The 68,317-nt window shown below is 51.9% G+C and overlaps 8 protein-coding genes across 9 annotated transcripts in view; 2 read left to right on the top strand and 6 right to left on the bottom strand.

Moving 5' to 3' along the window:
• Positions 1 to 1,853: 1,853 nt before the first annotated feature.
• LOC100901396 (uncharacterized) lies at positions 1,854 to 20,784 on the top strand (the record flags this gene model as incomplete). Its single annotated transcript, XM_003742639.1, has 7 exons — positions 1,854 to 2,381; positions 4,615 to 4,727; positions 5,133 to 5,446; positions 5,791 to 5,936; positions 10,081 to 10,254; positions 12,052 to 12,143; positions 20,371 to 20,784. Coding segments are annotated over 7 exons (1,781 nt in total), but the record flags the coding sequence as incomplete, so codon positions are not given.
• A 4,460-nt stretch (positions 20,785 to 25,244) lies between these two features.
• LOC100901541 (canalicular multispecific organic anion transporter 2-like) lies at positions 25,245 to 30,781 on the bottom strand. The gene is made up of 17 exons (XM_029111265.1): positions 30,672 to 30,781; positions 30,466 to 30,576; positions 30,235 to 30,396; positions 29,888 to 30,060; positions 29,506 to 29,774; positions 29,338 to 29,403; positions 29,119 to 29,256; positions 28,709 to 28,934; positions 27,758 to 28,578; positions 27,571 to 27,666; positions 27,005 to 27,469; positions 26,713 to 26,912; positions 26,484 to 26,610; positions 26,205 to 26,395; positions 25,768 to 26,120; positions 25,462 to 25,672; positions 25,245 to 25,380 (listed from the first exon to the last, which is right to left on the bottom strand). The coding sequence occupies exons 1-17, from the start codon at positions 30,779 to 30,781 to the stop codon at positions 25,245 to 25,247; spliced, it is 3,855 nt and encodes a 1,284-aa protein (XP_028967098.1).
• A 355-nt stretch (positions 30,782 to 31,136) lies between these two features.
• Positions 31,137 to 32,223, bottom strand: LOC100901683 (mitochondrial ribonuclease P protein 1 homolog). Its single transcript, XM_003742641.2, has 2 exons — positions 31,435 to 32,223; positions 31,137 to 31,349 (listed from the first exon to the last, which is right to left on the bottom strand). The coding sequence occupies exons 1-2, from the start codon at positions 32,221 to 32,223 to the stop codon at positions 31,179 to 31,181; spliced, it is 960 nt and encodes a 319-aa protein (XP_003742689.1). The 3' UTR covers positions 31,137 to 31,178.
• Positions 32,224 to 33,162: 939 nt separating this feature from the next.
• Positions 33,163 to 36,459, bottom strand: Adsl (adenylosuccinate lyase). 2 transcript variants are annotated; one of them, XM_003742613.1, is made up of 5 exons: positions 36,267 to 36,459; positions 35,754 to 35,920; positions 35,100 to 35,164; positions 34,025 to 34,765; positions 33,163 to 33,911 (listed from the first exon to the last, which is right to left on the bottom strand). In XM_003742613.1, the coding sequence occupies exons 1-5, from the start codon at positions 36,311 to 36,313 to the stop codon at positions 33,423 to 33,425; spliced, it is 1,509 nt and encodes a 502-aa protein (XP_003742661.1). In that variant the 5' UTR covers positions 36,314 to 36,459; the 3' UTR covers positions 33,163 to 33,422. The 2 variants fall into 2 exon arrangements, with proteins under 2 accessions (XP_003742661.1, XP_028967110.1); XM_029111277.1 differs by having other exon boundaries at positions 33,423 to 33,911; positions 36,317 to 36,415.
• A 1,289-nt stretch (positions 36,460 to 37,748) lies between these two features.
• On the top strand, positions 37,749 to 39,409 carry LOC100901827 (ATP synthase mitochondrial F1 complex assembly factor 1). The gene is made up of 4 exons (XM_003742642.1): positions 37,749 to 38,117; positions 38,343 to 38,562; positions 38,694 to 38,868; positions 39,139 to 39,409. The coding sequence occupies exons 1-4, from the start codon at positions 37,886 to 37,888 to the stop codon at positions 39,325 to 39,327; spliced, it is 816 nt and encodes a 271-aa protein (XP_003742690.1). The 5' UTR covers positions 37,749 to 37,885; the 3' UTR covers positions 39,328 to 39,409.
• Positions 39,410 to 44,569: 5,160 nt separating this feature from the next.
• Positions 44,570 to 45,371, bottom strand: LOC100897684 (uncharacterized). The gene is made up of 2 exons (XM_003742614.2): positions 45,250 to 45,371; positions 44,570 to 45,165 (listed from the first exon to the last, which is right to left on the bottom strand). The coding sequence occupies exon 2, from the start codon at positions 45,154 to 45,156 to the stop codon at positions 44,596 to 44,598; it is 561 nt and encodes a 186-aa protein (XP_003742662.1). The 5' UTR covers positions 45,157 to 45,165; positions 45,250 to 45,371; the 3' UTR covers positions 44,570 to 44,595.
• A 2,276-nt stretch (positions 45,372 to 47,647) lies between these two features.
• On the bottom strand, positions 47,648 to 53,901 carry LOC100897829 (tubulin beta chain). The gene is made up of 3 exons (XM_003742615.1): positions 53,747 to 53,901; positions 48,852 to 49,984; positions 47,648 to 48,696 (listed from the first exon to the last, which is right to left on the bottom strand). The coding sequence occupies exons 1-3, from the start codon at positions 53,801 to 53,803 to the stop codon at positions 48,549 to 48,551; spliced, it is 1,338 nt and encodes a 445-aa protein (XP_003742663.1). The 5' UTR covers positions 53,804 to 53,901; the 3' UTR covers positions 47,648 to 48,548.
• A 12,416-nt stretch (positions 53,902 to 66,317) lies between these two features.
• LOC100897974 (ras-like GTP-binding protein Rho1) overlaps positions 66,318 to 68,317 on the bottom strand; it is a 2,480-nt gene continuing 480 nt past the window's right edge. The window contains exon 1 of the mRNA XM_003742616.2: positions 66,318 to 68,317. This exon is cut by the window's right edge and continues 480 nt beyond it. Coding sequence (XP_003742664.1) covers positions 67,989 to 68,317 — 329 coding nt within the window. The 3' untranslated portion in view covers positions 66,318 to 67,988.

The following is a 68,317-nucleotide window of genomic DNA, read 5'->3' on the forward strand; positions in this document are numbered from 1 at the left end:
GTTCAGCTGTCTGTCACACGGACCGACTGGGAGACGGACGAACAGACTGACCGACTGAGCTGAAAGGAAACCCATAAACAACTACAGAGAACGACATACACCGAACTCAACTCTTCTAAAGCGTGAAAATTTCCCACGCTCGATTGTGACCGCTTGTTTGCTTCTTTTGGCTTGGTCATCGTCAGTTTTATGGGAATATATTTTCTCCGTGTAGTTTAGTCGGCGAGAGTTGAGCATTAAAACAGCTATTTAAACGCTTTGACAATTACGTTCAAGAACGCCGTTGTCGACGTCGTGTTTGTTTACTGTCACCGTCTTCAACCGCAAGAACCCGTTGACCGCCGGGTAGAGTTCCCGGTGGTCGTCTGATTGAGATCCAGCTTCACGTTGGACTGGCTTGGCCGACTGGAATTTGAATCGGGGCAATCGATTAGACGGCCTGGAGCTACCAATCACCCGTGGGCTCCATTGCCGAGCCCGAGAGCAACCCCAGAGCTCCAGTCTGACGGATCTGCGTGCTCCACGGAGAGGCTGGCTCCTGGGCTACGGAGCACTGAGTTTTCGAATAAATGCCCCGAACGTAAGGCAGTGAGTAAACACACAGAGATCTGTCCGACGGGGCATTCGCCGAGCTGAGCGGTTGACCAATTCATTGCGAATACTCTGAAATTAAATGAACTCTCAGCGAGAAAAATATACGACTATCGAGCAAGTGAACAAGTGAGCGGGCAGGCAAACAAACCGCGCCGACCCGCTGGCGAACAAGCAAAAAAGCCAACCAATCAACGGAGCAGGGGGCCAATACATGTTGCTGGTGTCGCTGTTGAAGTTGTAGCTGCTCGCGGCAGTCAGTCTTGACCGTCGGAACGAATGCACTTCTGGGAGAGGCATCGAGCGAAGAACTGTCTCCCACGCATTGAAGACCAGCCAAGTGAGCGAGCTTTCGCTGGAGACTCGCCGAGCGAGCGACCGAGCCGGCAAACCAAACAAGACGACACGCACGCACGCGAGTAATGAACGCACTGTCTGCTTGAGAGGCTCCTCGAGGTGACCAACGGATCTTCAGCGACGTCACAACGAACTGCTATCCGTGGTGATAAATTACCAAGTCAGAAAAACTGACCCCGCACGACTCTCTCTCCGTCAGGAGCACGGGAAGCTCCCGATCCGAGTTCGGGGGAGTGAAAATTCCCGCTATCTCACTAAAGATGTGCGTTGGGTCTGAACCTCGGGGAGGACGAGTAGTCCTGAACTCAGAGATCCGTCGCCCCGACGCCGGGGTCCGATAGGCCCAGCTTGTCCAGCGAAAATTGCTGTTCGCTAGCTCTATCGAAAATCGGGATCCGGAGGCGAAATAATAAACTCAGGGAGGGGGGACCGTCCACAGCTCGCAGAGATTAGGTAAACTAAAAATTCCGATTGGGTTTTATTTCTCACAAGATGTGCATTCCGAGAATTACGAATGCGATACCCCAAAACGATCCTTGAGATAGATCGACACGGCGCGCGACGCATCGCCGATCGCTATGAGGGGGATGCTCTGTTTTCTTTCGTCTCAAGTTCGGATCGTTCTTCGAGTTCCGAAGTGGCCTAAGACTTCTTCGCGTCCTGCCTCGCAGGAGCAACTGTGCACGTGCAGTTTCGAGAAGCATACTGCTTTATTCTTCATGCGTTGCCCCCGGTTTTCTCCTACTGGGCGGGAGCCAGCCGAAAGAGCCCTTGTTGATGTGCTGCTAGTTGTAAAGCCAAAAGAAAAAAGAAGGCGAGCCGGTTAGCGAGTAAATAAAGTCTTTTTTTCTCACCGACGACTTCTCAACACTATCAATAAATAACTCAATCCCCTTCGTTTTCAGATTGCCGAGCGGAATGCTATTTCCCCATCGACATACAGGGTACCTACCTGCTGCAGCAGTCCAATGGCCAGAACGGCATCACCTACTCCGAAGTGGTCATCGATTCGGACTCGATACCCCCGTGGGGCCATTGCCACAAACGCCGGGGCGTGCCAGGGGTCATCTTGAGAGATCCTACGGGTGTCATGGATTGCATGAGATGCCTCCACCTCTCGGTCAAGAGCGACAACGTCATCCATATCCAGGCCGAGGGTCTTGGCAAATGCTACATCACGGAAGAGGCCGCCCGCGAAAATTGTCCCGACGGAAACAGCAAGCACAATTACGAGCTGTTCATCCTGTACCGCAAGGAACCAGCGAAGGGAGTCTTCTGCCCTTTCACCGGACGCTTCCGAGTGAATTCCTACCAGAAAGACGGACAGGAGAGCCGATGTCTCGCGCCCAGGGCGCAATTCTCGGAAGTATCAAACTGTCCACGAGGAGATCATTTCTCGGTGAAGTTCAGGAGCTGCTCGTTCCCCGATCGATGTAAGTTTCGAAAATCTGATAGGACAGTCTTCCCTTTTTCTCCTTCCCCGAATTCCTCCCCGAGCCCCTCCCCTATATTCCCCCTGGCTCTGATCTTCACCTCCACGTTCTCCAAATTGTCCGGATGTCCTGTGCGACCACCTCAGTCGTCTCGTCCGTCCGCCCGTTCGTCTGTCGATCGTCGTCGCCGTCGCCGCCGCCCAGGGCAGCGCCAACGACGACAATAGCCGAACACGAATGTTCGCCGCAACGACAACAATAAAGCAGATATATCGGAAAATGTTTTTGTTACAACAAACAGATCCATGCAGTCGTTGCGGCAAGCTGTCATGATGACGAGGAACATGTCGAGGGAAGAAAAGAAAAACGCGTTAGCCATACATACATCCAGAAAGAAAGGAACGATCGGACCAACGAAAGAAAGCAAGCCGGCTCAGCAAATTGTTGTTGAGTTCGGGTAATGTTCGGGTGGCCGAAGTCGGTCGCTTGGCCGCAGTTCGGATTGTGCCTGCTGCTTGCTCGGCTCGGTGTCGGCGCGTCACTCCGTCGATCGCAGTCATGAGCCGCAGCACCGAAAGTCGACGACGACAACAACGACGCGACCACCGAACAACCAGTCGTTAGATTCGTCAACCGGCGCAACTTTGTTTTTCCTTTTGTCGTTGACGGCGACGACGACAAAGACATGGAGATCATTTTAAAGCACCGCAACCAAACATGTCGTTGATGCCACCGCGATCTATTCGACACTTCCTCCATTCCGCTCGTTTATTCGCTGGTTTGCGGCTTCAATAAACTCGTTGAGCTGTACCATTTGGAAGATGGATTGAACAAGACGAAAGGAGTAAAGCGGATACGTCGAGTACGGGTGGCCTGTGACATACGGGGGCCGGGTCTTTGATCCGAGTTTTGGGTTCGGGTGTTTTTCTCCCGCGCGCGATTCTGCCAGTCAGCCGAAGAACGGACTTCAGCGTGGTGTTCGGTGATACGCGCGTAAACTTGTAAATCGGATCGTATCGATAAATTGATCCACGAAGATTTGTTCGAGAGAACACGTTCAGACGTCAAGCAAATCAACAACCGTCTGCGCTTTATTTACAAGCGTAATAGAATGGTGAGTCGCTGCTGCGATAATTTCTCTGACAATGCGCGCTTTGGGGTAGAATTTTCTTCTCATCGCTGTCGTCGGATCGAGAAACCCGTGCGGAATTCCTTTCTCATGCGTCTCTGATGGACAAGTCACTATCGGTCGGCTCCTCGACTGATTGCTGCGAGTGGTTCCCTTGTTGTTACGGATAGAAGAGAATCTATCCCTCCGAGCGGCTGACTGGCGATTTTCTCCGCGTGTTGAAATTTGTGTCGATGACGACAAAAGGATTTCTGTGTTCGGAACTCTGTTCTGGGATCGTTTGGTCGGAGGCGAGCGAACCGCCGTTTCGGCCGCCGCAGGGTCAGTCCCCGGACCCTGAGTTCGTCTTCGATTGGCTTTCTCCCCTTTTCGTGGCTTCTCCCATGTAGAGCGCACAGTGGACTGAAGCAACACGGTACTGTTGTCAATCGTGTTCGGAGCTGGCGATGACGGAGTGTGATGGATACGATCTGGGTCCGAGCTCGTTTTCGGAGCAGACGTACAGGAACCTTCCTTGCTTTATTTTTCCGTGCGGTACCACAACCACGTAGATTGAACGAATGCGTGAGCAATGTTCCTTGTGCCAGCCGACTCGAGTGAGCGTACGAGAGTTTTTCTCAGGTTTTTTGCTCAGTCAGACTGCTTCACGTTTCTTACGTTAGATTCCACCTACGACTTTTCTGTAAGTGAATGGTTGTCTGTCTGACTGGCGTGCTGGCTGGTTGGCAATTGAAGAAGATGGCGGAGGAAGACGACGACGACACTAGTGGCGGCGATTCTGGCATCCGCTGCGTTCTGCTCGAACGCGACGAATAATTCGCCGAGCCGGGTGGCATGAACGTGGCATTGGGGAAGAACCGCTCTTTGAGAACGCCGAAAAATTAAGGGAAAAAAGCCTCACTTCGTCCATAGTGCTACCACCTCGAAATCCCTGAGAACCCCCTCTACAATACGTATCGATCTGAGTCCTCCTTCGGACTAGTTCCATGGTATCGTGAAAGGGCGACGGAGATCAAGTGATCAGGACGGCGGGTTGGGGAATGCCACATGAGGGCGATCGTCGTTCTGAGCTTTCTTCTAAGTAAGTGATTTTTCCCTCGACAGCGGAGAAATTCATGTGTCTCGGCGACTGGGACAGCAACAACTCTGAGGATCGCTACGTGGCTCTTATGGACACGTCTCACGACGATCCGAAACGGCCGAAATATCGCTGCGGGGTAAGTTGCATATCATTTTCCTTTGTTATCATTGTCCAATTTTCGACTCGGCAATAACGAGCGTTGACCGCGAATCCGTCAATTCGGGCTCTGCTCCTTTATTCAAAGCGGCATTGTCAATTAAAGAAGAACCGATCGCGCGAGCTATGGAACAATGTACGCCGTACGCCGTTTTGAATGTCTAGCCTCTATGAAAACATCGGCCTGGACCCCCTACTAGGTTCATCGTTGGCGTCGCCGTCCAGAAAGATTTACAATATCAGTGCAATTTGAACTGGCCGACTGGCGGGGAGGCACTCGAGCGGAGTCGCCAGCCTCGGGTTGTTTGTCGAAAGAAATCAATCGTATGCATTCATTAAACGGAGGGGATCCATTTGTGTATTTATCTTTGATTCCTCCACGCAGATGTACCGGCAGGACTCGGCCACAGGTCGCGTCTACATGTCGTTGACGTCCGATAGCACCTGCAATGTCCTATCAGCCCACAACGGATACGAAACATTCATGTTGTCGCCGATGGACCAGGAGCCCCTGCCCAGCATCGTCGAGCGAGCTCAATGTGTTTTCCCCGAGTACGCACAAGGCCCGTGGGGAGATCAAGTGAACATCGACGAAGGAACCATGGTGTTGCGCGACTCCAAGAACGGTTTCTCCACGCAAACGATACGATGCGTCTTGCAGGGCTCAGATCGTTACCCAGTTCACATGATTTCGCAATGGTGAGTTTCTTCTCCGACTAGCAATCGGGTTAGCTGATTTTTGTAACTCGTTACACCGCCCGACTCCGTATCGCTCGCTCGATGAGACGTCCCGGTAGTCGTGGAATCGGTGAGCGATTCGCAGACGATCTTATTTGTAATGTCGTCCCATCTCCGAGCGAGCTACTCACGTATGTTGATGCACAAGTCCGATAACACACGAGCACCCGGTCATGGAAATCTGATCAAAAAAAATCCTCGTCGCGCCGTTCCTCTGGATGTTTCGACTCCGAAACGTGTGCGGATCGCTGTTTCCAATTTCAGACAATACGTGACTCTAACGCGAAAACCTGTTCATCTTGCAGCGGCGATGAGACGTACGCCTGCGTCAAGTTCCAGAGGAGGTCTGCGACCGTCATCGAGTTCCAATTCGGGACTTCGGAGTCGGCTCCGGTCAAGAATCTCTGCTCTGACGAGCGTTTCGCCAGCTCAGAATGGATCACTCAAGGACGTGAGTAAACTCTGAAACCTCGACATAGATAGACGATAATAGGAGTCTGCGATTCGTAGGACGCGCAATCAATCACTCGGAGATGAGAAAAATACACCGACCGCGCAAGCAAACGAGCGAGTGAGCGTCTTTTATCGTTGTCGTCGATGGATTCGAACGTGTTCTTTTCTTTTGCCGAGCGAATTTGTCGCGTCCAACGAACTGATAGGAAACTCCTGACGAGCTCTGAAACTCGCAGGTAATAGCGGCAGGTTTATTTGTGCTCGATTCGTGTTAATAAAATTTAAAGCCCGTACCCTAAGGGCTAAGGGGCTCCCACACTAGACGCCGCGGCGCACCGAAACAACGCCCCAAATACCAGACACCGACAGTCGGGCTACACATCAGGTAGTCGTCGTCGTCGTCGTCAGGTAGGCAGAACAGGAAGATAGACAGTTCGCCCCCGAGGTGCTCCACCCGGAGTACCCCAGGCGTGGATTCCCCGAGCGGTCGACGAAGATACGGATTCGATGAAACACAGAGAGAGAAACGGAGGAAAGCTCCTTGTACTTGATTGAAGTTGTCAATGACTTGTCTGGCTTAGCGAAAAATAAATCATCGCGGGCCTTCGAATTCGTACGAGTACACACTGCCGACTGTCTGTCATCCGTGTCTGATGACCGCATTTCTCTCGGGCAGACGGACGCCGACGTACTATATTATGGCTCGGACCTAAAATAATTATCGTGAGCTCGTAAAAGAGTCTCGCTATGTGTATTGTATTAAACGCATGCCATTACTGACGCTAATCACCGGCGTTTTTCCGTGGTCCGGAATCTCCGGGTTCGTGCGATTCCACCCGTCGCGTTGTTCGGCGCTGAGGCGGCTCGGACGGGCGAGCTCGCGTGAGTGACATAGCGTGGTGGTGACGATGAAGTGTGGAAATGTCAAAAGTTGAGTTGGTCACCTAATGAATCAAGAAAGAATCACATTTACGTTTTACGAGTAGGAATCCTCTTGAGCGAATCTTTTTATCTGGCGTTCATCATTCCTTTCGGTGGCACATCTCCACAAGGGAACCGCGATACGAAGTTTCTCGTCAACGGTGGCGTTCCGACGACTCCGCGTGTCGACGCGATCGTTGGTGCGGCGTTCGTCCGAGAAGACTTTCTGTTTTCCAGCGGCGATCTCCATATCAAGTATCTTTATCAACGGCGCCTCCGACAGCCTTTCGCGTTGGTCCGTCCGTCCGTCTGTCTATTTATCTATCGGTGGGCCAATAGACGAACCGACGGACAGGCGGACGGATTTCTCGTCCGTTCCCTGGTCACGGAGAACTTGTCATGCGAAACAATAGCTTACCCAGTGTCAGTGAAAAACCTCCGTGGAACTATTGACCACAAGACGTCGGGTTCACACGAGAAACTCAGTCGGCCCTTCGAAACAAACAGAGTCAACGAGTGTTCTCTTCCTGCTCGGGGTGAGCGAGCTGATTCGAAATTAGCAGCGAAGGAACCCCGCGACGATTCGCTTTATCGGAGAGAATACTGTCCCACGTCTATCTAAAATGCTCCGCGATTCATTCTGCTGTCGCTGCTGAGCCTGATTTCGTTGCGACTCTGAGCTTCTGTGTCGTTTTTCTCTCGCTAACCAGTCGGTCATTACCAAGGGAACAGAGGAGCGAGCACGCAGACAGGCAAAATAATAATTGTTAATAAAATTTGTTATTTCTCAAAGATAACTTGACTTCGGCGAGATAACATTGATCATAATGTGGGAAACTGATACCATGGACGTCTTCGGCGTCCATTCTCCGCTGTCTCCGGTGGGCTCGCAGGGTGGAACTGGTATGCGGTTTCGGGGAAGTGGACGCTCGTCGGGAACAGATGCGCTAGCGTCGAGCGCGATAAGTCCGGCAGGTCGAGGACGCGGTCGAGGGAAGTTTTCCGTAATTGGCACCGTCCATCATCGGAAGTTCACAGGGGAGGGATTAGTACGGAGGCGCGAAAAGATCGGATGCTCATTCCGTCTCGTGAGAGATTCTCCAGCTTTTTCGGGCTTGTTCTAGACGCTGTCTGAAGCCGGAAGGAAGAGCGGCTATCCCCGCAAATCATTGTTTGATGGACACTACCGATGGCCATTTGAAGTTTTTCTGTTTTCCATTTTGCATCGATGATGGTGACCAATGGTGTGGCTTTGATGCCTCGGATGGCCAGCACTCGACAACGGGAGATTGAAGCCGCATCAACGTTTCAATGTTTTCCCCGATTGTCAGAATATCACGGGACACTCTACGTCCGGTCACTGGAATCTGTAAAACTCCGTCATTCGGTTCTGTTTTCAATAAAGTTTCGTCCAAACATTGAGTCTGCCTTCCCGGAATCCTCGGTGCGCGGAACGGTTATTGTCGGTATTTATCGTTCTCGATTCTAAGGGTCGCACACAGACGATAACACTCGCCGAAAACCGTGGAACGGGCCGTCCTGGTGCGATAGCCCTGTTAGTTCGTTCCTGGAGAATTTCCCCGAGGAGGGAGAGGTTCTCCATCAACCTCCAATCCATCCGTCCGTTCCTCTATCATTGTTCGTTTCTATAACAGATGTGACCCGGTTGGAAATCTCCTGTTCGTGCTCCCAGTTTTTCACAATGAGATTTCCCGTGTCTCATAAAGGGAGTGCTTTATGTTCTTCGGTCGGTCGTTTTTCAAGGTTCGTTCTCGGAGCTGCCGCCCAGAGGAGCTATCCAACGAACTGATCGGGGAGCTCCTCGAGAATTTCAAGTATTTTTAGACGACTGGCTGGTGACATACCAGGGAACATCTATTAAAAATAAATTGGGGCTCGTCCGATAGCGGTGTAGTGAGCCTCTCAACTTATTCAGCGACGTGCGTCTGAGCAAAGCTCGCCGGAAGTCACGCTCCGAACTTGAGCCGTGGCACACATGGAGGCACGCGCCCAATGTCACCGTGAAGTTTCGGTTTGCATCCGTTGTGGTGCACGCGAAAGCTGCGGACTTTCTCCGCAGACGTGACCAAGCTCCGACTTCGCAGCGTCCGCGGCGACGGTGTCCTAGCTGAAGTTTGAATGAAAGCTAAATAGTTTAAAACACAGGTAGGCTTAATGCGACTTCTTGTCCGACCGACAAAAGAGGAATTCGGAACAAAGCTGCTATGTTTGAATCCGTGGCGAAGTCGTCGGCGACCGTGATGATGCCGGTGACCACAGCGCACCCTTCCACCGAGCGAGCGGGCGAGTGCCGAAAGCACGATAGATGCCATAAGAGCGGACAAGAGCGCAGGGTTTTGAATTCAAAGAATGATGGGCGACTTCATCTGTAGCGAGCGGCCGAGCGGGTCTTTCATGCCAACTGGACACTAACTCAAGTCGTATATTAAGTGCCTAAAGCGAAAACATCCGACCATGCAGCCACACACCCACCGGGATGCGTCGGCGACAAGGGACGTGCTCCTGTTATTGTTGCGCATTGGTCAATAAGTGGTTTGAGCGAGTCAAGGTTGAGAGGCTGCTCTAAGATGTTCCTACAGAGACAATCCCTTCAGAATTTAACACTGCTCGTGTTCTCCCTTTATCTGCATGTCTCTTGTTTTTTTTTGTTCGCTCGTCTCAGCACGTTCGGTCAAGGAGCGAAACAAGCAGCAAGGCGGAGCAAATAGCTGATTTGATCGCCTTTAATCGGTGTGAATTCTCGGAGTGCCGGCAGGCTTGAAGTAACCGTCAATGCGTCGGTCAACGTAACGTGGGAGGGTGAGGTTCTATCAAACCGATTCCGCCAATCATTCGTCAGCCTGTATTCATGAGCAAGGTTGTCAACATTTGACACATCCATTACGGTCGAAGGAGTACTCCAATGCTGGTAGGGTCGGGCCGCGTACCCTGTTTTGAAATTGGCTCCGTGTTGAATTGCCGGTCGTTGTCCTGACTGTTTTTTCTCTCAGCGTGCTTGTTCTTTCCGTCGGAAATATGACCATGAATGATGAACTGGATCGATTTCAGCCGAATTAATTCCATTCAGCGCTCCCACCCGCAGCTCAATCTAATCACGCAATCCCGAGCTTGCTTATGGGATAATCGAGCTCGTCAGAAAGGAAGATTTGTTGTCGAAAAAATTTCGGAACTGTGTCCTAAAAAATTACCTTCAATTCCAGGCAATCCAGCCATGCAGCAGAGCCAGAGCGGCGGATGTCCAATCGTTGGTGACTACACTGGAAGCATTCCAGGAGCTATTGGCTTGTGTGCGAGAATAGCTTCAGACTGTAACAACCCGGATATCATGTTCTACACCGTGTATAATTGTGAAAATTCAACCCACATCTACGAAGGTAAGCACCAGAACCTGAAGAGCTTCTTAGGAGGATCGCGAGACAATTTGTCCTAGAGTCTGCACGGGGAACCAATTATCAGAATTGTGGTCATTTTCAATTCCTTTCTCTACTGTCTAAAGCCGAAGACTCGGATTCCCGCCGCCCGATCCATTCGAAACCGTCTCAGAAAACTACTCGGCAGCTCGAGGATCTCCTTGAGTGGAGATTCGACTTTATTGACACTTGGCAGTTTGCCTTTGACGCCGATCCCCCAAAAGTAGATCGCGCCATTGAAATGTTGGAAACCAGACACCGCCAGACGAGGTTGCACTCTGCTTCTTTCTTTCTATTTCTATCGCGCGGGCGGCTTTCATCCAACGGCGTTAATCTTCGCCCGACCTCACTCGGCTACATGAGTGGTGGCTGGCCCGCTTAGGAAAATCGGGGGATTTTCTGGTGTGGAGAGAGAGGGTCCGAGGTCCGATACATTCAGCCTGTCCCACCTTGTCGATTTTCGACAGCACTGGGCTTCAGGCACAATGGTGGGTAGATGCAGCAATCCGTGTGTTCCATCGAAAGTGTTCGCGAAATACTACGCGCCCGACCGGCGGTCGTTCCACTCTCCGTGTTTCTGTCGTCTTCGTGTATGTGAACTGGAAGTCATTAGGATTTTTTGCGAGACGAGAATCGAAGCGCTCCACTATGACGTTTACCGCTTACGTGTTCCGACGTTAGAGAAGATGTTAAAAAGTTTTTGGCCTGTCCATCCATCCGGTCCACTACTATGTAGTCGACGGGTCGAGCGACTGTCATTCCGCGGGATCTCTCAGAAGCGAGATGGCTGTTGCTTGCCCAACCTAAAAAGCTAGCGGAAAAGAGAAGCCTCCCGTCTATCTGACTCTCAGTCAGTCAGCCAGCCAGCCAGACAGTCAGTCAGTCAGAGAACCTATTCGCCCACTTGACTTCGGTCGCATAAGCTTCACGAGGTTTTTTGCGAAGCCCCTGAAGTTGTCGATTGCTAGTGGACGAATACGCCAGTCAGTCAGTCAGTCACTAGCTCTCTCAGCCAGTAAGTCAGTCGGTCGGTCACCGCGTTCGTCGGCTCCCGCCGTCTCATCGTCGTACAAGCAATCGTGGTAGAATAACGTGCTTCGTCGGTGACCATCGTTTTTTCAAAGTTTTTTGTTGACAAGTGACGGACGTTTGCCCAACACGTTCACTGACTGGCCGGCCGACGAAACTACGGTGGCATACTCGCCGGCTACGCTTTCAACGGTGACGACGACAGCGACAACTTCGGCTCAGACAGCATGAGCTAAGCACAAAAACACGCAAAACAAATCACGTGCTGTGACGTGATTCGGTCGCCTCTCGAGACTTCGTGAAGGCGGCTTCTCATTTCTGCCCGAACTCAATGTTGTCCGTCGAACTTCAGTCAACTGTAAACTCTACTCGACTGCAGTAGTTGACTCCATCCATCAGTTTATTCATCCGTCCGACAGAGCCCCCGTAGCTTATTTGCTCGCTCCGTACCGTAGGTCTACCACCAGCTCACCTGTTGTGCTGTTTGCGCTCAGCTGCGGCCAGTATCCAGTTTAGTGATGGGGTATCAGAATCGACGATTTGAATGGATACGAGACCACGATCCACGAGAAAGAGTCTAGGATTCTGGCGGAATTCCGTTTGTCACAGATCGGGGAATTAGCAGTCGGAGGAATGCGTGATCCGTAGTCGCTTGGACCTCGCATTATGAAAAAGCAATCCAGATGAAAGATCGCTGAGAGAGCTCGAATAAGAAAGTACCTTAACTTACAGAACGCGAGTACAACTGCCTCGGCAACTGGGACGAAGACGGTATCACCTACTCGTTCACCCACCGTCGAGATGTCCACGAGTTCCAATGTTTCGTAAGTATCAGATGTCCATTAATCTTCGCGAAACTGCAGTACCCGAAGAGGGAGAGCTGCTCCATACTCGCTGCACTACTAGCGAGCGAAGTCGATCTTGTGGAATACGAGACCGAGATACCGGCGAGCAGGGTGAAAAATACGCTCGGTTATTCGATGGATATCGCTGTAAAAACAAACATATCGTCTGCAGTCTCACATTTCAATCTCGTCAGTCAGAATAAAAACATTTCACCAGCGTACGCTCCATTCAGCGAGCACACATATCGGTCGAGTGTAGCCGAGCTTTCATTCATGGATCCGACCATACATTCATTCATCTTCCCATCGTGGTCTATCGTTGTTGTGTCTGCGGTTCGTCGTTGGTTACCGACGGTGCCTCTCGACTACAGACATAGTTTACGCTGATAGCCGGCTAATTCAATGACCGAACGGGAGCGTGTAGAAACAAGGGAGCATCGAATCGTCGTCTGAAAGCAAAACGTTCGTTCCCCCTCAGTACGGACGGGGAGCCCGCTTGGACCGTAGAAAAATTGAAGCGAAATCCAGGTGTGATCCACATGTCATGACGAGAGAGGATTAAGCGTTCAGGGAGTCGATAGAACCTCTAATGGGCATACCCCACGCCGCTGGCCTGCGGCCGTCGACGTTCCACCCCGTAAAGACGGATACGTCGAGGGTGCTTCACAAACTCGCTCCGCCAGGACTTCTAATCGCATGAGAGAACCGAAATCCGGTTTCCGTTCGAACTATGACGAACTCCCTCGCGTTCCCACAGAAATGTTTGGGGTTCGACTGCCTGCGTAGCCGACTGCCTCCCACCGGCGATGCAGACGGTAAGCGTCGACGGCAACGAAACCGTCGGTCGCCGTAGAAACGTCAACGTAACATGGAAGCTAGGATTCATTCGCTCGGTCCGCTTGACGTTGGCAGTGACTGATCGTCTCAATGGATAAGTTTCTCATGAATGTGTCGATCACTGCTGAGTCTCTGCCGTTCGGCAAAGCGCCTCGTGAGCCGATGAACCGGCGGCGGATTCGTCGCGGACGGAATTCTACGAGTTCCCCAGCGCGGAACAGATATTCCGCGTCTTCTCTTTCTACCGAGACTCTCCTGCCGTAGAGATGAGCTCCGGAATGAGCTCACGCTGCCACCTTGCGCGAAACCGCGGGTAGGCATAATTCTACGAAACGTAGGCGACAACTACGTCTACGACGTGAGTCGAGTCAGATAGATGACCAGACACAGGGTTCTGTCGAGGGAAGAGCGATCGGACACACGGATGGATAGAATGTCTGTTTGACATAGAGAGACGAGAAGAATGACGGTTGTGGTGGTGGTGGCGGCAGCGTCGAAACGAAGGAGGAGTACGAGGTAGAGGAGGCACCCTTCTTCCTGCGCCTCCACATGGCCGCTTCTCCTATGACGCTCGGTACTTTCTCGTATGTTTACTCGAACGTATTCAAAGCGCTGATCATTTACAGCTCCCATGCCTCTCATCAGACTGACTGAGTAAGTGCGGGCGGACGGGCGGTCGAGCAAGCGTCTTCTGGGCGAACAGCAGCAACAAACTGTCGCTCCATTCACCACCAACGCTATTTATGCGACGAGTAGACCGAGCAGCCGAACTTTACTACCGACGTCATCGGTTCCATAACCACGAGAATTGCCGCGGGGTTCCGTTTTGTTGCGGAACAATAATTTCCGGTGCGGATTCGTTTTTATGTGGCATTTTTTCCCCGGTGGCGACGCTACGTCGACGACGGTCTATCGCTTAGAAGTACGATCACTTGTTAGTGGCGATATTCGAATCGCTTCGGAAGTGGCTCTGAATTGTTTCGGCAATTATTGCAATCGTGTCAGATTTTAGTCAGATCGTATGCTGCCCTCCCGATGTTGTTGTTGTTGTTGGTTGCCCTAATCCCTCATTTGAGCTTCGTGCGAACAAGCCGGCCGCTCGGCGGTATCGGTGATCAAATTAGGGAGAATCGATGGATTGAGATCTCAGTCAGTCAAGCTGCTCGTATTGGTGATCGCGGCGGCGGTGGTGGTGGCAGCAGCAGCATCGGCGGCCCCTGACCCGCGGCTATCTCGCCTGGACCTGCTCTCATCATCCCGATCAGACGATTATGATGATCTGACAATTTGCGGGCGCTATCGATCTTTCACTGTCTATGAGTTTGTCTACGAAATGTGCCAACGGTGCCGGGCGAGATATCCGGTGAGGGCAGCAGGTGAGAGATCGCGGAACTCGAGGCTTCACCAAGCCGAGCTGTTGCTGCCTTCACCGCTGTTGCCGCGTCAATATGGAATGACGTTCTCCGTCCGCTGCCGGCGACCATATCAATCCACACTGTCCGGGGCATGCATTAAAGGAGCAAAGCGCACCGAGGAGCTTATTGCTTTCGATTTGTGGACTGAGGCCGACGTTCGTCCGCTCCTTACCTTTTGAGAGGCTTGCAAAACGGTCAAGTACACAAAACAAATTGAAGTCGTGATGAGTATCGCTCTGGCTTTCGGCTCGCTTAGATCGCTTGGCTGGGTATATTGGAAAGCCCCGCTCAAACGGAACACCATCGGTCCGGCATGCTCGAGTCGATCGGTTGTTGATCCGACCTCTTCGCTGGAGACGTATGAATGTTTTTTTTCTGTCCCCCTCGTCGGACTCAAGCGCGTACGACCGCGCCCAGCCCATAGCGCACCGAGTTTTCCTCTCCGCCAATCAGGGCGCCGAAAGAATGACCGCAGCCGATATCATTAGATTGAATCATATAATTTTGTTGAGAATCGTTGCTTTTGTGTTCTGGAGCCTGCCGTGGCCTGTCGTCGCTTTTCGAACGCAACCGCTTCGAAGGCTGCGTTACGCGATTGCTGATGAAGACGTGGCCGGCAAGTGTTATCTGCGACGAGTTCATTATTATTTGTCGACTTGGCGCACCATTTTTTTCAACGGCTTCGAAACAAAAAGTTGATCGATTTCGGTCTCCCAAAACAGCAGATATCCAGTTGTCGTTTTGTTTCTGCTTGAAATGATGATGAAGATTATGAAGCTGCTCGAAGCGGGGGGAGACAAAGCGATGGAAGGAGAAAATTAGTTGTTCGGTCGCTCTGAAAGCTCGACGCTTTTGCCCTGCCCTCTACGTTTCGACGCTTCGATTCCGAGCTCCACGAGAACAGGCGGTACTCGACCGGGGAGATATAAGATGAGATAGAGCGAAAATCGCGCGGGGATAAAACGAGAGCCCGATCGCTCTCCTCGGGACGGTCACGTTCTAGGTTCCGTCCACCCTCGTGAGCTGAGTCCTGGAATTCCGAACATCTCCCAGCGCCGGCGATGGGAGTCCTTCATTCGGGCCAGATTGAAGCGTCCCGAGTCCGCGCGGATGCCACGAGAGATCAGTCGTGGTAACAGCGGTCGATGGCGAGATGTTCGAATGAATGAATGTTCGAGTGAATGAATGAAGTCCACTAAGGAGAGGGGGAACGCTCCCCTCGTGCCGCTCTTCTTTCGTGCCGTTCGAGATGGGAGATTACAACGAAGATTGATCGGCTGTTAATGATATTTCTAATGGCGTCCTTCTTCCCCGATGCTTTTCCTCTCTTGGATAGAAAAACGAAGACACTCAAAAACTTCAATTAACTCAAGACGAAACAGAAGAGGAAGCCTCTTGACTGGCGCGATCGAGCTCTGCTTTGGTTTGCCACGCGGGTCGGTCGGTCGAAGCGACCACGGTACGGACATACGGACGGACGACGGACTGTCGGTACGTTCGTTCGTTGGCCGACCCGCTTGCTCTTGGTCGATATGGCTTAGTGAACGTCAGTACCGCACCTCCTTAATCGCGGAGCGCATTCCTCATTTTGGCGTCAGTCCGCTTCGCCGAAGCGAGCGAGCCGGCGAACGGCAAACTGCCTTAAGCGAGTCGAAAGGACAAGCCGAGCTGAAAACTCCGCTAGGAGTCAAACTGTGGAGGATTTTCGATCGAACGGGGTCGACAATCGGAACGCAAAACAGGATTTGATCAAATTACGGCGAATCGAAGTTCCTGGTCGTCGGCTAGCCGAGCGGTTATATAAGCGCTCAGAGGGATCCCCGACCGACAGACAGCAAACGCGATGGTGATGAGGATAATGCCGATGATGATGAACGCGTCGACCACCCTCGTACTTCCTTCAGATGTTTCGGCCAGATCCTGTTGTTTTCTGTACGTGCGTTGAAGCGTCGGTAATATCCTCGACGCCGCTCTGACCGAGAATAAATCGAAGATGTCGACCACGAAGACGATTCGAACGACCTCCGATGAGCATGATCCGCATCCACAAAAGAGCAATAAAGAACGCATGGAACTTATGCTTAAATCCTCTACGCGTATCCTGGAAGAGCTCGAATCAAAAAGCACTCACCGGGAAGTTCGGAACCCACCCGGGACGAGTGAGTAAATTGCCCCAGAGGGGCGAGCCGAGAGACCGAAATCAATCAACGGATACGATTGGCTCCTCAGAAATTCCCTTTCGCCAGCCTTGACTCTGTAGCGGTCGAGATACATTTGGGCCGGAGCATCGCGGCGGGAGAAGGAGTGAGATGAGTAAGGTGTTCAGAAAAGCCTCAAAAGTGACAAATGGCCTGCAACAGCACTTCTCTCGATTGGAAGGCCAGTGTTCTATCTTTGTCTTGGATCTATCTCGTTATTTTTGGCTTTTTGTGATGATCGTGTCGGCGGCAACGGCCTCGTAGTCGACGTCGTCGTCGTTGTTGCCGCCACCGCCGCCGCGATCGACGTCGGCACCGCCTTGAGGTGAAGCTTGCTCCGTACTTAAAGAAAACGAGAGCCCGGAGAAGAAGAAAGAACAGGCACAAGAAAAAGACGCTGTTTCCATCCACGCTGCTCCCAATCGATGTGGTCTACCGACTCGGAGATATTTATCGCGTTCTCGGCACGAGGAATTCGAAATTTCTCGTCTTTGGCGCAGGTCGCCGTCGTTGTGAACCGCTCGGTCGCACCGACGTCGGTCGGTAGGTCGCTCGATCTCGATACAGATCCTCGACGACGATGGTGTCGACGACGATGTCGACGCTGTTCTTAAATACACCCAGCTCGATCCCAGTCTCCGCTTCGAATTTCGAATGCTCTTCCGATGCGCTTTGTTTTCGCACAGCAGCCAACCGACTACGGCCGATGGGGACGCACCGAAAATGATCGATATTGGGTGCGTGGGTTTGCCAGACATTTTTCTGAGATGTCCGGCAAAGATCATCTGGGTTCCTCGTCGGCCATTGTCTGACAGGTGGCTCCCTTGTCGTCATTAGCGGTGGGGATGTGCGCGTTGTTGCACCGATGCGGCTGATCTTCTGTCCGTCCGAACAGAGACAAAGATCATAGCTCACGGGATTTGAGCGCATGCGGGCCGACTCGCGCCAACCGTGGGATGATCCGAGACTGAATCCTTCGACGTCGCGCTGGCTCTTCCTTAGAGTGACTGACTGACTGACTGGATGAATGAGTGGAGGGCCAGATGAATGACGAATGAATGGCTCACTGGCTGCTTGTCGAGTGGACAGACATAAAGAGTTCTGTCAGAAGTAGCCGACTCGATCAGCGCCGAAACGAAAGCGAATTTGTCGACTTAATTGACACCGCTGCGTCGCTGTCATTGTGGACGTCGACTTCTTCGCGAGGTGCTCTCAGATGGTGAAATTATATGGGTGGGAGAGAGATTGCGCTGTCTTTTCGAATTAAGTGCTTTGTTTTCTAGAAAGTCTTTGCAATTATTCATCTAGAAGATTGCCGCTGACGGCCGGTGCAAGTCGGTCGTCCTGTCGAAAGGCTATGACTTGACCGTTCGTCATTTCGTTCCTTCGTTCGCTTATTCATTGTTGGATCCAGCCGTCGCTCAGCCGAGCCGAGCGCAAACGACAGCGAAATCTGAAGGATCCCGACGACGGGACGAAGCCTGTCAGCTCGAGCTTCTCCGCTCTTCAAAGTTAGGCGGTCTCGTACGGCGACGACGCAACGCTCCTCTGGGTCCAATGAGGGAATCCCATTGATTTGCCGAAATTCTTCGTCCCCCACCTCAGAAGAACGTTGCGGATCCCCATGAATCGAGGATCAAAAAAACTCATCAAGAGGACGACTGATGAGATGAGCGGAAGGGGATCTAATGCCCAATACTGGCTCCCATGGACCGGTCAAGCAATTCGACTTCACGTTCTAAGAAATTCAACGCTGCCGCATCATCCATCAGGATTCGCGGTCCATCATAAATATTCCAAGCGGCCAACCACACCGCTCGTTAAAGGGGAAGCGTTTGGGAACGTCGAGGGCGCAATCAAAACTGTAAAGTGTTTATATTTTCGCTCGTTTCCAAAATAATCTGTTTTTCCACCAAACACGTCCCACAGCTCGCATGCGCGAGCCGCTGGAGACTCCCGGCGGGGAACTCTACGAGTCCGAAATTTCCTTTGAAATGCCTCCTGCATCAAGGGCGGCGCGCGCCACCGCGACGTTTTTTTCCCGCCAGAGTCTCGAAGACTTTCGACAAGAAAGCAGCTTAAAAACACAAAAACGTCCAGTTTCTTGAAATGATCTCAAGTCATTCTCGTTCAATGAACGAATGTTTTCGCCGACCGCTGATTAGCATAATGCTCCTTCAAATGATGCTGGCTGGCTAGCGGCACCCGACCGTACTTCTGGTCGGGCAGTCAGTTAGTGAGTGAGTCGGTTAACTCTCTCGCAGGGTCAGATGGCCTTCCACACGAACAAAGAACAAGTTCACAGCAGAAAGCTGTCGTAAGAGACGACCATCATCTATCCAACCCCACCCAGTTATCGTTTGGTGGTTATGATGTCGCTTGTTCGCTCGCTCGCTCGCCCGCTCACTGGCTGGCTGGCTGGGTCTTCGATGTGGTGGTGGCGGCGGCAGCAGGAACAATTTCTAACACGACATCTTCAAGAAGCGATAGGAGCGCCATGCGGGTACTTCACGATCCTTCGAAATTGTCTTCCAGCTCGGTGCCGATCGTACATGCTTTCGAGTCGCATCGACCGATATCGTGGAACAAATTGCCTGCATGAGCCCAACCACATCAATTTGCGAATCATCGCATCGAACATACGGCGGATAATGGCAGAATGAAATCTCTTGTTGTCCAATCTGCTCATATCGCTTGACGGGAGGATTTTGGAATTTCGTAATCTCTGACCGCCGCTCAGCCTTCCCATAAAACACATCTTGTCACTTGCTCGCCGACGTCACTTGAACGGCACGGCTGACATCGGACAGGGCTTTCGAGAGCGGTACCTGAATACGCTGTTGTAAATACATGAGTACCAACGTATTCGATGAATGAAGTGAGAGACAACAGCCTCGGCAGACGAATTACGGCCAGTATTGAAGCAATATCTACTGAGGAGCTCCTGTATCGAGCACCTGGCCCATAGGTACTATCGTTGCTAGAACAGCTACTGCTGCCGCCGCTCTTTCTATCCCCGTCCGTGTTTTCTGCGGTTATCGCCGCAGTTTAGGGACAGATGCCACGACCATATCAACGGTAGCAACGGTAGCGATGCTGGAGTCGACATTCTCATCTACTGCAACGGCGATAACAATCGACACTGATTTTCGATCTGAAAATCCTGTGCCTCAAACGCGACTCGAGAGCACAAGTCTGAAGTCTAAGATATCTTGTTGACGAGTCACGGGATCGTCCAGGGAACCCTGGAAAGATCTCACGACGGAAGTCCATGCTGTCTAACGAGCTGGTGGGCCTGTTTTCCCGACTCGCCCGCTGCCATGCTTGGAGTCAGGGCCTCTCTCGGTACTGCAGCAGTGTTCCGTGGCTCTGTCTGGATACCGAGCAACAGTTGGCTTGGTCTGATTGCCTCAGTCAGTCAGCAAGTCATCTTTCCCGTCTCGCCTCCGCTGGTAGCGTGTCAGCCTTTGTCCTAGACTTTGTTCATTTATTGCCCGACGTCGACGGAATCAGTGTTGCATGCTCTCGGCTCTTGTCTCATCTTCAGCGGCTAGCAGATCGCTTCTGCTGCCATCTACAAAGTTTATGACACCAACTCTCATAGAAGCCTCACTTGACGTCCGAGCCAGCCAGCCAGCTGAAAGCAGAGGGTGCATGAGCGAGCCGGACAGAAGCTACCTAGGAGATTATGGCTAGCGTCGAATGCGTTTCTCTTCTCGGAGCAAGTGGTCTAAGCAATGATTCTCTTCTTTACAGTCCGGCAAGATAATTCGCGGGGGAGAGGAAGCGTACATTCGAGAAGCCGGCGAAAGCTGCAGCCGCGGTGAAGATCCCTTCATTTTCGGCATGAGGGTCACTCGATATTCGACGTGCTCAAATATACTCTCGCACCTCGGTCCGGCGCTACAACCGGCGTCCAAGCCGAACTCACCCAGGAATCGCCTCCAGAAACCGGCCTTCCACCAGCCGTCCACCGAAAAACCGTTCCATGACAGCACGGACCCGTACTGGTACCGACCCGTCTCCACGAAACCCTGGAAACGAATCGAAACGCATCCCATCGACTCCGATCACGTGAACGAAATTCCTTCGGCAGCAGGCCAGCTCGTCCGCCTGAACTCGTGTCTGCTTATGTTGACCGCAGTGATCGTTTCGAAGCGTTTCCTATGAGGACTTGTCAATTTTGTCTCTCGCCGTGAGAATCATTGGGGTACCAAAACGATTGAATATCGATGTTCAATTCGTCATTTCGAGAATCGTCGCACCCAAGATTCGTTGTCGAGTTCGGATGGAATCGAACAGCTTCGAGAAAGAAATTCAACCTACCTTCCTAAATGCCTGAGTTTCGAGCTGGGAACCTAGTCTGAGACAATGTGAACGTGACGGAAAGACTCACAATCTTCGCCGGAAATGACCTATAATGTTTGATCTCGTTGTACACATAGACAACTCCTTCCATGTGGAAGGGACTTTACTATAATATATTGTACATAAGCAGAAACAAAGATTGGACAGTGTTGATGCGTGTCCGCATGGAGAATTTCGACAGAATGAATGGATGAACGGACGAATGACTGAAGAGATGAATGAATGGGATCGGCGACAGAATGACTCAGCGAGTGGAATAGTCGTCGATCCGGGAGACTGAAGACGGAGGAACATGAGATCAATCACTGTAAACTCTCTTCCTATGGACGCTATCCCGGTCGTCCGACGCCAACATCGACTCTGAACAAGCGGGGATATAGAAATCATTCTAATCTAGAATTCAATGAGAGTGAACCTGCCGGAGTATTTATCCTATCAGCACTATACATTCTGATGCACGATTATGTCAAGCCTAATATAACGATTGCTACTTTAATTTATCCCCAGCATTTGACAATGTTTTCGAACGACTCCAGTTTGTAGATAGTTCGAGTCAGTTGACATGCAGTTGATGAATGTAGAGGAAGGAATTCATCGGATAGAGGCCAATGAGCACATATGAGCAGAGTGTTTGAAGAGAAGAACTCGGGGACGGGCTCCGATGCATACGGGGAGCCTCGACCCCGAGACGAAGCTGCATCAGTTTCGTCGGAATCCGCGAATAGTTTCCCCTTTTCGAGTTTAAGATACAAATACACACCTTGTTTCAATCTCGTAACATCCTATCTGTACATGCATGAAGAACTAGAATGTAGAGAGAGTTTTTAATTTATTCAGAACCATGAAAGATGCAGTGGAGAATGGAATAAAAGCGGACAATCATACGTTTGAGGAAAAATTCATCTTTTGTCTGATTTGGTCTCCCATGTTTGTAGCAACACGTTATCGGATGCGGAATCGAAACACAAGTATCAACTTCGAGGCATTTTGAACGTTCAGTCAAGCGCGGCATCATACGAGTGCGTGAAGAAGAGTGAGTCTGAAGTGAAGTCTGTTCATTTCGTGACTGAGTTTCGTATTTGTTCCTCACGAGGCGGAAGCTTCAGGAGGCTCAAACCAGCGGAGAAGGAAGCCAGGTTGCTGCTGCCAGTCAAGTGAGCAGGCTGGCATGCTTGTGCACGCGGGGGCAGGTGAAGCATAAGCAGATGCTTAGCTAGGTCTGCTTGTTTTCCTTCTTCGGCAATGAAAGTTTTTCTGCCGCTTCTGCGAAGGATGACGAAGCTGAGTAGCACCACCAACGCCGCAGCACCAGCAGCGGCCAACGGAAGACTTCGTCGACGTAATAGGACAGCCGGGCTACGGTGTTGAATATCGCGACGAGCATATGCAGGCGGACAGGCAGTCAGGCAGGCTTTTCTCTTCTCTCAGATGGATCTTCCGCTCACTCCCTTCCAGTGAAATAAGCAGGCAAACGGAGCGAGCGAGCGGAGGAGGCCATTATGAGCGTCCGGTCACAGCACAGGGTCTTTTATTTTTTTCTGCTGGACTACAGGAACTTGCGGTTATCGAACAATTCTAAGGTGCGACTATCGTGGAACGGAACCGTCGACAGCGACTGCGAACGGAAATTCCGCTGAGCTGTGGTCGCAGTCGGAGACGCTTTCTGAAAAAAGGAAAAGCTATCGGATGAATTCGAAAATTTCCCTCGATCATGGTGATGCGAATGAATGCCTCAAGTTCGAGGGTAAAATCTCGCGATTCATGGAGCTTATTCGAGCCGTGAGCGATGATGTCGAGAGTGCGATAACCGTCGATGGTCAATAAACAGTGTCCGTGAGCTTTCGTGCCAGGCTTTGGATTCCTCGGCCTTTTCTCTCGGGCTTCTGGGAGCGTTTCTTCTGTGTGATGGCGTTCATTTGGAGTTCCGAGTCGGAGAGTGGGTGGCCGGATCCTGGATGGATCGAGCTCCTTTGAGCACACGAGCGGACCGAGTGGTGGACTAACAGCCGTCCGGCCGGATGTCTCCTAAGACAAAGCATGAAGACATTAGCTCGGATCGGCGCCGTAACAACACGCGGTGCTCGCTTGGCTGAGCACGACTCCTTCGGACGACGGGAGTGAGGTGAGGTGAGTTCTGCAATGCCGTTGAAGGCGAACTTGAAGCTCGCTGTCCGAGTAGTAGGCGTCGCTAGTGGTTTCCTATGGGGGGCCCTCCACAGAGTTATTGCCAAATGCTTTTATTCCTGCTCGCTCGTTCCTCGATTTTTTTCTCTTACACTTTTTCGAAGTAATAAGCTGGCCAGCACCCCAACTAACCTCGCATCGGGCCTTGTAATAAGTTACGAATTACGCGAATGTTGAGATAACGCTGTCCTCACTGCCGACGTTGTACGCATCCAGGCCAGCTGCCTAACGCGTGCCATCTGCCTGACGGGGCCATTTCAGGCAGACGTGGGGGTGTCTGGTTGCTGTTAGTCGTTACGGCGGCCCTCTTTCTTTTCATTATTTGATCGATGCTGATGTACAGCGGAAGGTACAACATCGACGGAGAGTATCGCAGCAGCTGCGGTCGCGACAAAGTGCTATCGGCACTTATGAAAATGATTTATTATACTTCCAAGGCGTCAGAGGGCTGATCGTCTCGTAGCACACCTTCAATCAGTCGTTGACGAGGATGACATTCAGGAGCATTCCGATGGAGCCCACTCACAGGTTTCGTGTTTTTTTTTAATGTTTCTCGCTTGGAAAACAGGGAACACCCCTGAGATCTTCCTCATGCCTCGGCTATGGGTCAACCCGCATTAGCCACGCCATTAACTAAAAACATAACAAAAAAAGAGGATCCAACCCAAGTGGCTTGTGATACACGGTAAGTCACGCGTACCATTCAGCGGCCACAACAAAACCAAGAAATAGTTCGCTTCTAGTCTACGACCCATAGCCTTCCGAGTTAATTCGCTCGGCCCTTGATTGGGACAAGCACAGCCTGTTTCGCATGATTGTGCGTGGTTGAAGCGACACGAAACGGTGACACCGGTGAATGGATGTCACCGACTTGATTGAATTGCCGCTGCGGTGTGCGACGACACAAAACAAGCGGAATCTTGTGCAACTTGGCGTTGTTTAGCGCTGTTTAAGCAAAGCGTACCAAAACTTCAATTAGAAGTTGCTGATTACGCAATGTGTTATGGAGACGCCGCTAGAGACGTGACTTGACTTCTGTCACGTTATTCCGGCAGCGGACATCCGGGAGCTTTGCTAGGTGTGACTGTTGAGGATCTTTTCCGCATTCATCCGACCAGCTGGTAATCGAAATGGGCTTTACATTCCACAGCCCGCAAAGAAGCGCGTTCACTCAAGACGAGCCAGAAATCATCATTACTAACACATATGATGTTTAATGTCTATACGAAGTGGAAATTTACGACCTCTTCCTTGAGCATGTAGGGGTTTGGGACGGGGAGTCTCCTTTCCCAGCGGAAATTCGCGGAAGCATGAGTTGTTGACCGTGTTCCGTCAGCAATCTCACGCATTACAGCCTCTGACTGTCCTGTCAATTCCTCCAAATCGACGAGTCGTCGCCGAACGGAACTCAGTCTAGATCGTCGCTGCTCCAAGGAATCAGACATCTCAATCGATTACGTTCGTTGGTATCGTCAGTCGAGAGGTCTCCCCAGAGGGAATTGGCCGCCTAAACTGACGATAAATGACTAGACTTCACGAAAGCGGGGAGAGCGAGGCTGGGGAGTCGTCGTCCCGGTCGAGTCCCCGAAAAATACCATCTCCACGAATCATATAGATCGCTCTCGGGATACCATTCCGCATCTCGATCAGTCAAGGCGAGTCGTGCGGTACCGTCCCGGAGGCCCGATTTCAACAAGCCCGATTCTGAGAGGTTAGGGGAAAAAACGGGAAAATACGGGTTAGGCTGCGACGGAAGCCTGACCCAATTCAAGCGTGAGGTTTAGAGCCGAAGTGCTACCGACGATTCGGGCACCCCGGAATCGGGCATCCAGGATTCGGGGATGCGGTACCCAACCAATCGTAAACATGTAGCGCCAATCGGAAGCCCAGAATCAGGAATCGGGACTTCGCTCTTGGCGTGCCTAATTCACGTTCATATATTCGGAGATGAATACACGGTACAGATAGAGAGGATTTCATTGATTATTCGCGCTCAATACTGAAAACAGCCCGCCATCGAGACACAACAACTGGCGAAGAATCCTCGAAAACACGGACGAACGGAAAAATACTGTCCCTCAGCTGGTGGGAATGGATCCTCTTGTCACCAAACCGGCATCTTTAGCCATGCCGTGGAAGGTCGAGTTCCTATCCTCTATTAGGTCCCTTGGACATCCTTTCTCTATTATTTCCCCGGCACTCATCACGATGACTCTGGGGTGGGCGAGAGCGAAAATGTTATTCCCGCCTCCGCCATCTGAGATTCGACGCTCCGTAGGAGGGTTGAGGACCCACGTATCGTAGTCGAGGATCGTCTGAAGCCGATGAGCGATCGTGATCACCGTCGAAGATTCGAATACATTCCGGATGGTCCTCTGAATGAGAGCATCGGTCGCCGCATCGACAGCCGCCGTGGCTTCATCCAAAACGAGTATCTTCGATTTCCGCAGCAGAGCTCTGCCCAGACAGACCAATTGACGCTCACCGAGTGAAATGTTCGAGCCCTCTGTGAAGAAAGCGGACACAAATACCTCGATCCGTGAGAGAACGTTCGACTTCAGCGAAGAGAAACAAATGCAAGGTGAACTCAAGAGCGATCACCTTCGCTGATTTCCGATGTCAGTTTCAGATCCTTTCTCAGATGAGCTGCTCGAGCCGCCTCCTCCACCAGTTCATCAGAGAATTCATGGTCGGGATCGAGATTGCTCCTCAGGGTTCCGCGGAAAAGAATCGGATCCTGAGGAATCATCGTGAGCCGCTTCCTGAGAGTGTGCAAGCCCAACGTCGAGGTATCGATGCCATCGATCCGTATGCGACCCTCGGACGCTTCAAGTATTCGAAACAAAGCTAGAGTGAGGGAGCTCTTGCCGGCCCCGGTGCGTCCAACGACGCCGACTTTCTTGCCAGCATCGATATGGAGATTGAGGTTGTTGAGCACGAGTGGAGTCCCTTCTCTGTGGTGAAGAGATAACGAGAACGTCCGGACTCGCGGCTTCAAACATCTATCGAATCGATTCACCGATCCCATGAGTTCGTACCTGTAGCGACACGAGTAGTTCTCGAAGTCGACCACGCCGGCATGCGGCCAGTCGGTGGGAGGCGTTGCGGATTCTATCTCCCAGGGCGCTTCGGAGGGTATCTCGCCGTATTCGAACAAACGCTCCGCTGAGACAACGGCGCTTTCTAGCAGGGTCGAGGATTCGATGAAACGAGCCATGAAGCGCGTGACCTGGAAGCGAGCTCCTCGATTAGTCCCGAGACTCAGCACCCTCTCAAATCATTGTCGTTCTCCGTTAGATTTCTCCGTTGGCATTCACCGTCATAGTGTAGGATATCAGCAGACCAGCTGTTCCCATGCCGAGTTCCCTCCCGTTGAGGAGTATGATCGAGATCATGAAAAACATGAACAAGGCATTCAGGGCGTCGACTCTAACCGCTGCCCATCTGAAATATTCGACGGGAACTTAATCGCTGGAACCTTTCTCCGCCTTTGCACTTTTCCTGAGTGGAGGGAATCGACTCCTCTCCTAGTCCCTGCCAACCCACCTCACTGTTATCAAGTTGTGCAGCATAGTGTTCTGACTGACATCCACTCGAAGATGATTGCGGATCAGCAGCATGTTCTCGGCTTTGTACGCTCTGATGACCGAGACGCCACTCAGAACTTCCGAGAAGTCATTCAAAACCGGAGATCTGCACATGAGCATCAGACGTTTCGACTGGCGAGCTGCTTGCAGATAAATTGACTGGAAGGTTGTAGATTCCAGCCTTGGTCCCGGCTCCAGTACAATACAGATTTGAAGGGGACCGAATGCCGGTATCTCACAGCGACACGCACCCTTATGTAAATGAATATCAGGACCGCGGGAACCAGGGCCAATATCATGATATGCAACTCGACGAAGACCAGAACGACGCAGCCCAAGATGGAGAGCAAGAATCCGAGGTAGTCATCGAAAATCTGATACAGCTCCATATCCATGACGGTGACATCTTTGCTGAAGCGGTTGATGATTCGTCCGACGGGTGTCAAATCGAAGAACGACAATGGCGCGTGCAGCATAGACTTCAACATGGTTTGGTGCAGGTTCATAGAAACTCGGTGACATGAGTTTGCTAGAACCAGGAAGCCGATCAATGTGGATGCACCCGCCCCTAATCCTATGAAGGCGAAGATCGTAAGGCCATGAGAGGTTTGCGCCTTGTAGCTTTCGTGGAAATTGAAATTCTCGCTGCTCTGGTTGTATCGAACCAGATCCTCGATGCCGCCCGTCCAATGCCTGATCCAGACAATGCCTCCGATCTGCGCCGAATCCGTTTTTAGAATAACCGTGTGCTCTTCCGGAGTGAGTCAATCTCGGGTGGGCAGCTCTTCCCGAGGAAGATTAATTCAGCTAGACTCACATCTAGAACTCGGAAAAGTACGTAAAGAGTAGCGACCGCGATCAGAGGTTTCATGCCAAAATGTTGCGCCATGGTCTGGTAGACGCCCCAGTTGATCTGTCAATCGAAAGGAGGGGAAACTTAGAGAGTCACGAAATAGGAGGCGCTCCGGGGGCAACCTTTAGTGATACGTGATTCGGAATCGTACGTCACCGCCTCGTTTGACTTCGTCCTCGATATGGAATTTGAAATCCTGGTCTTCATCGGCAGGTGACGTGGTCGCCGGTGTCTTCAAGAAAGTGAGCATCAACGTGGACTTCGGCACGTCTTCGGAGTCTCGCGGTATCACACTTGACCTTCTCCTCATATTCAATACACTGGCGAGTTCGTTGAATGTTCCTGAAGCTATTATTTTGCCATGGTCCAAGACCAGAACACGGTCACACATTGGCAGTATCGACTCGTTGTGGGTCGCTATTATCCGGGTCGTGTGGCGCAACATTCCCCTGTTGCTGATAACGTCGCGGAATATCACGTCGGCCACATGGGCATCCAAAGCGCTCAGAGGATCATCGAATAAATACAATTCGGCCTGATGATAGACCGCTCGAGCGATGCTGATCCTCTGCTTCTGACCCCCTGACAGATTCATTCCTCGATCTCCAACTTCGGTTTGATCGCCGTCAATGAGAAGTCTGATGTCGGGCCGAAGGGCGCAGTTCTTGATAACCTTCGAGTAGTAGTGCTTGTCTAACTGATTCCTGAAGAGTATGTTCTGCCGAACCGTTCCACTCTGGATCCAAGCTTGCTGGGGCACGTAAGCGATCTTCACGTCTCTGATGGCTATCGACCCACCGACTTGATTCATCTCTCCCAGCATGGCGGAGAGCAGCGAGGATTTCCCAGTTCCAATCTGACCCAACACCGCGATCAGCTCGCCTCGCTTGACCCTGAGATCTATGTCTTTCAGACTGACTTCCTGGCCCCAAGCGAAGGTAGCTTCTCGGATGTCTATCACGACATCATCATCTACGTGAAAAAAGAATTCCGAAATTATCTCCATCGACTCGAGACGCATTTCGATCGGTTGAGTGACTCCTGCTTCTGGAGGGTGAGCTCGATTGACGCCCGAGTGCGGATCAGTGAGAGCGGCGCGAACCTTCCACAACGCGGTCGGGTCCTTCGACGAGATCTTCACAGTTGAGGAATTGTTCGATCCGTTGGAGAGCAACCCTTGCCTGTACGAGTTTGGACAGCACAGCAGGCAGGTATATGAAGTAGAAGCGGAGTATACCGAAAATCAGCATCGCAGTGAAGGCCGCATCGGCCCGTAGGACGGCGTTACCGTCGAATAGTAGGAAGCAGGTGTACGTTGCCAAAGCCACCTGCCAGGGAGGCAATTTTGCTCAAAATGCTCTGCTCGAGATCGATCCAGAGGGAGACCGATCTCAGTCACCCGGGAGATGGGACGAATCCCCATTGGGGCGAAACCGCGGACGCAACCCTTGAGGCGATATCGGGGATGCGCGATCTTCAAGTCCATCACAGACATCTCGAGTTTCTACTCACGACGAATGGACTGCTGTTCCAGATGAGAATGGCAATTGATTCCCCGTAGAGAAACTTCTCGAGTACCTTGCCCTCGATTTCTCGAACTTTCATGATTTTCTCCATGAACGCTTCCTCCCAAGCGAATAACTTGATGATCTGTTGACGTGAGGGAGGGGCATCACCCACATGAGCGCAGCAGCGCAATTGGATCGAATTTCCGACCAGTAGTCCACTCACTTTCATACTGCTGAAGAGTTCGCTCGTCGTGCTCATTCTCTTATCCTTCTCAATCAGAATCTCTCGCTGCGGATGAGACTCAAGGGCTAGTGGACATAAGCTCCAAGGAGTGATTCCGCGATGATATTTCAGATGACAGTTCAGCGACTGCTCCAAACGAATACGTACGTTGATAATTTGTAGTCTGTACGCCACGTAGAACGACAAAGGCATCATCAGCAGAATACTCCCAGCGGCACCATAGGCCCCTGGACCCAACAAATAGTATACCATGAGACATGAGATGCACGTTCTTATCGGAATTCCGATCGCCATGCCGCAATACTGCGTGAACAAGAACACCTGGGCGACATCGATCGAGGCCAGATTGAGTATGTCGCCTGCGCCGTAACGATGCCTTGCGTCGGGATGGATTCGTAGGCACTGAAACATACATGGAGCTTCCGATTGAATACCCTGGCCGATACCCATGAGAATTGCGCTCCGACGATGTACTGACACTTGGTTTGACTATATTCAGTAAGAGTCCTAGCTCCCTCTATCGGCTCTCTGACCTTGTCATACAAAGCTGTCAGCAGAGCTGCTCTTTGCTGGAGTGCTCCATAATACATCCGATAGTGATTGTGGTTTGTGAAAATCGAGTACCCTGCTGTCAATATGCACAAGATCACAGCCCACAAATACGTCGACGAAGTCGCGGTTTCGGAGCTCCGTATGATCTGTCTACGAGGGAGGGAACAAATCTACTCGGGGAAGTTTCGTATGCTGGCCTCAGGGCAGACGAGCCTCGGGCCCTTGGGAGGATTCTGGGCCTGCTGATAACGCTTCACACAAATCGTGATGCTCGCTAGCCGAGAGAGCTGTATTGGTGACCGTAATTTCAAAGAAGTCACTAACTTCACGACGTAGGCTGGGGCCGCAAAGGTGACACAGAGCCCGACTTGCACACACAGGATGCATAGAAGGAAGTGATGGAAGGAGTAGAGAAGTTTCTTCCACAAAGCTTTCTTTTTCTGGGCCGGCTCGGAACTAGACGACTCTGTATCTCGATTGTCATCTCTGGGAGCGGAAAGAAGCTTATCGCGGGGATGTGAGGCAATCAGGCAGAACGTGGTGAGGATCACTTACTCTTTGGAGCAGTACAAGAATCTTTCGTAGCAAACTTTAGCGGAGAAATTTATGTTCATGGGAATCAGATGCTGAAGCCGTGCCTCCCCTTTGACGCAGGCTCTCATGAACCTGGCGATTTCAGCGTTCGGAAATAGGTCTCTCAAATCAGTTGATTCCACAAAAGATTCGGCCCCATTCTTGCAGAGACGACGGCGAGTACCTACTCATTGAAGTTAGAGAAGGTCACGTGATGGATTAAGGGCGTATTCTTCCGAGTAATGCGTGTCCTGGCCTCAGCCGGGAACTCGAGGTCTTCATCACCGTCGCTGCCCATCCTCGCAGGTCGAGAGGAAATGCTCACTCAGAGAGAGAGGAGCGGGTTGGGATGCGCTTCGTTGTTACGGGATCGGTAAACGGTACAAGGAAAGAGATAAGGGATCGACGCGGCACCGAGACCACACCCTCCATGATGATTTCGTGCTGAGCCTTGATCTCCTCGCCCTATAATCAGACGGCTGAAGGTCCGCATCCCCGGGAGCAGAAATGCGTCCCCAAAACCACGCTCCCATGCTAACCCACGCCAACAGGGCCGGTTCGCTGAAGCACGGGGCTGTCATTTCATGCTACATACGGATGCTCGACATTCATTCGCGCTCCCCTTATCCCACAGTAAAGCCCTGTATCCGGCGAAACAATTTATTCAGGACGTACACGAGATGTAAGTCGGTACATCAGAGCTCTACTGTGAGGAAATCATCGAGTCCTCGTATAGCTTCTTCCCATGGACATCCACTCGAGAGCTTCGACAGAATCTGAACACAATGAGTCAGATGCAACGGCCGTTCGTCCCCTTTCTCCTCCCATCGAAGGCAAGCAGAAGTTGGGAAGCGCATACTCCTCACCTGGAATTTCGGAGGAATATTATCTCTCTGCCTTGACCAGCAGAGAACCTCCGGAATCTACGCACAAACAGTGTTTTGAACTCACCCCCAGTTCTCGTGCTCTTCGAGCGGATACTCCCGGCAGATTGGTCTTGTCGACGAGAGCCCCTATCACATAGATGACATCTTCATCTAAATTGTCGAGCACTCCCTCTCCCTCGGGACTCAAATATACAATGTTTTCCCGGGGGAATAGTTCCGTAACCGGTTTCGGAGATAACTCATACGGGAACGCGAGTTTCCTCGCGGCTACCATATTCGTCACCAGTCGCGCAGAGAAGCTAGTTTCGGGATCGAAACTACAAAGATGAAGATTGACCGGCGACGTCGTCCATCTATTTGCCGCGAACATGAGTTTCATATCGACGCTGAGTTTCCGCATTTCCCTCGGACTCATCAAGTCGTCAAAGGAAAAGTCCACTGCAACTCTCTGGGCGAAGGGCAGTCGGGGCAACATAAGTTTTTCGAGAACCATATAGAGTTTCCGCTCCTCTATTCGTGGGAAGATGCAGTTTGCGAACAGGCCATACCTGGGCAAAACATCCGTGGACGTCCAGGGCTCAATGATGGGTTTGTCGTAAACAGGCTGGGATCTAGGGTTCTGCTTCCTGTATTCTTTGTACTCTTTGCCCGCGTAGAATTGCAAGAAACGTCTCCTCTTATTCAGTGATGGTAATTGTATGACTTCCTCGAGTAGTTCCGGCGTCAGATGTCTCGGCACATGCCGCCCCTTCCGTATTTCACGATTCAAATAGTATACCATAGCTCTCAACTGCTGCTTGCTAATCGTTCCTTTTTCGAGCAGATGTCCGTAGTCGTGATAGTTGTAAGACATTTCTCGGGCCGGCTCCACGATCGAGGTTTTGTCGGTATCCAATCGATGTTCATCTCCTTTCTGTCCTGCGAGCGACGAGCAGCGGCGACTTTCCATCAGCATTCTAGGCAAATCTGCTCGAGACAATGACCGCGAGAGCATGCTTCTGAGAAGAGTCGCCATTCCGGAACGTGTATAATTCGTCACTCTCTCTGAGGAATGATCAGGTTCGCATCTGAGAACACCAGGCACCGAGAGTCTTCGCAGTGACAAGTTCCATCTCACGAACAGAAATCATGTCTCAAGTTCGTCGCAGGGCTCACGGAATAGTATCATGAAGCGCGCAGTCGACATCCACTGGACCTTCTCTCGGAATCCGGGCGGCTTTGAACAAGATCATGGACTGTCATGGACCGTCCGAAAATTCGATTACGCGGTCAAATCTCGAGGATGCAACGCATCTTGCAAGACACATCGGGAAAAGAATCTCCCCAGATTCTTCTGAAACCCGGGGCAGCTGCGCGGTCGACACAGTGGTGGGCTGGCGGTGTGTGGTAGCGGAGCAGGTAGATGCCGACCCGGCTCGGAAGACCGTCGTCCCGGCGCGGCGGCTCTCTCTTGCGGCATAGTCGTTCAAAACAAGAGGCGCCATCCCCTCCGCGGCGGAGAGGAGACCTTTGCTGTGATGATTCCCGAAGGGTCATCGTATCGTCGAGTATTGTAGTTGGATGGTGCATTCAGCCGCTATCGAGCCGACTGTGAAGGTCGATTCGTGCACGGGGCCAGATTCACAGGCTTCCACGTCGGTAGCTATATGGGTAGATCCTTCGGAATCTATTGGGCTCCGCCGATGCCGCCTGCATGGTAAGCTACCGGACAGGTGAGCGCAGGAGTCGGCGAGCGATTATAATCGCCTTGGACTAAGACTGAGAGTCTTATATGAGAAGATCCACATTCAACATCGAATAGAAGTTTATTCTCAATTTTCGTATAGCTTAAGCCATCCCTCGCGCTTTGTCCCATAATCAACTAATAAATAATAGTCGGGGTAGAACCAATGAATTGATGTAACAAAGATTTCCTCACGATACCCTTGCACTGTGTCAGTATATCGTCCGACCACAAAGATCACCTCTCTCGGCCTAGATATTCCCCCGGTTCGAGAACAATTCTCGTCTCCCGGAGCCAACCTTTCGAATGCCCAAAGCAACTGAAGTTGTTTACACGTTGATCTCACTCCGACCCTCGAGGTAATCACTATACCTCTGAAGGACCGGCTGCACCTCGACGTTGATGAACTCAATTACTTGGCCCGGGGCGCGACCCACAAACGTGCTTGCATCCAAGAGTCCATCGATTTTCGCATGGATTGGCGAGAAGTACGAATCGTTTTTGATGCGCTCGACAAGGTCGTTGTCTTTGCCGTGTTCCTTGACCTGAGCAGCCGCTTGGTGGCTGAGAACGCGAATTTTCTCGTGGCACTCCTGTCGATCACCGCCAGCCTTCACCATGGCCATGATGACATTTTCTGTCGCCATGAAAGGCAGTTCTTGGTCGATGTGACGCTGAATCACCTTGGGGTAAACGACCAAGCCCTCGGTTACGTTCTGTAAGGTGTTCAAGATGATGTCCGCCGTCAGGAAGGCTTCCGCGAGGCAAACTCGTCGGTTTGCACTGTCGTCGAGCGTCCTCTCCATCCATTGGGTTGCCTGAAGGGTAATCGGAGCGAGGTAAATTAATGCAAGCCACTCGGGGGAGGGAGTGCCGCTTCAATCACGATCTGCAACATCGAATATTCCCCAGTGAAATAATCTCTCCTTGCCTGAGTTTGGAGGGGGTTCATAATGAGCGTGATCAAGTGTCGAGCCAGCGAACAACATCGCTCACTCCGCATCGGATTCCGCTTGTAAGCCATGGCCGAGGAACCGATTTGAGTTTTCTCGAAGGGCTCCTCCACTTCTTTCATATGCGCCAAAAGGCGGATGTCGGTACATATCTTGTGAATCGTAGCTCCGAGCGACGATAACACAGACAGGATCTCGATATCAACTTTCCGACTGTAAGTCTGGCCACAGATGATGAGAGAGTTCTTGAAACCAGCCATTTCAGTAACTCGCTTATCCAACTGTTTGACTTTACTTTCCTCGTTCTCGAACAGCTGCAGGAACGAAGCCTGGGTTCCCGTTGTGCCCTTCACCCCTCGGAAACGCAGCTCGTTTCGCACTCGCTGGAGGTTCTGGATATCCATGAGGAGATCTGTCAGCCACAAGCAAGCTCGCTTGCCCACAGTGGTCAGCTGAGCCGGCTGGAAGTGGGTGAAGCCCAGGGTCGGTAGCGCTGCGTATTCCTTGGCGAACTTCGCCAATCGATCGACGCAACGAGCTACTTTCGGGATCAGGATATCCAGACCGTCCCGCAATTGAATTAGGTCGGTGTTGTCGCCGACGTAACACGAAGTCGCTCCCAGATGGATTATAGGAGCGGCCTTGGGGCACTGCTGAGCGAAAACATGGACGTGAGCCATCACGTCGTGACGAGTGAGTTTCTCTTCAGCCGCGGCCGCCTGGAAGCGACAGAAAAAATTAGCCTACAATCCCAGCGAACTTATCCCGAACTCTCGTAAATCCGCCTCTTCTGGAGCATCTCATCGATTCGTGGGGATTCGTTGCCAGAGGAAGAGAGCTCCTCTTTCCTCAAAAGTGTGTCCCCATTCCGGTCCCCTCCGGCAAGAGTTTGATCGACATGATAAGTTCGAATTTCGAACTCTGGGCGATGGATAGATGGCAGCTCGACGCCAGCACGAAGGGAATCGACCGATATGGCGGGAATTCCTCTCCTTGGTCCACATCGGAGCATCGGATGGAGGAATGATTCGCGTCAGTCCCCTAGGGACTTACCGGGTAGTCGATGCGGCTGACATTCTTTTCCATTTCGGAGATTTGATCATCGCGGATAGGCAAACCTGCAAGCGAGGTGAATTATTTCTGATTCGAAAGGGATTGACCCATCTCACAAAACATGGTTTAGATTACGGTTAGACATAGGGATCAAAATATGAAACATCGGCTCAAAGGAATTGTGAAGTTGCCGGGGCAACGAAGGATAACTCGATAAGTATCGGCATTCTAAGGTGGATGATAATAGGTGCCAACATTTCATCGGTGCTCAACCGATTTCTCTCGTTCGACGGTCACGCTGTGTTCTCAAGTGGGAGCTTCTCCTCTGTTTTCGGAAGGAGCGATCTCTTGAGGCTCGAACGCCCGACCGAACGAAGACGCAGAGAAACGTTCGGCCGCGAGTCTTGATTCGAGTCGAGGAAGGAAATATTAGAGCTACCAGTTCTTCGGCGAAACCAGAGGAAAACTATATTTTCTCTGACCACGCTAGAAGTGTCACAACGCTCACCAACACATCTGACCCATTGAATCGCACGCGTAATCACTGACGAGAAGGTTATTTGGGATCGGCTTCCTCGTTTCCGAAACAGAGCTTTGCGATGATGCACGCTGACGATTCTGCTCACTGGCGCTATTCTGGACAAGCTTACTCACCCAACTCTTGCTCCGCCTTTGCCAGGAAAATCCACAGCCTCCTCCACGTGGAAAACTTCTTCTCATCACTGAAGTTGTACGCCATTTCAGGTGAAGCATACCGGGAGGTCAAAGGGCTTTGGTATTTCGTATTCATGTCGGATGCCATTCTGAAGCTGGAAGACCACCTGTTACATTGACGAACAGTTTTTTAATCACCGGTCCGGCTAGCGTTTTCGAATCAAGCGAAATTATTCCTCGACGAGCAGAAGCTCGGAACTAGGCGGGTGGACTGAACACTCAATACTTGGGGACATATCGATGAGATAGCTTCCCTTCGGGGGATTCCGAACACGCGAGGATCTATCGCCGAATTCCCAAACTACCCCGGAACACAAGTGCTTATCATCTGGATGACAGATAAGATGCTGTTCACCCGATAGCTCGACGAGATGCCTCTATCGAAAACCTCGGATACCGAAGCGTGGGTCGCACAACATCGAGGAAAGCCACTACTTGCAACGTGACACTCACTTGCCAATACGGACACACACACTTTCCCTTTTCCGACCGGTGTTCATTACCTCCGTTTCATGGCGTCGAAGAACTCTTCCTTTCCTCCGGAAAAGCTTCTCCACCAAGACCGGGCCGCTACGCTCTATCACTGCGGCGATATCATGAAATGGATAAAACCTGCCGAGAGCTACGACGCAAGCGAGTGCCCAGGGAGATTGGCGTCGGTCTCTTTCTGTCGCTCGCTCGCTCGTTCCGTTCGTCCGTCTTTCTGTCCATCGGTGAGCGGCAGCGGCTTATCGTTCTGGCCTGGCCGTTTATCTTATCCTCGATACGCACGGGGTATCGGTCTCTTCCATCTCGCGTCTTGTAATCATCTGTCTGTCGACACAGATTGTAAAGTCGCGGGGGCTTCGCGGATTGACAAAAGTGGCGGCTCATGAATTCATGGAGTTCCTTCAATGCTCAAATCGTGGAGGAAAGAAGAGGGAAAGCCCATCGGAATACGAAAGCATTCGCGGCCAAGGGAGCGCGCGAAGAGCTCAGCGTGCCCGGAGACCGCGGACTCTGGCGGTCTCCCGCAGGAGCGATCGAACGCCAAACGAGAGAATCCCCTGGAGATTCTCCCTCCGCAGAGGACAGCAGTCGGTGAATGACACATGATTGACAATGAATGACACGTGATTCTGGACAAGCGGGCAGATTGGTATGTGCCGCAGCAGAGGAATGCGCTCTCTGCCACCGTCCGTCCTTGACGTTCGTCGTCGAACGGAATCTATTTCCACGGAAGAAAGGAACGAAAATACGCTCCGGGGTCGCTATGCCCGCGGCGATGTTCATGAGTTCCGCTCGCTCGAGAAAACGCGGCCGCAGGGTCGCTGCATCGATCAGTGAACTCAATCGACCGCTCCGGTGCCATGACAGTGAGCGGAAAAGATATATGGGACGTGACCAAGGTCCCGGAAGAGACATGAGCACGATTTTAGATATTCGCTACCGCACTGAATCAAAGAGGAGAACGACTCGAATGTGGTTCACCTGCGCGGGTGCCCGAGAGCGCCCTCGAGTCCGGGCGGGTTTGCTCGACCTAGAAGTCAAGAGCAACCATCGAAGCCTACCTGGAGGTGAAGAACAATCACTGGCGAGGCTGGACCGTCAATGTCAATCGGTAGATTCGAATGGCAGAGGAACCGAACCTGCGAGAGACCGAGCCGGTCGTTCAGCGGTGCTCCGCACAGCTGTGAGGAGACGCTGAAGTGCGCTCTCACCGACCGCCGGGAAGCCGCCAATTTTCAAATGGATGATCGTGCGCGAAACTGACCGCTTCTCCGCACGCACCGAGACCCGCAGAAACTGGAGGCTTCCGAGAAAAACAGGCTTTTGTCTTCTTGTGGAGCTCGAGACTCTCTCTCTTCGGACACCGGGACATCCGCAAATCCCACGTGGGTTTCGTACTCGTCGTTCGGTGACACGAGGGCGCTGGCATCGCGCGCGGACGGACCCGTATCAAAATAGAACGTTCGGCTCCGCGCACCACCCGGACCAAGGAGGATTCGATTTGGAATTCTCCAGGAATATGATCGCGTGACTTCAGTTCGATAGTGAGCGTGAAGAGAGCGGAAAACAACAGAGCGCCGGGGATGTTCGGCTTGCGGTGTATCCTCCGCGCTGGCACGAATCAAATTCGTCGGCGGACTTTCTGCATCGCCGAAGATAATCCATACTTCGCGAAGTATGCTGCCAAATTGAAAAAATACCAGGAAGCTAACCCCGAAGAATTCGAAGACAAGGTGACAGATCTCAAGAAGAGCAAGAGGAAGAAACTACTCATCAATCCAGACGGGAGCGTAGAAGACGGAGTGACGCCGAAAGGTAGATTTTCACTTCGGAATTCCTCGGGGAGATTCTCTAACACCCCCAGAGGCTAACCCGATGAATCGGAGGCTGGGACCGAGATCTGCAAGACGATCTCGGGGTCATGCGGCCTTTTTACCTGTGTAGAGTTGCATAGGACAGATTGAGTGTTCCTACAAGCAGCAACAGAGCCCTCAACGAGACTCCGCTACGAGCCCACTCTCGAATGAGTATTTTTTACAGACTTGAAAAACGCCCCGCGCCTGACAAAGGAGGAGATTCGTATTGAGAAACCAGAGCAGCTCGATAGCTTATCCGTCGATCAGTTGAGCCAGGCGTGGAAGGAGCGACATGCGAACAAGGATTCGATCTGCGGGATCGTTCCCGCGGATTCTTTTGAGACGATGGCCAAACGCGGGGTCGAATTCCCTACTTTCGTCTACCCGGTACCCCGGGGCGATGGGTGAGTGGACAGCGAGAAATTATCCTGATCGAGCCTGAGCACCCGGGATCCTTATTATTCTGTGGAGCTCCTTCAAGTCATCCAGAGCGAAGCTGATGTTGCCTCGAGTAGTACCATTCCGCTTCTTTCAGTTACGAGATGTTCCTCGGCCAAGTGTCCAGCGGAGGTCTTGAGGTGCATTTCACGCCTCTAGTGGAGTTCCAGAAGCACCAGAGTGAGGCGCCGCCCTGCTTGCAATTGAAGTTTTTCACTGACTTCATCGACAGTAAAGCCATTGTCTTGATGGCCGGAGAGTACAACGGCAAGGTAAGAAACATTGATCAATACACTTGGTAGCACCTTCCCATGTCATCGATGAAGAACCTCGGGGATCAGACGCCGCGTCGATCTGATATTCGATATCCGGTTCGCGTTGGATCTGAAATTCGCTGAGCTGTCTCCTCTCGACGAGTGCTGCAAGTGACGATGAAGGCCGGTACGCGCCGGAATCCTCTCTATCCATGGAATACGGTCGGGCTATCGCAAGAATCGGTCTACTCGCGGCATTCGCTCTCAAGAATACGCAATTTTTTCAAGGTCATTGGGCCGGAACACGCGCAATGCTTAGCGAACCAGCATCAGATCTACTATGGATCCTCTGAACTCCGACGCAAGCTCATGCTGTGGAACTTCAACAAGGAGCCGAAGTCTTTCAACCACGAAATTCTTATCGAGGAGTTCGAGAAGACGCTAGGCGCCGTTAAGGAAGGAGTAGTACTGAGTTAGGAATAGGATAATTTTTCACAGAGATGGTCTTCGCAGATCGTCATATACCGAAGAAGATGTTGTAATATAAAACGAGGACTTATTCGAGCTCGTCGTCATCTCGATTATTCTCGAATACCCTCTCTAAATTATCCCGGCCGGCGATCCGGCCCGTAGAATTGAGATCGGTACACGGAACCCATCGATTGATCGGCTTCCGGAATGTCTTCCTTTGCTCTTAGACCACTAGCGGGCTCACGACTTCTTCCTAACCCAAAGTTCCACAGACCCATTTCGTCTCAAATTATGATTCGATCGTACCATCCTTGTAATTCTATCATCGGAAATATGTTGAAAATGTAGGCTCGCGGAGGGGGGGGAGCGGCACGAAGGCCATCCAGATGAGAACTTGAGCAAACTCCGGAGAGTCTAGAAAACTGTTCTTCGAGATCCTTAGAGGAACCTATCCTGAGCCTTGACTTGGGACATCGTGAGCGTGGCTGAAGGTCGGATATGCTATTGTGTCCACGACCCCCACAGGCTGCTCCCAACGACTGCCGGTGAATGCGAGGATTCTACCATTTAGAGGGCAAAAAAATAGGGGCTCGGATATCCTCGAGGTGCTGAGACACCAAGACAATGTTCGGCTGAGGATTTTCAATCTGAACGGAGGTTTTCCGATGGCGAGCGAGACCAGAGTGAGTATACTAGTATCTGGGGAGGGACATGAAGTCATTCTCGTGAGTCTCGCGCGACAGATCCCTCAGTTGAAGAAGCTGGACGAGGCAGTCAGGCATCTCGGAGCCGACTCTACCACGACTTCGAGCAGGATCGGTCCTCGATTGCCCGCCGCCGTCAGCTTTCTACTCGTACCTAGACCGCGGATCTCTTTTGCAAGGGGAGGCCGTTCGGCGTTCTCGGTCTTTCGTTGCGCCTACGGTCCGAGCTTCCATGCCGTGCTGGAAATGTTTTTCTCGAATACTGGGGGTACATCGATTATGAAAAAATCATGGCACCAGAGTCCGAGATCCCTGCGAGAGCTTGCACAAGCGTACGCTGCTCTCCGGAGACTCCGCAGAGTTCCTACTTTGGCCCGAATCGACGACAGTCGAATGGATTTATTTCCCAGCTGTAGATGTGTCAGATGACTGCGAGAAGACAGAACTTGAAGCTCTCAGAATATGATTCGATCCGAAATCTGTCCGTGATGGCAGGTCTGTAAAATGATCTGCTCAATGCCGTTCCCCTTGTTTCAACTTTTGCAGAGGGCGAATTACGAGTCCATCAGCATTGATAAGACTTCCACAGGAAATCCGATCAGCTCTAGTGTTTTCTAGGAAACTAGGAGTTTCCCTGTTCAGGGAGCGATCCCCGCATGGGATCGGCCAAACCGTCAGGGCATTATCTCGAGCTGCTGACCGTAGAGATGATCGTCGGTGATCGCACAGCCTCCTGCTTTTGGAAAGGCTGGCGAGGGAATCTCCTGCTTCATTCGTTCGTCGTGTCGCAGAGATTGATGCTTTCAATTATTAGGGATCGTCACCCGTAACGGGTTATGAGTCACGGGGCTTTTGAATAGCGCGCCGTTACAGAGGAATAATGGAAGGCGAGAAGGCGCTGGCTGCGCAGCAGAGACACCGGCCGCATTCTGTCGAACTTTCAACACACCGCAGAGAACTTCGATAAGCATAGTGGTGGAACGAACGCGTGCTCTGAGTTTCGTCGATCGACCGGATACTTCATCTCGTTCCCGAAATAATCTCGAAAATGCACCGCAGAAGAGAAACGGCTTACCAAGAGGCCAATCGATTGGCGAAAAACTTTGACAACCTGACGAAAGTTTTGCAGTCGTCGAAGGCCATGCAGATGCGATTCACGCTGATCCCGAAAAAGGCCTTGAATAATGTGGTGGTTGCTGGCGTAAGAGACATGTCTCTGGGACGCCCCGGACATGGTACGGCATGGAGAGCTCCACGTTCTCTTATTCTCGATCCACGTCTTCTCATTATCCGGTGGTGTAGCAATGAGGCCGATCGAAAAAATTCGGGCTAAACAGGGCTGGCTCTCCGCAAGCGGATTCGGAATATCTTCCATGACTCTCGATCGGGCTTGTAGACTAGCGGCGCGCTCAGGGGATATTTCCGTCGAAAAGATCCGATTCCGGAAAGCGAACGAGATAGCTCGACGAACACGACCGCGGGGAGGAAAAATCGTATAGATATCGAGTCAGCATCGCGTATTGCCGTGGCAAAGCCGCCGACGCCGGCAAGGAGAAAATGAAGCTCATGCCGTTTTTCATCAGAGAGCAGAATCATCAAATGTGTTGGAGCCACTGGACCAAGTCCCTACACGTGATCCAGTTCGGTGGGCTGTCCCGGTCGGTTTCTGCAATCGAATTGTATTCTACGAAGATGTGATTTTTTGTACGTGATTCCCATCACGGCGCTACTCTGCGAGCCGAGTCGAGAGTCATGAAAAATATTCCAAGCCTGCTCGAGAGTGTCGGCGCTCTCATCGAATCAAGATCGGACGAGCCGACATTGATCGCGGCGCTCCGATGGTGCTTGAGGAGGGAGACATGAGCCCCGTATATTACGATCTCCTCCATGATCTTATGTCTCGACTGTATCGGCATTCGTCTTCAAGGTGCGAATGTCATAAGATTCAACAATCCGAGCCCAAACACCAAGTCCGACTTCCATCGGATATGCATCGATCCGAAGGGCAAGCCCCACAAGGCGAACCCCCACATCCCCGTTTCGGCCGGAACCGTGAAAGCAGCTCAAACTTTACAGAAGGGTTTGAAGGTAATCGAGAATTATCGTCTATGAGGTCTCTCTCGCGAGCCGCATCAGGTCATCGCTGCCCCAATTTTTCTGGAACAACTAAGGGGATAGGTAATTAAAATTTTCGTGTCCTCCTCTAGGTGACCGGCCGGATCTTGTTTGTCATTTCTATCGTGGCCAGCGGGGCTAGAATCGCCGCGGCAGTCATTAACGAAGTTGATATTGATGAAGAAATCGCGGCGATGGAGAACATCGTCGACTGTCTCCGAGAGGATCTGCACCACTGTGACGCACCGGCGGAGAGAACCGATATCAGGGAAGCTCTGGAATTTGCCGAGAAACTTCTCGCAGATGCACGCCATTGCAAGCGCAATCCTGGGAAAAAGACGGTGCTCACAACTTTATGCATTGGCGCAGAATGGGCTGGCGCGGCGGCGATGGGCTTCGCTGGCGCCCAAGGGGGCGCGGCGGTTGGCGCCTTCGGTGGTCCTGTCGGCGCCGTCGCCGGTGCTGTCACTGGGAGCGTAATAGGTGCTGTCGCAGGCTCGGAATTAGGTGCATCCGCAATGAAGAACTTCCGCTGTAATGAGGATGGCATCGCGACGGAATTGCAAGGCTCTCTAGTCGACTTCGACAACGGCGTGCATGGTCAAGTTCTAGGGGTGGATGGTAATGCGTACATAGGAAAAGGTCTTGAAGTCGGTGCACGAGGAGCTCTCTTTGAAATGACGAGGGGAGATGAGGAGGGCGCTGTTTCCCTCAAGGTCGGCAAAGTAGGTGCCAACATCGGTGTCACTGAAAAAGGCGTGGATGTCGGCGTTGAAGGCAAATTGTATTGGACTGAGCTCTCTTCCGGGAAAGACAAATTCGGACTCGGTATCAATTTCGACACCGGTATCCAAGCGAACGAGGATGCTGTAGGGTTCTCTGTCGCGGGCTTCGGATTTCATAGGGATAGAAATGGCTTCACGATCAAACTGCCTTTCTGTAATTACACTAAGGGGTCGTAGATTTATATAAATGTCAAGTATACGTGCGCATATACTGTACAGATCTCATACCACCTGTTATGATTTCTTGGGATCAGGTCAGCCAGAGAGTAGACGAGCTCCACGCCTCGGAGGATGAGGGTTTTATCATCGTGATACGTGAACGGCCTGGAAACGCACAGAGCTAAGATCGCTTAGCCACCCAGTGGAGGGATTCTTGCATCGGACCAGATGAGGAGAGATTTACGAGGGAGCACATGCGATGCTCAGATTCTTCGTCCCATATCGGGATCTTTCGCCAACCGATGCTACGAGTCAAGAGCAATAATCTCCCGCGAAGGAGTGAAGCATTCTTTCCATGTCGAATCCACGAGGATTATTCCATTCCGGGGGGGAAGATCTGGAAAACGGTCCCCTAACGAATCTCTCAGGTAGTCAAATCTAGTACTTTCGTGAGTCATGTCGGTATGATTTCGAAGGATATCGCGACAGGGTAGACCTCATACTCGATGTAATGCGACAGGAAGAAGCAAGCCGACGTGGGTGTCGTCTTCGTCCTCTCCGAGTCCCTCGGATCGTGTTCGTAGTGATTGATGGAAGAATCAAGCTCGGTCAGCGAGGCCCCAGCGGGTTTTTGGCCACTTTTGACGTGCATGAAACCTTTACGGGCACGGAGCAGTGGCGGACCCAGGGGGGGGGGTCCTTACAAAAGTTTTCGATCCCTCTATCCCCCCCCTTCCGCCTCCCGAGGAAATTCTGAATCCGCCACTGGCAGGGAGTTAGAGCAAGCTCGAGAGAGTACGAGAAAGGTCATAGGCAAAAGCCGCAAAAACCGAGCTATGGTCAAAAGACCTGAGGAGCAAACTGAGATCAGCGCCTTTCTCGCGGGGGGTTAAGAATTTCCTGAATGGGCCGAGGGTCTCAGCGCCAGAAGAAGCTCCCGCAGTCAAGGCAACGATACATATATGAATCTACGGAGCTGTACTATTTGTTTATCTCACATGCTCAAAAATTCGCCGCTCAAACACAACCTAGTCAAGAGCGAGCTCAATACGATTCCTATTCTCGATTTTAAGTTCGATTATGATGCGGCCTTCCCTTCTTCCAGTAACCCATTGAATTTAGGACAATGTTTGTAAAATGAGTGAGGGACCTCCCGTTGTGTGGTCGGAGGAATGGACGAGCGCGGATGAGACAAACTTCGACTTGACCTTTGGCGTGGGCCAATTTATACGTACAGGTGTACACCTGAATTACAAACTATATCAGGCTCATAAGGGGCTGATGCGAAGCACCGAACCGAGTACGCGGCACTCGGTGGGGCACTCACGAGATTTGCGACGCGGCCCACCGCTCTGATGACGACGTCTTGGGTGGGCCGCTCCCGCGATTCCCGACGAGGGGGCCACACCTCTGCAAGGACGATTCTGGGCAGGACAGAAGAAGAGGAGAAGCCTATGGATTGAATTTCATTGAAGTTCCATTTATTCAGCGCCAATGAGTTTGTGTCATCCTCACATCTTTGCATTGAACCAAAGCAGCTCACAGCCGTCCGAGATGGCGGCGATCAATTCGAAGGACAACCGTGACTCAGTCATTGATCGTAAGTTGGAGATGAAATTCTTCATCTCGTCCACGAACGGTGCCTCGCCAGCTTGACAAAGCGCCTGGGCACTCGACGTCTCCGGTTCATTGAAGAAGCACAGCCAGACATTCATACCATAATAGAACAGTTCGGTCTCGACGATGTCGGGCAAAGTGAGCTCGAGCTTAGTCGAATCTAAGGATGTCACCACGTAGTGCATGCCCTCATGGTCGAAGCCCGCTGAATTTTCAGTGTTTGACGTTTCGCAGATATTCAACAAGTAGTGTTCCAGTTTGAACGTGGACACCAGCACTGCCTTCTGACGGCGGAGGATGAGGCGTTCGGCAAGCTTCTTGCCCAGGTGCCGCCATTTTCCGGCGGGATCGACCTGCTCATCATTACCGAGTACATCGATGCAGTGGAGGCCCGGTCTGAGCTCCTCGCATCGGAAACCCTCCACCAATATTCTCTCATCAGCTGACTGCGCCATTTCCTTTTGCTGATGGGATGGAAGAACGAATCAGAGAATGGGAACAACCAGAAGAAGGGCGACATAGGAGTCGTGACAGCGAGGACTCCCCACCTGACATGCAAGAAGGCAGCCAATCGAGATGGCGTACCTAGCGCTTTTCTGATGGAACGGGAGATCGATCTCCGCGCATCGAGATGCCCTCCGGATCGAACGGATGGTGGATGGCGGGAACAGTAGTCGCTAAGTGGCACTCCGAAGACGACGGCAACAGTTTGTTTACACGTTGGATGCATTCCGTTGCTTTTGACGTGATCGGGCGCTTGCTCGAGTCATTCAGTGGTCGGGAATTTTCGGGGCTCGTAGGAGCCGATAGGCTGTCCCTGGAAAGCCGAAAGGAAGGCTCAAGTGTCATGGGCGGACACCGACCCCCTGTGGAACAGCACGCTCCCCAATCACGAGCAAGAGCTGCCCGGCTGCCGGACCTGTCTGCTGCCGGATCCGCTGCTCCAAGGAGGTAGTCCTCCGGATGGCTCTCGACACGCTGAAAAGGAATTTCTGTCTCGAGGGAGGGAGCGAGGGCCTTGACAGAGCGCTACATACGTGGATCCCCGTCGGAGGAGTCATCGAGGTATCAAGCTGTTGAGGGTGAAGTTGTGTGTTCTCCACGGGTCTCGTTGCTGATGGTCGTCGAATTACTGAGATAACAGATAACACTCGGCCATTCGCTAACCCCGAGTCTTATCGCGGGAATATTTTCATCGCGTGGCGCGGTTACTCACACCGAATGGCATTATTCGAATTAAATTCTCGCCCAGATTCCACAGCTCGGGTTCCGGAGCGATTCAACTCCCTACGCAAAGCTCGCCTCCCCACCTGGGGGAATTCGGAAGAGTTTTGGCCACAGGGATCGGGTGCCCGATCAGGTCAGGGTGATTTCCGCTCCGAGCGCATCGGTTTGCGAATTCTTGCTGCCATGAGCCGACGGGAGTATTTCGGGATGTTCCGATTAGATCATCGCTGGGGTTCTGTTCGAAGTGAACGCAGGACTTCTCACAGCCGTCGCGCATTCGGCAAAGTTCCGAGAGGCTTTTGCTTTTCTTGTGAGTCCTACAGCTTGGGATCGAGTCCTCGACGGAGTTCAGGGAGAGCTACTTTACAGGATAGCTCTCTCTTGCCGAGGAGCGTCAGCCGCGAGAGTACATAGGTGTGTACATGTATGTGCTTTGCGCGGACATACGTTGCTCGTCGAACCTTGGAGTGGGACCTCGTCCTCATTCCGGCCGCCAGCGCCGGTCCGCCCCTCCCTTCAGGATGATTCAGACGCCTAACGGATCCCTCGCCACCATGGTGAGTCATCGCTCACAGCCCCGATCTTCCCTCGGATGCTCGCCGTTGACCCGAACGGTCGGAGTTGGATCTCTGCACGGATTTACAGGGGTCGTCCCTATAGACATATATGTATATATCGGATGAGCAAATCGGACAGAGAATTCCACATCGATCAGACAATCGGAATAGTCCGGAACTCCAACTCCGGGAGGAATTTGATGATACTCCGATGCTGGAAATGTCTATCCACTGAGAAATTCGAGAATGTTGCAAATGTTGCATTCCATTGAAACACATGGAGCCTGTTCGAGAAGTTTGATGCTGGAAATTCTAGCTAGCCCTGAGGAATCGGAAATCCATCGGATCCATGCAATGAATCACCGGCGGGGAAACTCTTCGACCTCTCTGCTCAGAGACCCCACCCAATGAGCGGGAGGGTGGGAGCATCAAAGAAGAATGATGGTCCGTCGAGTAAAGACCGCCTCTCGATCTTGACATCCTATTCTCGCAAAAGCATCCTCTAATCGAGGTTCCATCTTCGCTTCTGGAGGAAAAGGAAACCCGCTCGGTGGAAAATAGAATTCGTCCTGCCCCGCCGCATTATTCGGAAGCAGAACTCAATCAACTCGAGTTTTCGACAGCTATCGCAGGAGCGATCGACAGCCATTTGTTCCGGGAACGGACCCTTTTATCAAAGACACAGTCTCGACGGGACGGCTCCTTGTTTTGGGCGACCAATGTACATATGTATGTGTTTAGAGAAAGCCTGCCTCTCCGAGACCGAGGCTCAGTTCAGACCGTAGACACCGGTTGCTCGACCTGGTGCGCGAATAGGGTTCGGGCCGCGGTGGCTTATACGCAGCAGCAGCAGCTGACAGGAGATTCGGTTAGTCTCGGGGAGCAACAAATGCGTACAACGGTCATGAATCGAGAGACACTCTCTGTGTTTGAATCCCAACATCGATGATGACTCAGAGCCAAGTTTCCATGGAGATCCGGCCTCCAAGCGCACCGATGGTTGTGGTCGCCGCAGTTGATTACTATGTTTCAAACATTCGCCGTCCACATGGTCGAGCCGCTGGCTCTTCCGACCGTTTCCATCCCAGCCATATCATTTATGTTGAATAATCCCCTCTCTGGCTGGGACGATGAGTAAATAAATAAATAAAAGACTCGAGGATCTTAGTAACACTACCTGTTTTATTGAAGGGACTGCGCGCGCGACCGTCATTTTGGTTGTCATTGGATTCGTCTCGAGATTTCTTTATTTTCGAAGTCGATAGTCTTAGCGGAGAGAATGACGATACGAGTATCGTCAATTATGGACATCCTAATTATTCTAATTATGATTATAATTATCGTAGTAGTTGTTTCGGATTCGAATGGGTGGATTCTGGTATGCTTTCGTTGTAGGCTGTTGCTTTTGTTTATTTGGTAGTAGGAGGAGAAGTTGTAGTAGTAGTCGACGGAAACTTAAAATGTACAGGCTTTGAGGATGGTTCTTTCGAACGACACCTTCTAAAGACTTAATTCGCCACAATCTACTCGAGGATATTAACGCGACATTCCGACAGTGCGCGTGTCTTGCGTATCAGCAGGTAAGAGATTCATAGCTCGAATACTGCTTTCACATCATGAATGACTTCTCCGCCTTGGACAATGAAAGTAACGGCCATATTACTGTCTACTTCTAGTATCTTTCCCTTTTCTTCGCCTTGGTCATTTCGCTTCGGTGGCTGTTTCTCTCATTGCTTTCTCTTTCTCGTCGGATTTTCCCATGGAAATCAAGCTTCCCTCTCGTCGAAACCTCGTCCCGTCCTCCCTCAGAATAATCGTATCATTGACTGATTCAAAAAACGATAATCCTTCGAGAAGACTTTTTGGATTGAATTTCTCTCGCGGCAGGCGACCCCGCCATCTCTCACTCACGTTCGGATATCGAGTCGACTTTCTTCAATCATGTGACCTGAGTTCGGTTTTCTTATTGTCAGAATGCTAAAAAGGAGGCTCCTGTCGAGCGTTCCGCCAGATCGGGATGAGTTTGGCGTTCGACAACAGGAAAGTTAAGATTGGTTTAGCATTTATTCTTCCTGAACGTCTTCCTCCTCCTCGAACTCGCCATCGTCATCGGCGGTGGCCTCTTGGTACTGCTGGTACTCGGAAACGAGATCGTTCATGTTGGATTCAGCCTCGGTGAACTCCATCTCGTCCATACCTTCGCCGGTGTACCTGTAATCGAAGATCTCGTTCAATCGTGGGTTCATGAACCGATCGGAAGCCTCTACAGAGTGTCCCGGAGCCCCTACTCCTCATCCAACTGCAGCCGGGGCACGTCGAACACCAAGAGCGAGGAACCGAGTCCGAACCTCGACTACCTTACTCACCAATGCAAGAAAGCCTTCCTACGGAACATGGCAGTGAATTGCTCGGAGATTCTCTTGAAAAGCTCTTGGATGGCGGTCGAGTTCCCGATGAATGTGGCAGCCATTTTCAATCCACGGGGTGGAATGTCGCAGACGGCGGTCTTCACGTTGTTGGGAATCCATTCGACGAAGTACGAGGAGTTCTTGTTCTGGACGTTGAGCATCTGCTCGTCGACCTCCTTCATCGACATGCGACCTCTGAAGATTGCGGCCACGGTCAAGTATCGTCCGTGACGGGGATCACAAGCGGCCATCATGTTCTTGGCATCGAACATTTGCTGAGTGAGCTCGGGCACCGAGAGCGCTCGGTACTGCTGAGAGCCGCGGGACGTCAGCGGGGCGAAGCCGGGCATGAAGAAGTGGAGACGCGGGAAGGGAACCATGTTCACCGCGAGTTTACGGAGATCGGCGTTCAGCTGACCGGGGAATCGGAGACAGGTCGTCACACCGGACATCGTGGCGGAGACGAGATGGTTCAGATCTCCGTATGTTGGCGTTGTGAGCTTCAGCGTTCTGAAGCAAATGTCGTAGAGAGCCTCGTTGTCGATGCAGAAGGTCTCATCGGTGTTCTCGACGAGCTGATGCACCGACAAAGTGGCGTTATAGGGTTCGACGACAGTGTCCGATACCTTTGGCGAGGGCACAACCGAGAAGGTGTTCATGATCCGGTCGGGATATTCCTCACGGATTTTCGAAATCAAAAGGGTCCCCATACCGGAACCGGTACCACCACCGAGCGAGTGGGTCAGCTGGAAGCCTTGCAGGCAATCGCAAGACTCAGCCTCTTTACGAACGACGTCTAACACGGAGTCGACGAGTTCGGCCCCTTCGGTGTAATGTCCCTTGGCCCAGTTGTTACCGGCACCGCTCTGTCCGAAGACGAAGTTGTCAGGCCTGAAAAGTTGGCCGAAAGGTCCGGACCTCACGGAGTCCATGGTTCCCGGCTCCAGATCGACGAGGATTGCTCTCGGGACGTATTTGCCCCCGGTGGCTTCATTGTAGTAGACGTTGATGCGCTCGAGCTGGAGATCCGAGTCGCCATGGTAAGCTCCGGTCGGATCGATGCCGTGTTCGTCGGAGATGACCTCCCAGAACTGAAAGAGAGGAACGCTTGTTACTTGGAAGAATTATTCGGGCTGACGGCGACGATTGAATGAACGACGTGGTCAAAACGCGAGCCGGCTTGACGGTCGCTCCGAATCAATAACCACGTGGCTATTCCTCCTTCAGCGCGGTAGTTAAAGCGCCGCATCCACCGTTAGCGACGCCGCCGCCGCCGACGACGTCAATGCACTACGGCAACGGCAGCGCCACGGTTACGCTAGTGGCATCGGCAGGCGGTCGGTCTTCGGACTTCTGCAACCACCACCGCTCGTCTGGATACCAGTAGTCAGCTAGCTATCCATCTAGCCAGATTCAAGCCAACGGAGCGCACCGCATTCAACCCCGTTCGGCTGGCTTTGTCGACAGAAAAGAGCCAACCGAAAGACAGACGAGCAAGCGCTCCGCGGAAGAAAGCGCATCAGCCACTCGAGAAACTTCGTCAGCTATCTTTTTACTTGAGCTGACCCAGTCATAGGGTTGCTATTCCAAACCAGCAAGCCGACCGACCGACCAGCCGACCCTGCGACCGACCATCTCATGAATCAGTTACCCGCTTCTTCGTCCACCTACAACGAGCACGATCTCACGACTACAGGAACGTCCCCTAGCCGTCGGCGTGGCGACGCTCGTCGTGGAGAGGGTGGGAGGGTTTTCCAGTGTTCAGCTTCAGGAGCAGATATCAGTTCTGGGAGCTGATCGATTACGTTCGAAACTCCAACTCAGCATCTGTCCAGGGGAACACCAAAATTTCGTGCGAGACAAAGTAGGCATCATACGTTTCACTCAACCGTCCGATCGACGTTCATAGGGCTGCGATCAGCGGATTTGCTTTCGTGCTCGTCAGATCACGAGACTCGAATTCGCACCTCGGAAACGATTTCTTGTCGCGATCGAAAGAGCCGGCACAGCCATCGACGGCGCCGAAGCAGCCATCGCCAGAACCAAAAGTTTGATGAATCTAGGAGCCGGCGTCGCCGACTTCTCTGACGTCTCTAACAAAAGTTGTTCTATCGAACGCCGCCAACAAAAAATGCCAACAGCTCAGAGGAGAGGAAGAAACGAAGCGACGGACGGATTCGGGAGAAAAAATAACCGAAGAAAATGAAGCGATGAGAATCTCTCGCCAAAAATGACCGAGAAGCGTCCTGAATCCTCTGTTTGACCCCGACGTCAGTGAATTTTATGCTCCATTTGCGGTTCGGGCATCGACGGCAGCTATAGCCAAAAAGAGGGACGAGTCACCAAATCCATCCAGTAGAAATGGTCGCCAATGCAAATTGTTTAGGCACTGCGGCGGCAATGATGGTCAGAGAAAAAAAATCCTTCCACGATTGGCCACGCTCTCATCACCGGACTCCGCGACACGTCCGTTGCGCCTATAGGAGTCAAACGGCGGCCGCAGAGTTCCTCCGATCACAACTCATAACTCCATAAGGCGACATAAGCTGGTCTAGAACACGTTCTTTCTCCACTCATTCGTCGGACCGGTCGTCTCCCTTGTTCCCGTCAGAGGAAGATCATTTGTTGAAAATCATCCCCGCTTTCTCTCAGACTTTTCCGCCGTCTCCCATGGCCTGTCGGTCGATCGCCGATCCGCCGTCTCAGGCTCATGTCTGACTGCTTCAGTGTCCGACTGACAGACGGTTCCTTACTCCAAGAAGCACTACTCCGAGTTCGCTAACCGCACTACCGTTCGCTCATCCCCGCTGTTTCCAATCCCCTCGGAGGAAAAGAAGAGCCACGACGACAAGGATGTATCTATATATAAACTGCTCCTAAATAAGGCGCGTTGGCGCACCTAGGTGAGCGAGCGAACAAGCCGGTGCTCCCGCCATGCCACTGCGACAGAGCAGAGAGGGCAAACCTCTTCTCATCCTGCTGTGCATATTCGTAAGAGAGACAAGGAATTGCGGTCTCGGAAGCCGGCATGCTCGCCACCCTGCCGCTAACTCCGTCCGCTCTGCCGACGAACTCCTCCGGAAGAGTCTAGATGACATCAGACATAGTACCGTCCCCCTATCCGTCCTTCTGATCAACGCTTGACACTTGAACTTCATAGTTATTCAGAGGCACGGAAATCGACACGTTCGTATTGGAGGCGGTCTGGACGCAGCGGCAGAGAGCTAAGCGACCAGGCATCGAGTACCATGCTTCCCCGTTCCCGGCTCTCGACCGGCTTGGCATAAGTGACATCACTTCGGGCCGAAAACACCCGAGACAGAGCTCGATGAATCACCAAGGAAGAGTTCCGTCGGTTAACAAAAGAGGAATGGGAAGTGAGAGCCCCAACTTCGCCGAACCATCAGTCGGAGCGCGCGGAGAACCACAACAGAGAATTTTTTGATGAAAATTCCTCAACTCCCACGCCAGACCAAACTCTCCGGAACGTTCTCTTCTCTGCCGAAAAAACTGAGGTCAGCCAACGCAATATATCAACACCCCACGGGAAGGTTGGAATTCGCTTGTCCCTCGGGCTGGGTTAGGTAGCGGCGCTCGAAGACGATCGGAGTCGAAGAAAATGAAGTCTATGGGGGACTACTGATCGAGAGATATGAGCAGGAGCTCTGCTGCTTCATCGCTATCATGAGTCGAATGTTCTCGCTAGCAGCCCGAGCCATGCATCGAACGCAACGTATTCGACCCACCAGGAGACCCCCGAAGCGTACGGCGATTTACAGAGTGTCGTTATGAAGACAACATGACAGACGGCTCCAAGAGCTTGGCACTCTGCTAGCGCAGAAAACTGCGCATCCGTAGAGCTTAGCGGTCCATCAGAACTTCTTACTCCGGAAAATTGCGAGACAGCGATCAGCGACCGCACTGGTGACCGAAGGAGAAAATTCCCCGTTTTCCCCCTTGATATCCACGGATCCGATCAACTCTGCTAGCCGTCAAGCCAAACACCTTTTGCGAGAAAGTCACTTTAATAGTTCAACGAACCAAAGACGGATTGATGACCCGTCGATCATGATTCCTACCCTAGCTCGGAGCTCCGTAGCGAGGTTTTCTGTCTTCGCTCATTTCGGTACGAAGTTTCGAGAAGCCTCGGCTCGCACATGGTCTTCGAACGATACGGCATGCGAACCAGGTCTCGAGTCATAGCAGCTCGAGTCTTTCTTCCGATTGCAGCACACGCTGACCGTCGCTTGAAATCATGACCCCATCTTCCGGATCAGCACGAAAACTCCACTCTGATTCGTAAAGCATGTGACAAGCCAGGCAAGTTCGATTTTGATCCGAAAGCCGGCCGGCAACGGTCGATTTCGAATTTCGCGCCGCTCATTCCGACGCGGGAAAATAATCACCGAGTCTCTTATCTCGAACTGCAACGGCTTTCGGAAGCGGCAGCTACTTCGGCCGTCCGAGCCGAAAAACGAGCAACTTACAGGGATCACTACCGATCAAGCGCGTGGGGTCAGCGGCCAAGTGCGGACAAGTCGAGTTTGAACCCGCCCGTGCGACACAGCATGCTAGCACCCGCCACACCCAGAGCGATTTATCCGAAAAGAATGCAGGAAACCACCGAATTCCGCCGCGAATTTTCCACTCAGCACTCGAAGGATGAGAACTCCGGTCGACTTATCACTTCTCGAAGAGATTTCCACAGGTCGAGCGCGTAGTTCTCGCGGAAGCAATAACGAGGTACGTTGACCGGTCGGCGATTTGTATGTTTGCGCACGAAACGGCTCGCTCCCGACAAAAGTACGACAATGATGACATTATTCCGAACGCTGCAGTTACGATAAACTCACCTTAGCTCCGATCTGGTTACCGCACTGCCCGGTTTGAATATGAACGATTTCACGCATCGTGCTTGCTCAGCCGACGATTTGGAAAGTCTCTCGGTATATGTGAATGCCGCACTTGCTTGTGCCGCCGTAGACCCTGACGAAGAAGCGAAACGAGTGAGATCTCGTCAGGCAACGTCCGATTGGCCCGTGTGAGGGAAATTTTTCGGGAGGGAGTGCAGCGGAATGAGGACGCTCCGAGCTCTGGCCAACAGTGTGCATGCCAGCGCCACATGGTGCCTCGCTTTGAAATTTTCGTCTAACGAGGAATTCCAGTCTCTCGGAATATCAAACGATATAGAGCAGTATCTCCCATTTGTTGAATTAAGCTCCGATCAACGATGGAGATCAATGTTTCGCTGTCTACGAACAATATTCCCCCGGACTCGCCAGCTGGAGTTCAACAGGTCGCTCGTGGAGAGGTTCGAGAACGCGAGTTGCGAGGGAAGATCTCCGTAGTGAAGTCTGATACGATTTTTCGATGAAGAATCGATTTTCCCTCGGCTCTGAAGTACCTACGTCGCACACGAGAGGCGATCGAATGAGTCGTGATCGATGAAAATAAGGTTCGGTCGACACGCGGTTGACAGCCGTCACAGACCCACCCGTGGCACCGTGTTTCGAACAGCGAGCAACGGAGTGAGGGCCCGGCGCCAAATTCAAATGAATTCGACACCGGCGCCCCCTGGAGAAGCGATGCGAAGTTTTTCCCGTGGCGGCGGTCTCGGGGCGTTCGCTCGCTTGGTCCATCGGAACGCGACGACGTTGGTGGCTTAGCCGGCCGCCCGAACAACCGGCCGACCGGCTGACCGAACCTTGCTCACATCAATGCTGTACCTTGACTTGAGAGCCACTCGGCAGATTTCCGAGCAGGGAGCCATTCTAGCCGACGACCAGATCCAGGCAGAGTGCTCACGAAGCGGGAGTTCGACGTCGCGGCGTCTTCGTCGACAATGCTAATGACTGACCAACTAGGCGCGAATCCCACGTCCGCTATTCCACTCTATCGATGGAAAGAGTATGCGGGAAACCTCCGGTGTTCTCAGAATCGTCAGATAATATGCACCTGATCATCTCGGAGCCCGGGGCCCGAGCTGAGTCGTTACCCCACCCGACCTAGGGCTGAAGGTTTCCGCGCATCAGAGACTGCGACACAATTTCTGTGATGGCTCTCGCCGCTCGAACCGGAGCCGCGTCGAGAACGGAGGATCGATCCCCGGAAACAGGTCGTCTCAGTGCAGAGAATACCGGATTCCGACTGAGCGAGAACGAATCTTCCTCGGGGGACAAAGGTGACGTGTGAAGATGGGGGATCTGCAACGGATTCTGGCGGATCGCGCATGGTGGAATTCCCGGCCGGCTGTATGACGATTCTCTCAAATGTCGAGTGATTCAAAGTCACATTCGTCTCCTTCTGAGTGATCGTGAGCCGACAGCGAGCGATACGACTGGTGCCGTTCTCCAAATGAGCATCAGACAATGTAATCTGACCGAGGCAAAGTCATAGATGAGAAAAACTCGTTGCGGCTCCAATAGGAGGTAATAGACGAGCTCACAAAATTCGAAGCGCCGCCGGGAGCCATCGGAGAAACTTGTAGCGGGGAGAAGATGACGAGCGAAGTGGCTTAGAATTCCTTCTCCGTGGGATGTAGGTCCGCCAGGAATTCGCTTGGCCAAGGGAATATCCTGCGTGGAAGTCGCCATACTTCGTCCTCGTCCACTTGACGTGTCGCTAATTAACATGATAGCATATTGTCCGCTCACCACCGAGCCCGTGGACGCAGTCGTCGATCACCGAGAGCGCGGCTGATTGTGAGAATATTTTTCGAAAATGGAGAACATGACTCCGTTGCGATCTTCTGTTTCCCTCGACACAGAACCATCCGCGACCATTTTTCATTGGTTCGTCATTCTCTTATGGATATTCGAGTTCGGGGTTTTCGACGCTTGAATCGGATGCGATTTCTGTGTTACGCTGATGCTTTGTTCCGAATGTATTCCACCCGCCGTTTGATTCGGCCCGACGTGGTCGTAGGAAGCGGATCGTGGAAACATGCACCGCCAACACCACAAACAGCATGACCACGAAGTCTTTCCACAGAAGTGATTTAAATCGTTTTCAAAAGTTTTTTTTTGTTTAGCTCGTGAAACCCGTCTGTCTGAACTGCATCGCATTCTGTGGTCAGTGGCTCCGGAGTCGAACAGAGACAATTCGCTTTCAAAAGGAACCTCCTCGGTCAAGCAAAGCATTCTGAGTGACTTCTAATGAGTTCTCAGAATCGCCACGTGGAGGTCTGATTGATGAAACTTCACCTGCTCAACACCTCAGGCGCATAGGGGTAACACTCCGGTGTTCCCATTCAAATATTTCCTTGGAGACATTCGGAGATCTGTTGTGTGGGAGATGTACGAATTCATATTCGGTATCGCCGCTGAAGAGTTGACCGAAGACTGGCTTGTACAAATATTATCAACGGGGTAGCCCGCGAAACAATACGTCCTGAGAATATGCTTCAGAAAAATCGGCTCCTCTATTTGTTCCCTCGATGAAGAATCGTGAAACGATTCATGCCGAATATGGTCCGAGAAGGAATCCTACTCTCCCTGTATCTTTGTTCGACGCTCCTCAGCCGAGTGGGGACGTCAGCGCCGTTCTCATTTTTCTAGCCGTTGGATGCTCTCTGCTTGAGAGCCTCCGGAAATGTAGAAACATTCCCCCGAGGAAAGACCCCTGAAGCCTCGGCTTCCATGCTTAGTGCCGCCGGCAGAAATCTTCTCTCCCGTGAGACCACCAGATACTTCTGCTCTTTCCCGAAGACCGACGGAATTCATTTACGTGAATGACGCGAGAGACCTGAAAGCCCCATTCTCCTGATCTTCCTGAATGCGTCACCGAATTCGGACTTGAACTAGCTTTCGCGAGCAGCATTCCATTATTCTCCCGTGCGGCATCAGAATGATTGGGCTATCGATGGCGAGTGTCGTTGTTATGACATCTCTCGCGGAGCTCGCCAGAGGTTTTCCAAACTCTTCCTTTCTCCAGGGAGGCCGCAGCGCTCGATTCAGTCGTTTAGCCCATAGCTCTACTCGGAGCAGAGGCTCGCTGGAAAGTTACCCAGCCGGTCTCGTCCCGTCCCAATCCTCAGATGGTCTCCGCTCCGCCAGTAGTGCGGTGGTAGTGCGCCCGCCGGCATCGCGCTGTTGGGGGCCCTGGGCTGCTCTGTGAATAAACAATAAATGGAACCCGAGTGGGCGAAGACTGACAGGGGAGACGAGACATGATGACAACATGCATTGAAAGAGATCCGTTTTCCACGAAAAGCTACCATTCGGTTGGAACATATACATACATGCACGGAAAGCTGAACGGACTTTCGGGAGAACGCGCACCTTGGTTGAGAGGAAGTCGACTGACTTCTCGACCAGCGCAGGAAGTCTGTCTAGGAATCAACTGCTCGAATCTTCAAGACCCAAGAGGAGGCAGCAGCTCCAGAAAATTTTCGTACGTCCCCGAAATCATCGATTCGGTCTGCAGGCGCTGAGGGATAACCAGCGTCTGATGCGAGCGAGGCAGTCGGATGACGTGTATGCTAAGTGTGACGTTGACTCACAACTGAGATCGAAGCTGTCAACCCAAAAAATGATCGGCGGACCCTCACACAAACGATTCCGCGGAGCGACGGATCACCTGGCTGAGCAGGAGTGACGGAGGATTTTTTGAAGGAGGGAACGTCCGCTAAAGTCCTCCGAGCTCCTCTCTTCGAAATTAGTCGATGATCCGCAGAGTTCCCGATACCCTCGATCGAGTGCGTAATGGGAGCGATTCCCACCGCCAGTGAAATCCGTCACCCATTGCTCCGTAATCTCTGCATGCGCTGCAGGAAGTTATTGTACAGAATTTTCGAAACATTCGATTTTCTCGCCTCCTCCAGTCCCACACGGGGAGGGGCCCGGGGGCTCGGATACCGGGTTTCGGACGTCCTCGCCCGGATGGGACGAGGATGGGATCACGAACGGCCGGAGGGTTTCAAACGGGATGGAAGTGGGATTGATGAATCTTGAGAATTCAGCCTTCTGAACGGCTCGGATCTCGCGACGATCGAAGTTTTTCGACGTTCTTTTCTGCGACGTTCCGAAGAATCGTCGAACAGCGTCTGGAGCGTTCTATGTTTCTACTTCGCCGCTGTCTGTCACATTGTTCGCGTTTCGCCTTCGACCGACTACTCACATACATACACAGACTGTTAGAAAGGTCGCAAGTGACAGTCTCTGCACTCGGCTGTCCATCGGCGTAGCGGACGTATAATATTTCCCTAGTCTTCTCGTTTATATAGAGTTCGAGCGTCCAAGAACAGTGCTCGTCGCGAAAATACTGTCGTCGTTGACATGGAGAGTCGGAGAGCACCACGGGATGAATATACATGCTCGGCACCCGCGTAAAATTGTACTCTCGGTTTCTTCGGTGTGAGGGACCACTCGGGAAGGGACAAACCTAATCGCCTGGTCGCCGCAACTGCCGCTCTGAGAAGCGCGAGCGGACGCCGGAGTCTTTGAGCGCCGCATTAGTGGAATAGGGCCTCTAAGACGATAGACATCGTTAATCTGTCATACGGAGCTGCCAAAAGCATTTAGAAACAGTCTCCGAATGCGGGGAAGGTTCCGGACCGATGCTGCTGGACGGAGAGCGGGCGAGCCGAGCAACAGGGTACTCCAGCTCTCAGTCAGTCGATATTCCAATCGCTGGGATTCCGATGTGACGGAGAAATTCTAAGATTCGTCCGTCCTTTTCTGTTTTTTTCTCGATTAGCTCTGCGAAGAGCTTCACGGTGTTTGGTCGAATTTCGTGTCCAATCGCATCCGAGGTGGTCGAATCTCTCAATGCGGAATCGAGCCAAAAAAAACATACGCGCAAACGTCTGTCCGGAACGACAGAAAAAAAGTGGTCGACGCCCGATAGACGTCTTCGTGAAATTTCTTCGTCTTCCTGCTTCTCGGAATTCCCCCGAAGTCTCCCGCTCCTAGCTGGCCGTGGATCCACTTATCCATTCACAAATGGTGAACACATTGTCTGTCATCCGGAGTGGGATTGCTCCCAGCTAGCGGTTCCCTGTAAAAGTGACGGAGATCAAAGATTTTTCGAAGTGGAGTTTCGACATGACGCTCTTATCCAGCGTCCGCTGACAGCCGAGGAAACGACGTAATCGAAAGCAAAGGTAGGCACGGAGAAAAGTCTTCAGGCAAACAATTCACCCAAGCAAATCACTGTAGCGGCGGAGCGGCCCCAGGAGCCGAATTTCGGATGGAGAGGACGAGAAATCCTTCCGAAAAATCGCGTTCCCATCGAGCGTTTTTCCATGCAGCAGAATTACAGAAAAGAGCCACGGCAGAATCTTTCGTGTCTCGCTCGCATCTCAGTCATTCGTCAGTCAGTGTAATCTCCTCAGCGGACTGAGAAGACAGATTCTCTTTCCGCAGGGAGTCGATCGGGGATCGCATCCCCTCGAACTCGCCCTGTGACACGAGGGACGCTCTGACTCCTCCTAGGGTGTGGTCCGTGCGAATCCTCCTCTCCGAGGCTCTGATGCACTTGGACGAGCATCGCAGGGAATTGGTTAGCTCCGGTTGGCTCCTTCCGTATTAGTTAGTCCGCCGATCAGAAACGGATATCGGGGTCGTTGTTTACCCCAGTGGACAATGGTACACGATTCTCCCCTAAGCTGGAATGACAGGAGGAAGTGAGGGATCCGGAGATTCCTCTCGCGATTCCATCGCGGGGATCATTTCCTCGTAGACGGACGCGTCAGTCCGATGTGTTCGAGCGATTCCGGAAGAAACTCCAATCCAAGCGAAATATTCATTCTCGCTCCCATCGCTGGGGAGGGAAAAGCTCTCCCTGGATAGCTGTCTGAACGCTCTTCGTCGATCCAGGAATGAGTCGTCGACAAACGACGCCGGCGGCGAGGAATGAAATCTCGGGATCGGATCAGACCTCTGGGAGGGACACTTATTACTCGTCGTCGATATCTCTGCTGGCCGTCCCTACTTTACTTGGTTGTCCAGATATTACCACCACATGAATCGATGCGAAGGGATTTGGCAATCAAGATTCGGCTTTCGGTGAATCGAAGCGCTCGACGTGTGCTCGGATCGTCTCATTTCCATTTCTCGATGCTGGGTCGTAGTCCGGTTATTTCTGATGTTTTCCCCTTTCGCTCCGCTGGCAGAGGTTGGGTTTACAAATCGAAGGATCCGCCGTGGCGTAGACATCAACGACGGCGACTCCAACGCCTCCAAGAATTCTGACAGCTCCGAGAAGACGGAGCACCCCGACACTCAGAAGACTGTCAAAATTTTTGCGTGATTTTCCGAAAGAACAGCTCTTTCGAATGTCGTTCTGTACTGCAGACCCACGGATTCTCTTTCCGAAACCCATGTTTCACTAAGTGTGCGGCTGTCCGGGAAAACGCCTTCTTCTTTCTCGGTTCCTGTGCCGTTTCCAGCACGTGCCTCCTCCTGCAGTGCTGGGAATTCCGAGTGAAATTCTGATGAGTCACGTCTTCTGTAGAAATTGTAGAATTGGACGAAGATGGACGCTGTCCTCCCCCGAGCCATCCGGAGGAGGATAGTACGGTACTGGGGCACGGCCACTGTGTCAATCTGCCGGCCGCTCGAATTGTGAATGCCACTCCAGAAGGATATCCATGTCTTTCCGAGCGGAGCGCGAGTCCTCGCGCTCAGTCTCTTGTCTGGATGATCTCGTCAGCTACTCAACTTCCGAGACGGATTCCCTGCAGACAATTCAACGAACTCTGCAGCATCGACTAAACCGAGATCATTTCTGGAGCAGGGAATCCCATTTCTGTATATAGTTAACTTGTCAGACCGGATATCATCACGTAAGCAGGAATCGTAGCCGGGCCCTCGCGCGAACAGTCGAGGAAACCCGCTGAGGCATTTTTTTCCGCAAGTTTTCGGACGGAGCTGACTGAGCACCCAAGAAAGAAAGAAAAGTTGACCGACCAAGCCCTGCGTTTTACTCCGAAAATCGCGGAAGACGCAGTGCGACAGCGAGCCTATCAGTCGCTTTCGTCGAAGCCATCAAGTGAAGCAGAACACTCATTTTCACCTCGTATGACGAAGCGGTCGATTTCAGTTGTCGCGCAAGAACGTATTTTGCTTCCCGATTCTATTTTAGAAAAGGAGGAGAAGAGAGTCGGGTTGAAGCATCAGGAAGGCAGCCACAGGATCGAGTCACCTTCATGAATCCGATGGCGCTTCTTCGGGAGCCGATTGATCGACGCTCGGAATGGAATTCCGATTCGGAATCCGTGTGTTTCAAGACCTTAGGCGCGCAAAGCTCCTGTAGCACCAATGCACCGTGCGAGCAGCAGCAATACGTTCGTCTGTAAGGTGCAGCGAATCGTTCCGTCGTGAGGCGGCCACCTGCAGCATCGCCGCCGTCGTCGCGGCATCATCCTCGTCGGAGCAATCATGAAAACTATCAAATATAACTGTTCGCTCGTTCGACGCACCTCTCATTGAATGGAATCATGCAAACTTGAGACCGATCGCGTGCGGCATGTGGTACGTTTCATTAGGGAAGAAAGGAGAGCAGACGCTTTCAAAAGAGAAAATCGATCGATGATCAAAAATGATCGTACACGCGATAGTATGCAGGATCTCCCAGCGCGATGGGAGCATGAGGTAATGGAGCCTGGAAGAATTTCTGGAGTCGGAGTGGTCCGGGGTATTCTTCGGAATATGATCCACCGAGTTACGCTCGCTCTGACTCCCCGAAGCGCTCAGAGCTTCCGATCAAAGGCCATCGCCTGACATATCTCTCCCCGAATCAGGCATCTCGGGGGCTAGGATCAGTGCCGGGATGAAAATTTCGTTCTTATTCTAGTCGGGGAGCTCGATTGGGCGGGGGGGTCTTCGCTCATTATCGAGGATTCTTCGCAACACACGAAATGAGAGATGCGAGACGATCATGAAGAAGAGCCCTCGTCAGAATGTTCCCCCGGGCCTGGAACTCTCCAAGGCCCTGCCAGTCGAGCAAATTCGCCTCAAACGATCCCTTCTGCTCGGGCGGACGTAGCTCAACGGCGAGGATGCTCAATCAGACACTGGTCTCACTTCTTGAGGAAAAAAAGACGTCCCTTGGAATAATTCCGACATAGTACTCCCAGATCAGACGAGTCTCTGGCAAAAGTCCCTCGGAGTACCTGTGGAATTCTTCCCTGACCAGCGTTGACAATCGATAGGGGCACGTACCGAACGGTCAGCCGGCTCCAAGATTCCAGATCTCGGAGCGGCGTTCAAGCTCTACCGTCTCTTCGATGAGCGGGCGTGGAATGGTCCCGATCGGGCTCAGGGTCTCCGCGCCCGAAATGCCGGGTGCAGAAGATGGCTCGAGTGTCGATACGAAGGGAAAACTGATCGGATGGACGAGCTGCCGCCTGCAAATGAGCTGAAAGTCCTGCTCCTGGAGGCGCACGCGACTGAGACCCAGACTTGGATCACGGTTTCCGGAACCTTTTTTTAGCTATCCAAAGCGGCCGCGATGCTTCTCTCCTATATTTTATCTCGAATCTTCGGTGGATGAAGACCGGTAGCGGACCGATGGCCAGAATTCTCGCCCATGTAGAGTGCTACGATGGAATCTGCGCGAGGATAAAAATTTAATCAAACCTAACTTTTTATTGTATTCAGAGAGCGAGAGGTAAGAAAATTTTCTTCTCAGGGTAGGGGATCCGTATTTTTCGAGCGGTCCCGTTCCCCCTTATTTGCGTATAATGCGTAAGTTCAAGTAGGTTCTCCGAAGCAACACCAGCCACGCTTTACATTCGTCGGGTAATAGTGGAATAGTCGAAGCTTATCGGTTTCGGTCAGACCGAGGAAAAGAGCGATAAGCGACAGCGATGGGGAATGGAAATTCATATTGAATGGCTATTTCGATGCCGAAGGAAACAGACGAAATGAAAACTAGACTTCTGGCCGCAATCGAAAGGCGGGTCTCCCAATCCGAAATGAGCTGATTACGACTCCGGTGGAATGGGGAGGATTCCTTACGGAGAAAAATCGTCAGAAAAAAACGTTCAGATCTCTTTTTCTGAGCCAATCCCGAGCTCGGCGACCGTATTTCGCTTCCTGATCGGCTGTGGACGATGATTGGTCAGTATTCAAAAGATTCTCAAGCACATTTCTGCTCCGCCGTGTACAGAGCTCGGCGGTCATCTTCCGCGCGGTGGAGCTTCTCGACGATTTTATTGTCGGCGACACCACTGAACCATGGCATTCCGCTAACTAGAGGGAGCGAAAACAACATGTCGACAGGCTGAACAGGGTAGCAACGACCGATAACGTTCGGAGCTGGTAAGCGGATAACCCTTGCGGTCGTGGCAGTTCCCACAGCCGTCGTCCGTCGTCTCTCCATGAGGGTTCACGAAGGAAGGACGGGGATTCCTCGGAGGTGGGGGATCTCAAGAACAAGGCAGACTCCATGCTTCTCTGGCATTACCTGATTCAGGTTCCGCTTCGGATCCTGCGCGTAGCAACCGGGTTGCTTGGAAGCATCGAGCACATTCCAGGGAACACGATTCCGCGGCAGATGTTGAGAGTCATTTTCGGGGAAAGAGGAAGTGGATAATCAGTTTCCTAATTCTAATCGTCCCGAGCGCTGGATTATCTCGACGAGCCCGTCGACGTAAACAATAGATTGTTGTTCATCCAGGTCTTCCATCGAAGCGACCAGAAAATAGCTGCCAGTTGAGCAGTCGACTGACCGTCCCCCAACATTGCCGGCAGAACAGCTCCGTGTTGCGAGCGGACGAGCTATCGATGCAGTCAACGTTCCAACGGATTTGTTCCAAATTTTTGCTCTTCAAAAAAGTTCCGCTGGTGGCAGAGACGGAACCCAGAAGAGAAAAACACGGGGAAAAGACGAAGAGGGGATCTTTGAGCGCTGCCGTTTTTCCTGCTGAAAATCGAACGCTGTCGATCACTCCACCCTAATCTACTTCTTCTGAATGCTCAGAAATAATAATTAGAGCCAACAATTCTCGACGTGGACACGGGCCGTTATCGCCACTACTTCGGTTGACGGGCACCGTGTCCACGATAACCTGAACAATGATTCATTGCGACCTGTCAGAGCGCTCAGGCTGAGGTCGATGAAACGGAGGGCGTCAGTATTTTGTCCATGAAAACCCGATCCGTGGGAGCGGCGGCGATTCGACATCGATCGGGCTAACGCCGAAACTTCGCTGGAAATCAATCGACACTGTCTCATCGGAGCTATCATAACTCGAACGGTGACCCCGTTACTCCACACTGAGCACGCTTCCACTCCGGAGAGCGGAGGGAGTCTCCACGGAGCCGTAATCTCCTGATCAGGTCCCGGTGGTGTGATATGGGATCCTACCAAAATCGGCCGGTTCCTAAATGGCTATGTGACTCATCTCATTGCAGTTTCCTGACGAAGCTAATGCTCCGCCTCTTCCGTTGTCTGGGTATGCTTTGCGAATGTACATTCATGTACAGTGCCCATAGCGAGGCCGGGACGGGATCGCTTCCCTCATTTTGCTACTTCCACGAAAGATGGAGGGACCTACAGACCCCGAATGGCTAAGAATCCTTGTTGACCGTCGAAGATGGCTCAAGTGGAGGTCTACGGCACATTCGATGGCTACTCCAGTGCGAAGGTGTCGGCCCCCGCGCGTTGGCGGGGTTTACACAATTTTCGTCGACCGCATCGTACCCCATGCTCGTAAGCCTGCACCGGCTCCGTTTAGGTCCGACGGCACCGCATACGACCAGTGCACAATAAGACGGTCCTCGACGATGCTCACAGCGCCTTCAGAAGATGGTTCGATCTGGCGAGGATCCCATTCAAGGGATTTCGTGGAACTCAAGTTCATAGTGAAGAGCAATTCGGACTCTCAAGAAATTCTAGAACCCTGCAGCCCGAGTCTTTTCGACTCCCATGTAATTGAGTCTTCCGGTATAAACAGCACCGGATTTCGCGGCAACGTCAAAAAAAGCCGGGAGAAAAATGGAAGTGTCACGTCTCTGGATGATTGAGGTTCCATTGTCATCGAGGTGTCGTGATCAGAGGAGTGGCATGAGTTCAGAATCTTCCCTCGGGCGCGAAGCCGAAAGAATAAATTAACAACCCGCTCCCATTCCGGTGAAGGTTCCAACAAACTTCTGCTCGTCAAGAGAAAATGTGAAGTATCATTTTGTGCTGATATGCCCGATAGCAACTCCTAATACTAGTCGTTTAGCAGAGGACCGGAGATGACCGGTTGGCCGCAAAACGAATCGGCGCTCCAAGCCTGATGGTAAGTGTGACTGCCCCAACCGATTGTTGCCGAGCGAAGATAATACACGTGATATGTATTCCTCGAATAACGATCTCGCTAATCACCGGAGTTCGAGATCAGTATGAACTGCCTGTCGGATGATCAGAGCCAGACTATAACGTGGATGAATTTTGGGGAATGGATATCCGTCGCGTCGGAGCATTCGTCGGGATGATGGCTGACTTATCCGTCAGAATGTGTTCGCTAGGACCTCTCCATCACTTCGGCAACCTAGATGGGATTGGAATTTCCCCGTCAACTGGTGAGAAAGACCGATGTGCCGTTTGTCAACACTCATCTGATCATAACAACACGATAGGGACTCCCAATCGGCACGGAGAATCGCAGTCCCCACGTTCAGCATGGGAACATTATCGTGTACGTGCGTCGACACGTACATCACGTTCGTGTGTCAACCGGAATGGCGTCAAGGGTGTTATACTCCGCTCGATGAAGTTACCGATGTTCGATGAAGTTACCAGGAAGATTCTCCTGCATCATGCCTCGAGTTCATGATGACTCGTTCATCAACTATGGGACGTAGTATCTAGCCGGTAGTATGCGGGGAACGGACCGTAGGCCGCCTCGTACATTCATTATATGATGACGACAGTTATATCTTCCTCGGGAGCTCAAGCCTCATTTGCGCGGGATTTCTCGGGTTATATCCCGCCAGATCCGGCTTCGATGTGAGCGATGAGGGAGTCCATCGAGAGAAAGAACGCAAGCATGAAACCATGATGGGACGCAGAATGAGGTCTCATTAAAAAGGTCTCTCTCTAACTGATAACGGATCAAAAGTTTATGAGCTGTGACAAGAAGCGCTCGGGCTTGAACATTGATCACGAGCTAAGGAAGGTGAGCGAGCAAATGATAATTAAAACCCACTACGACCGAATCGGTGAGCATGGTGCGATATCAGACCTCCTGTAAGATTCGCACCCATCGGGAGGAAATCGGGCGGTCCCCTCCATACCTCGCTGAACGGATCGGAACATGTATGGGCTGTCAGAATCGTCTATGTGAGCCCGCGCATGAGCCCCCCTCCCCATTTCGGAAGCTATCGGTGAATCTGGAATTTACAGCGTGTCATCGGCGCTGGCTCAATCATCATCGAGGATTTCCCCCTTATGTTGGCTTCTCGCGTTCCAATCCTGGGTCCTTCATTTCAGAAAATAATACTCTCTTTATTCACGATTTCGATTTTCCCCCGAGAACACTCGATTGATCATGCAGCATCATCATGTTATCATAAACTTCGAATGGGACAGTCTGCACCATTTGTTCTCGCTACGGTAAAATATGTGTATGCATGGTAGTCTTTCACGTGATCTGTCTCTCCCGTGCTTATAGTTATTGCCACGTGAATCACTGCTCGTTTTCTGAAACTTCATGTAAGTATAAATGGCGGATCACATCCTCACGTCTCCGTCGATATGAACCCCCGCCAACAACTGATCTATGATAGCACTGTATAATATAAGGACGAGTAGATGATGAGGGAGGTGGATGTGCTCTGAACATGGATGACTGACACCCGCGCTTAGGCTTCCGCATTCTGATCCTCTGCCACATAATAAATTCTCATCATGAAACAATTCTCGCCATCGCAAAAACCATGAAACAACATAGTTGAGTTGGGTTCGGTTCCCCCGGTACATTCATCGACATACGGGTATTCATGTATCGCTATCTCCTGACTTCACTCGGATGCTCCATGATAACTATGCATCTCAACCTGAACAAACTCGCATATTCGGCGTCACGTCTCGACGCTCCCGATTTCAAGACACTGATTCACAGTGTTCCGGCTAACTTTTTTTTTCAGAGTCGAACAATTGACTAAATCGGCTTGTTGTCGAGAATTCGGTTCGCTTTCTGCTCACACTTTTGGCAACTCTGTCGCAACTGTCCCGCTATCCTCGTCTGCTGGACGAGCCCCTGCGGAATTGGTGTGTGAGCATATCGAAAAGTATTGTACATCAACAAGTCAATTGAAGGCACGATCGACCGCCCAACCAACCAAGTAACGCTTGGCAACACTTGAGATTTCGTAGGCCTATAATCAGTCCATCAACTCCAGACATTTACTCCGAATTCTGTAATCTTAATCTGACAATCCCGGACTCCGTGACAGTCACACCATGACATCCTCCATACGATACAGCTTGTCCTCCGTTCGATTATGCGTGCAAGCGAGCTCCCTCGAGAGATTCACTTGCATCGACAATGGCAGAACTTCAAGTGAAGCCACATGGCATTTACGAGTGCTTCAAGTGTATAACCCTTATCGGCTGAAAACCGGCGATAAGCGAGAGACCGCCGCTGAGACGCCCACCCCTGTATCTCATTTCCTCCTCTTCTAATTAACCGCGCGATCAGAATCGTCGACTCTTTCGGCTCGCCTCAATATCATGTTCCTCGAATTTTTCCTGACGGCCTCCGGAGAAATCGGTGTCGTTGATTGTTCATTCTGTTTTGTTTTTTGCAATTTTTATTCTATCGATCTAGACTCATCTCAACGTGGGAACAGTTCGCGAAGCTAAGCATTTACCATAGTCGACCAGAGCTAGAGAGGGAGCTATGCGATGACAGGGGCTTCTGAATTCCGATGAAATGCAGCAGAGCAGTACGGACACATCTCGAATTCAATAATTTCTATCGTCGCCTGGTGGGGTAGTTTAGCGATGCCTTCAAGTTCCCGTATCTCTACTCTGATCTCACTCAGTCAGAAGCAGCGTCAAACTCAGAGATGGAATCGGCTCGCTGCTGCTGTTGCTGGAGACTTTTATTAGGGTGTTTGTATCGATGTGCCGAAAGCGATGAAGCAGAGGGTCCTTTGTTTACAATAGGGCACAACGTTTCCTCTTTCTAGGTTTGACTTGGAGAGCTGCTCGTGTCGCCAGTTCGAATACTTCCCTCACGCCCTCTTTGGTCCTGGCAGAACACTCGAGATAACCATAGGCATTGATTTTCTCAGCCATGGCGAGACCTTCTTCTCCTCTGACAGGCTCCTGCTTCATTTTGGCCAACTCTTTGATTGTTCCGCTATCGCTGCGGAGATCTTTCTTATTGGCAACCAAGACTATCGGGACACTGGGACAGAAGTGTTTCACCTCCGGATGCCATTTCTCGTTGATGTTCTCGAGTGAATCGGGTGAATCGATCGAGA

This window comes from Galendromus occidentalis, unplaced genomic scaffold, assembly GCF_000255335.2.
Source record: "Galendromus occidentalis unplaced genomic scaffold, Mocc_1.1 scf7180000077428, whole genome shotgun sequence".
NCBI classification, from domain to species: Eukaryota; Metazoa; Arthropoda; class Arachnida; order Mesostigmata; family Phytoseiidae; genus Galendromus; species Galendromus occidentalis.

What these genes read in the sequence shown, in the direction of transcription:
- Adsl (XM_003742613.1), bottom strand. Translation starts at nt 36,313, where the DNA reads ATGAACACCGGTCGGAAAAGGGAAAGTGTGTGTGTCCGTATTGGCAA. An exon ending in GTGTGTGTCCGTATTGGCAA is followed by an intron (nt 35,921 to 36,266) that starts GTGAGTGTCACG and finishes TCAATGTAACAG; the next exon opens with GTGGTCTTCCAGCTTCAGAA. An exon ending in TCAGCCGCATCGACTACCCG is followed by an intron (nt 34,766 to 35,099) that starts GTAAGTCCCTAG and finishes TGTCGCTTCCAG; the next exon opens with GCGGCCGCGGCTGAAGAGAA.
- LOC100901541 (XM_029111265.1), bottom strand. Translation starts at nt 30,781, where the DNA reads ATGGGCAGCGACGGTGATGAAGACCTCGAGTTCCCGGCTGAGGCCAGG. An exon ending in GGAACAGCAGTCCATTCGTC is followed by an intron (nt 28,935 to 29,118) that starts GTGAGTAGAAAC and finishes CCTCCCTGGCAG; the next exon opens with GTGGCTTTGGCAACGTACAC. An exon ending in TACTTTTCCGAGTTCTAGAT is followed by an intron (nt 27,470 to 27,570) that starts GTGAGTCTAGCT and finishes GATTCGGCGCAG; the next exon opens with ATCGGAGGCATTGTCTGGAT.
- LOC100897684 (XM_003742614.2), bottom strand. Translation starts at nt 45,156, where the DNA reads ATGGCGCAGTCAGCTGATGAGAGAATATTGGTGGAGGGTTTCCGATGC.
- LOC100901827 (XM_003742642.1), top strand. Translation starts at nt 37,886, where the DNA reads ATGTTCGGCTTGCGGTGTATCCTCCGCGCTGGCACGAATCAAATTCGT. An exon ending in CCGGTACCCCGGGGCGATGG is followed by an intron (nt 38,563 to 38,693) that starts GTGAGTGGACAG and finishes CGCTTCTTTCAG; the next exon opens with TTACGAGATGTTCCTCGGCC. An exon ending in CCGGAGAGTACAACGGCAAG is followed by an intron (nt 38,869 to 39,138) that starts GTAAGAAACATT and finishes AATTTTTTCAAG; the next exon opens with GTCATTGGGCCGGAACACGC.
- LOC100901683 (XM_003742641.2), bottom strand. Translation starts at nt 32,223, where the DNA reads ATGTCTTACAACTATCACGACTACGGACATCTGCTCGAAAAAGGAACG. An exon ending in GAAGAGCACGAGAACTGGGG is followed by an intron (nt 31,350 to 31,434) that starts GTGAGTTCAAAA and finishes CCGAAATTCCAG; the next exon opens with GTGAGGAGTATGCGCTTCCC.
- LOC100897829 (XM_003742615.1), bottom strand. Translation starts at nt 53,803, where the DNA reads ATGCGTGAAATCGTTCATATTCAAACCGGGCAGTGCGGTAACCAGATC. An exon ending in GTAACCAGATCGGAGCTAAG is followed by an intron (nt 49,985 to 53,746) that starts GTGAGTTTATCG and finishes CCTCTCTTTCAG; the next exon opens with TTCTGGGAGGTCATCTCCGA. An exon ending in AGGAAGGCTTTCTTGCATTG is followed by an intron (nt 48,697 to 48,851) that starts GTGAGTAAGGTA and finishes CTTCGATTACAG; the next exon opens with GTACACCGGCGAAGGTATGG.